The 71,177-nt window shown below is 46.4% G+C and overlaps 1 protein-coding gene and 1 pseudogene across 1 annotated transcript; one reads left to right on the forward strand and one right to left on the reverse strand.

The window, feature by feature from the left end:
* Positions 1–31,494: 31,494 nt before the first annotated feature.
* Positions 31,495–33,868, reverse strand: LOC113608284 (CDK-activating kinase assembly factor MAT1 pseudogene; annotated as a pseudogene).
* Positions 33,869–53,322: 19,454 nt separating this feature from the next.
* Positions 53,323–56,593, forward strand: NKX2-5 (NK2 homeobox 5). Its single transcript, XM_027084429.1, has 2 exons — positions 53,323–53,902; positions 55,483–56,593. Exons 1-2 carry the CDS (start codon positions 53,572–53,574, stop codon positions 56,121–56,123), a joined length of 972 nt encoding a protein of 323 aa, XP_026940230.1. The 5' UTR covers positions 53,323–53,571; the 3' UTR covers positions 56,124–56,593.
* The last annotated feature ends 14,584 nt before the right edge of the window (positions 56,594–71,177 follow it).

A 71,177-nucleotide genomic window follows, 5' to 3' on the forward strand; every position in this document is an offset into this window, starting at 1 on the left:
AACTCCATGTGACTTAGATGTCATCGTGTTCAATGTACAGATGTGGAAAATAAAAGTTCAGAGAGGCAGAGGAACTCACCCAAAATCACAGAGCTTAGCACTCCAGGTGTACAAGTCGGCACTCAACAAATCATTCTGAATGATTGAAAGAATGGATGGATGGTTAGACGGGTGTGTAGGTGAGTGGATGAATGGGGTGGACGGGTGGGTGCATAAATAGACAGCAAATCAGTGGTAGATCCAGGTTCACCTGACTCCAGTGAGGTCTTTCCATGTGAGCACAAGCGAGCTCCTACATTTAGCACCCAGGGCAGGCACAGGGCGGGACCCAATCACTGTCAAACATTACCCCAAACACACAGCAGCAGCCGAGCATAGGTGTTCCGACCAGTTTCCATAGCTACATGGCTGGGTGTTGGATTCAGCCACAGGCAAGGGTGAACCATTAGGGTGAGGACCAAAGATTCTCCTCCCTCCCTCACGGCAAGAATGGGCTGATGAGCTGAGGTTCTGGGTGGAGGATTTGGGTGGGATTCTGGCTTACGGGGACCCACCTGGTTAGCAAGAGGGTCCCCCTCACCAGGCCACAAGGGGGCAGCATCTCCCCGCATCCGCCTACCCCAGGCGGGCAGGGCTGGGTCAAGAGGCTGCTGCTGGGTGAGCGTGTTCCACCAAGGACCCTCCTCTGGCCCCGCCCTGTAAGTTTAAGCCTGCGTGCGCTGTTAGGGTCGGGGGAACCCTGGCTGGGAGTGCTTAAGAAAACACTAGAACAACCAAAATTTCAGTGCCTGCCATTAGGGGGCAACCTAAAATGATCTCGGCAGACACGGCTCAGCCCTGAGCAGCCCTTATGAAGCCTGTGGCCCCTGCTGATGCGGGAAAGTCCCCAACATACGTCAGATGAGAAAAAGCTAAGTGCCGAACATGGGTGTAGAGCAACCTCATTTGTGTAAATTGTAAACACGTGTACATAAGTATATGTATTATTTGTGTGCTGGTCTATGCAAAAGAAAATTCTTGAAGGAATCCCAAGCAGCCGTTTGAAGGCTACGTTTTTTTTGTTTGTTTTGGTCGTGTTTTTCGTTTGTTTGTTTTGCCTTTTCTTCTATATACTTCTTTTATTTCGTATGTTTATGTATTACTTATATAATACAACATACCATTAAAGAAAGTAAAGGAAACACCAAACAAAAAAATCTGACAGGCAAAACCCCTCCAAATTTAAAATTTTAAACTAAATACTTTAAACTTTTTATTTTTCCACTCAAATATTATTAAATACTTTACTATTCAGACTTGAAATTCAAGAAAATATAACAAGCTTTCTTAGCAAAGAACTGAGAATTTACACTATTTAATGTAATTATTCAAATTTGTAATACAATTTAATAGAAGTACTGAATCCTTAAGAAAGTTTCTACTTTACAAGAACACAATGCTCACTACATTCATTCGTTCATGTTCTACTAACATCAGCTGTCGATATTTTAAAGGGAGAAATATTTATTCAAAGGAAAAGCCATGAAACAACAGCAAAAACTCTTTTGTAAACGTGTTCGTATAAGCTCAGTGAGGTGTCTTTAGGCAGAGTAAATTGCTGATTAGACTTGACGGCGTTAAGAACCCAATCTTTAATTTTATTCCAGTTTCAGGGATTTAGAATCCTGTGCCAATTTTAATGTTTTGGCATCCTTTCCATAACATGAAAAACGTATTCTATAAATCTAAACATTCAAGGACATTTAAAAACAAATATCAGATATCAAAACTATCAAAATTCCCCTGATTTCTAATAGACAAATCTTCCTAATGATAAAATTAAGATATATACCTGTGGAAAAGTAAAATAAACCCATCTCAACTTATAGTTACTGAGGAATTGGTTTCTAATTATTCAGATAGAAATATATGCCTCAAAGGAATGCTCAATTACGTTTAAGAATTATATTTAGTCATCAGTAACAATTAATGAACAAACTCAAATGTGTTAAGGTGTAAATTATACTTGGTATAGAGAAATTCTAGAAAAACAAAGTCAAGTCTATTTTCTGTACTTTTCTTCCAAACTAAATAAATGACAGAAAAGAATAACATGTTCTAACCTTTCCGTTTTGGATACATTGTCAATTTTGTACCGTTCAAACTCTTGGCTAAGGGCTTCCCTGGTGGCGCAGTGGTTGAGGGTCCGCCTGCCGATGCAGGGGACGCGGGTTCGTGCCCCGGTCCGGGAAGATCCCACATGCCGCGGAGCGGCTGGGCCCGTGAGCCATGGCCGCTGAGCCTGCGCGTCCGGAGCCTGTGCTCCGCAACGGGAGAGGCCACAACACTGAGCGGCCCACGTACCGAATAAAAAAAAAAAAAAAAAAATCTTGGCTAAGAGACTGTAGCTTTTCTTGAAGTCTCTTTTCACATTCAACCCTTCCTCGATAAAATTTTCTCTCTTCTTCCTTTGCTTTCACAAATTTTTCTTCCATAGCCTTAAACTCATGAAGAATTAGACAGCTGACTCCACAGTACTTACAGACTTTCTTCGGGAGACATCTAGAAAATAGAACATACATTTACCAAAATGATGTTTTCTTAATTCTAAAAAATAAAGTTCACGAAAGCTATGTTTGGAAGGAGAGGCTTGTACTTTTGCTTTTCAGCCTTTCTGTGCTTTTGAAGCATTTTTTTGCCATTGGAATGTATTGATTTTTTTTTAATTAACAGGGCTTACCTGGAAATTGGGATTTGTGGAGACTTTTGTTTGCTTGTTTCCTTTTCATTTTTTACACTTTCTTGATTTTTTTAACCTTATCGATAAGGAGGAGGAGGGTAGTTTAGGGCTTGCTACTAGCCCAGCCTCCTTAACTCCCCACACCCTACAGGCAGGAGGCCCTGCTGGCAGGACCTGGCTGCATGGTACCCTCCCTCCAGGGCAGGGTGGCAGGCTCAGCCCCAGAGCACAGGGCCCAGGCACCCCAGGCTACAGGGAGGCCGGCACCATCTGATTTTCCAAGGCTGATTTTGAGGAACAAGGACAGATCCACGGGGTACTGAGGGCTTGGTGCTCAGATCCTGCTAGTAAGGCCCGCTGCCCCCAACACAGCAGGGCCTGTGAAGCGGAGCTCTGGGTGAACAGCAGGGCCCAGGGAGTTATGCAAGCAGCAGGTATGTATGACCTGGGGATTTGCCAATCCAAACTGGGCTCGAGTCAACACTGTCCTAACAGTTTCAGCGGCAGATGGACCTTGTGTAGTAAAATGGTTGAGGCTTCAGAACCCAACAGACTTGACTTTGAACCTGGCTCCTGCGTCTGACAGCTGGGTGACTTTGGGCAACTGACCTGACCTCTCTGGGCCTCAATTATCTCATTTGTCAAATAGCAGTTATAAGAACACTGTTATAAAAGTGAGTGTTGATCAGACTCACAGACATAGAGAACAGACTTGTGGTTGCCAAGGGGGAGGGGGGTGTGGGCAAGGGAAGGATTGGGAGTTTGGGGTTAGCAGATGCAAACTATTTTATATAGAATGGATAAACAACAAGGTCCTACTGTATAGCACAGGGAACTATATCTAATATCCTGTGATAAACCATAATGGAAACAAACATGCAAAAGAGTGTATACACGTATAACTGAATTATTTTGCTGTACAGCAGAAATTAATACAACATTATAAATCAACTATACTTCAATAAAATTTAAAAGAAACAAAAAGGGAGCATTGATGTACGTAAACCACCTAAGAAAGAGGTTGGCATATAGAAGACATTTAATGCATGGTGACCACACTCATTGCCATCATTATTATCTCCTTCTCCTTCGCCTAGAAGGAAAATCAACCATAAAGCTGAATGGAATGAAAACTGAATCCAGAAAGCCTCCAGCTTGGTGACTGTCATCTGGTCCATCTCTGAACCAGATCAGTGTCTCCTCAAGAGTGCAGAGGATAGGGCTTCCCTGGTGGCGCAGTGGTTGAGAGTCCGCCTGCCGATGCAGGGGACGCGGGTTCGAGCCCCGGTCCGGGAAGATCTCACATGCCGCGGAGCGGCTGGGCCCGTGAGCCGTGGCCACTGAGCCTGCGCGTCCGGAGCCTGCGCTCGGCGACAGGAGAGACCACAACAGTGAGAGGCCCGCATACCGCAAAAAAAAAAAAAAAAAAAAGAGTGCAGAGGATGTTGCTCCTCTCTCAACCCTACATGTGAAACCAAAGTCCCCACCCGGGACTCTGCCCATCCCCCCACCCCTACACTCACCACCACTCCATCCAAGGCGCAGGCTCAGCTCCCAACCCTGCAGTTCCTATGTGTTCTCACTTGAAGGCAACCTTGAGCTTCAGATTTCAACCTGCCCAGGAGTGTTCACCCTCCTCAATTCTCCAGCCTCCATCACCAAATCACAGACTAACAGAATCAGGCTGCTCATAACACAGAGAGAGCAATTCTAGAGACAAAGAAAAGGCGTGCTGCTTTCCACCACCTAAACACGGCACCAGCTGAAAATATAAAGGGGTTTCGGCAGATAAGGAGCAAACATAAGATGGGGAGAGGGGACCTATGTGCACCTTTGCAGACTTATCTGTGAGTAATAAAAAATTACAAGCGACGTAAATGACTGCAATAGCTAGGTAAATTATAATATGTCTACTCGAATGAGCATTTAAAATTCTAATGATGAAGATAACACAGCAATGTGAGACAGTTCCCTAAGCGGAAAGAAGAATGCAATTTTTCTCTATATTTTTATTCCAGCCATCTAAAAATTATATATGCTTGTAGGGGGAAAAAAGGAAACAAGAATAAATTAAAAATTAAATTGCAGAGGTGAGAGGACTAGAGGTTTCATAGAGTCTGTTTTGTATTTGTGTTGTTTATTCACTTTTTTAATATTCAGGACTGTTGACAGCCGTTGGTGGAGCATAATGTGGTAGAAAACACACAGATTCTGTAATAACACAGTCCTGACGCTTGTGCCCACTGAAGTCATGGGTCGTCCACAGTACAGACACACCTGTGGGTTAAGATACACATATTCTCCAGAGAGTGACTGAGAAACTGTTCCACTGGAGGGACAGGGCAAGCACTGGTCCAGGATTCATTAAAACACAGTAGAAAATAAGAACATGTACGTTTATTAGGTTATCTCTCTTTACTATAGAAAAGCAGGATTTCAACGTGAGGGGAAGAGAATGGAAGAAAGTGGAAGGAGATACTAGTCCATAATAATAATCCCTAATTTGGGCAGACCAGGTTTGTCTCAGTAATGATTTGCCATTTATAAAGCGTCCCCATGTGTTAGGTACCTAGCATTACACTGGGCACATCATGTATATTACCCCGTGTAACGCACTCGACAACTTCGTGAGACAGTAGGATTTACTTTCCACTTTTTATAGATGAAAACTGGAGGCTGAAGTTGCATGATTTGTTAGTGACCAAGTCAGGATTTGAACCCGGGTCGGTCTCCCTTCCTGAAGCTTGCGCTTCACACACACACACACACACACAAAACTGCTCGGAGAGGCAGACAGAGGAGACCGGAAGGGTCCCATGATGGGCAGGACCTGAGCTTGGCCTTAAGCACCAAGTAGGGGGCAAAAAGCTAAATGGAGTATAACCTTTAAAAATTGTGAATCACTATACTGTATACCTGTAACTTATATAATATTGCACAGCAACTATACTAATAAAAATTTTTATTCCAATAAAAAAAGGGGGGGCGGCAAAAAGCTTCACGAGAGACCCTTGTCTTCATCCTAATGACGACACAAATGACATCCGTGTGCCAGAAGATTCTGGACACTTTTGCTGCTGGGTGGGATCAGAGCAAAGCATTTGGCTGGCAGGAGGGGGCAGGAACATCTTCAGAAGATGCTCGTGGGTCCTAGTCTCCACGTTTGCTTGTCTCGCGTTCCCTTGCTCTGGTTTTCCTGCCTCTCAGCATCAATGGGTGAGAGGACAAAACCTGAGCGCCTGCCTGTGTGGGAAAGCGCCAAGGTCAAAGAGTTGCATTCAAACCATATACCCCCAGAACTCAGGTGAGCAGAGCCTGTGAAATCAGTGTTGGCCAATCTGCAAATGGGTTAAAAGAGAGAACTTTTCATGAGACGTAATTTGGGCTGGGTTGGTTTTTAGCTAATATTTGTATGTCCGGGTAATCACAAAGGAGGCACTGTTATTGTGTCTGTTTCACAGATGAGAAATCCAGGACTGGAAGGAACTTCCCAAAGCCCCTTAGCTGGGAAAGCGTGACAGACTCCAGAGTCCAAGCTCACTGGAGCCCAAGCTCTCAACCGCTACAATATAATGCCTTCCACTGTGCCAGACTGCTTAGATGGAAAAGAGAACAAAAACTTCACAGCAACGTCTCTGCACCTCAGGCTCTTTATCTGTAAAATGGGCCAATAATAATAATAACACCTGGGACTTCCCTGGTGGCACAGTGGTTGAGAATCCGCCTGCCAATGCAGGGGGCACAGGTTCAACCCCTGGTCCGGGAAGATCCCACATGCTGTGGAACAACTAAGCCCGTGTGCCACAACTACTGAACCTGAGCTCTAGAGCCCATGAGCCACAACTACTGAGCGCGCATGCTGCAACTACTGAAGCGCACCTGCGCGCCTAGAGCCCGTGCTCCACAACAAGAGAAGCCACCGCAATGAGAAGCCCGCACACCTCAATGAAGAGTAGCCCCAGAACAGTATGGAGGTTCCTTAAAAAACTAAAAATAGAACTACCATAAGACCCAGTAATCCCATTACTGGGCATATACCCTGAGAAAACCATAATTCAGAAAGAGTCATGTACCACAATGTTCATTGCAGCACTATTTACAGTAGCCAGGACATGGAAGCAACAGATGTCCACCAACAGATGAATGGATAAAGAAGATGTGGCACATATATACAATGGAATATTACTCAGCCATGAAAAGAAATGAAATTGAGTTATTTGTAATGAGGTGGATAGACCTAGAGTCTGTCATACGGAGTAAGTAAGTCAGAAAAAGAAAAACAAATACCTTATGCTAACACATATATATGGAATCTAAAAAAAGAAAAAAAATGGTTCTGATGAACCTAGGGGCAGAACAGGAATAAAGACACAGGACGTAGAGAATGGACTTGAGGACACGGGGATGGGGAAGGGTAAGCTGGGACGAAGTGAGAGACTGGCATGGACATATATACACTACCAAGTGTAAAATAGATAGCTAGTGGGAAGCAGCCGCATAGCACAGGGAGATCAGCTCGGGGCTTTGTGACCACCTAGAGGGGTGGGATAGGGAGGGTGGGAGGGAGATGCAAGAGGGAGGGAATATGGGGATATATAGATACGTATAGCTGATTCACTTTTTTATACAGCAGAAACTAACACAACATTATAAAGAAATTATACTCCAGTGTGCCGCCAGGGAAGCCCCTCCAATAAAGATGTATAGAAAAAAGAGTGGCCCCCACTCTCCACAACTAGAGAAAGCCTGTGTGCAGCAACAAAGACCCAACACAGCCAAAATAAATAAATTTATAAAAATAATAATAACACCACCTACTTCAGAGGGTTGTTATGAGAATTAAATAAGTTCCTCCATGTAAAGCAGTACATGGTCTCACTCAACAGATAGTAGTTGTTGTTTAACTATTATTGAGATTGTGGAGTCAAGACTTGGAAGGACCAAAGTGACCTGGTCTGACATCCCTACAACAACTTCCAGTTGCTTAAACTGCAAAGGAATCATCCTTGCTCCATGAGGGGCTTGTTCTTTCATGAAGACATTCATGATTAGAAATGTCTTCCTAATATATTTGGCTAAATCTGGCTCCCACGACATACATCCTCCCCCAGGTCTATTTCTGCCCTGAAAGAGAGACTGAATAAAGCCAGTCTCTCGCTCCCAGCAGTGCTTCCAAGCCGAGGAGGAGCCCTGCCCTTTGTGCCCCTTCCAGGGCCCCCTCACTACTCAGCATCCCTGTCCCTAGAAGCCCAGAACAGGATGCAGGCGTCCAGCTGGACCCTGCCACTTCGCTGACCTCGGCTAATATTAATGCAAAGGTGACCCCCTTTTGTCTTACATTGACAGAATGGAAGGAGAAAAGACATGGGAAGCATAATATTGAAAATAAAAAGGACAGTTGTGTTTGGAGCACTTTGTGATGTGATGAATCTCAGTTCATGACACTGGGCGATTTCTCAGCTTCAACCCCCAACTCATTCTCCCTGACAGCCACAGCTTCCCCGGAGTGAGGTCTTTGTCCTGGTTTCTGTTCTAGGGGCTTCTGTGCAGTAACCCTCCTTTTCTAGCACACTCAGGCACTGAGAGTAATCCGGGCAAACAGGACTGGGGTCAGAACACATTTCTGTCCAGAGGACCACGTAGCACGTGGGCCAGACCTGCCTGGAGCCCTCCTCCATCAGTGTTGATCTCTGCATCGTGTCCACACTACATCCAGGAGAGAATCAGGCTCTGGGCCAACTTCCCACAGAAGCAGAGTCGGTGTGTTAAGCATCTTTATCTCCCAGAGGCTGCAGGGAGCTGGGACCACTCAGGGAACCGTCTCCACGCCAAAGGAAGATGTTACTGGGCAGCAGGAAGGACACAGTGCAGGGTTGTTGTCTCATCAGATTCTTTTGAATGCGTGAAAGTGTCCTGGAAAGTTAAAGCTTTATTCCAAGTCTGGGCTAATTGCGTCTCCCTCTGTGCACTCATTCTCTGCCCTTACCAATTTAGACTTACCACTGCATTGCAATTGTCTGGTTACTGATCTAGATCTTTCCCTAATGCGTGAGTTCCTTGCGGGTAGGGATGCACCTCTCTTATTATTTCGATTCCCCAGGAGCTAGCACAGTGCCCAGAGATAGCAGGTGATTGTGGGTATTTGTTGAATGAATTGATTACATGAATGACCAGCACTTACCACCTGATCCACATTTTTTTTTTTTTTTTTTTTTTGGCTGTATAAGGTGGCATGTGAGATTTTAGTTCCCCGACCAGGGATTAAACTCACACCCCCTGCATTGGAAGCTTGGATACCTAACCACTGGACCACCAAGGAAGCCCCCACATTGTGTACTTTCAGTGAAGCTGTACAGCCATGGATGGACTCCCAGTTTCAAGATGGTGGGATAAGATTTTCTTCTTAGGAATCACACAAGGACAAAAAAGAAGAAACATGAACAGACTTCATTTTCAATGAAACAGGAGACAACTGTAAGACTAACCCCAATGTAGAAAAACTCAAGTACATAGAGAAATGTAAATGACCCAGCAGAGGGGAAGCAAGGCAAACTCAAGGATCTGCATGATTGGCTGGAGGGACTTACAATTTGCTCTACAGAACCCCACAAAGGTTCAGGAACAGGAAGTCTCAAGCTCTCACATTAGATAGAGGCTGAACAGGGAATGAAAATAGAAAAAAAAAATTTTTAATCTCTTTAAAGAGTACACAGAGTCCATCAACTGATGAATAGATAAACAAGATGTCATATATCCATACAATGGAATATTATTCAGCTTATCAAAAAATGAAGTACTGATTCATGCTGCAACAGAGATGAAACTTGAAAACATTGTACTAAGTGAAAGAAGCCAGACACAAAAGGTTACATATTGTATGAGTCTATTTATATAAAATGCCCAGACTAGGCAAATCTAGAGAGACAGAGAGTATATTAGTGGTTGCCAGAGGCTGAGGAGGGTGGAGTGGAAAGTGACTGCTAATGGGTACAGGGCTTCTCTTTGGGGTGATGAAAATATTCTGGAATTAGAGAGAGGTGTTAGTTGTACAACCTTATAAATATACTACAAGCAACTGAACTGCGTACTTTAAAGGGATAAATTTTGTAATATGTGAATTATATCTCAATTTTTTTAAAAAGAGTACACAGAACTTCGGATCAGCTTTTTCTGATTTAAATTTGAACTGGGAGACAAGGATCACCAGAATCTTGAAGAACATCTTGACCATGAAATACAGAGACAAAAACATACAAAGACCATAAAGAAACTCAGAGCAGAGATAATGCAGGGCTCGGAAGAAAACTTCAAATATTTATAATTAATATGCCCTGCATGATAAGAGAAGAAAGAAATTGCTCCCATGAAGCAAGAGCACGAGTAGAGAAGCCAAAGAACAAGAAATTCTTAGAATAAAATTTTTTGTTTAATTATAGCTGAAATAAACCTTTCAATAAAAGGATTAGAAATTAAATTGTGTGTCTTCCTGAAATACCCTCCCCCAATAAAAAGTCAAAGAGAGGGCAAAAGGTGAGAAAAGATTAAGAAGAAATTATATATATATTTTTTATTGGAGTATAGTTGCTTTACAATGTTGTGTTAGTTTCTGCTGTACAGCAAAGTGAATCAGTTATATGTATACATATATCCACTCATTTTTAGATTTCCTTCCCTTTTACCACAGATCCCTGAGTAGACTTCCCTATGCTATACAGTAGGTTTTCATTAGTTATGTTTTATACATAGCAGTGTATATATGTCAGTCCCAATCTCCCAATTCGTCCCACCCTCCATCTCTCCTTGGTAACCATAAGTTTGTTCTCTACATCTGTGACTCTATTTCTGCTTTGCAGATAGGTTCATCTGTACCATTTTTCTAGATTCCACATATAAGTGGTATTATATGATATTTGTTTTTCTCTTTCTGACTTACTTCACTTTGTATGACAGTCTGTAGGTCTATCCACGTCTCTGAAAATGGCACTATTTCATTCCTTTCTATGGCTGAGTAATATTCCATTGTATATATGTACCACATCTTCTTTATCCATTTCTCTGTTGATGAATGTTTAGGTGGCTTGCTTCCAAAAAAATTTTTTTTAACTTTTTTTTTTAATTATAGAATCAATTCAGGAAACCTAACATGAAATCCAAGTTATAGGCATTACAGAAAATGAGGGCAGATAAAATGGTGAAAGGAAAATTATCATAAAAGAATAAAGAAAACTTCACAAAAATTGTAGGATATAAGTCTCCAGATTCTAAAAGCCCTCAAAGTTCCCAGCACAATAAATGAGAAAATAATCTTATGAAGGAATATCATTCTGAAACTGCAGAACAGCAAGGATAAATAAAAGATGCTGACAGCACCTACAGAGAAAAAAACTAAGTCACATACAAAAAGATCAAGAAATGAAATGGTAACCAACTTCTCAACAGCTAGAGAAAAATGGAGAATGACTTCAAAATCTTAGGAAGATCTGAATGAATTTCAACCTCTGTATCCTGCCAGACTATAAGTGAAAAGATTAAAATTAAGACATTTTAAGTATGAGAGATCTGAAGATCTGAAGAGATCTGAAGAATTCACCTCTTGTAAACCCTTTCTGAGAAAACTACTGAAGGATATTCTCCAAGAAAACAAGGGATCAAGGGGGAAAGGAACCAACACAAAAGAAAGGCAAACAGACATCCAGGAAGAAAGGCAAACAGATATCCCAGGAAGGAAGGAAGGGAAATACCAAGACAACCAACAGCTGTGCAGAAAGTTTAAGAAGCAGGAGGAGGGAAAGCTTTGAGAAAAATACTGAGCTGATGAATTCCCTAATAGGTTTGACCATATAAAAAATTATATGGGGAGGTTTACAGGTCTGTTGAAGGGCAGGACATGATTGGTCAAATATTCAAAGAAAAGTTAGCAAACAAAAATATTGTACAAGAAAGGAAATTTAATCACAGTAGACTATCAGATACAATAGTGAACAATGCTTACAAAGTCATAAAATGTAAATACTGAATAAGGATTTTATAAAATATTTAGATAATTATATTGTAGGGAAAGGGAAAGAGAAGGTATAAGTGAGCTAAAATCTTCATCTGCCATGCATCAAATTAATGAATCAAGAGATAGCTTAATAGACATACTATTTAGAAACATGGAAGCAATGCCAGAATAAATAGTTAACTGGGTTGAAAGATATTCTTTCTGGGAGAAGGGGGTCAGCATTAGTTGAGTGGCCTGGGCGGAGGGGGGAGGGCAAGATAATTTTGACAAAATTTTAAAAATTATCTTAAGTGCACTGACTTTGAAGTCTAGACATGATTTGACCTTGTTCTGCTGTTTCCAAGCTGGATGACCTTGAGTGAGTTCTTTCCTTTCTCTGGCCTCAGTTTCTTCTGTGTTAATAATCCCTACCTAGTCCACAACAAGGACACAATGTATTCACAGATGGTAAATAAATGGGAGATCTCTTCTCACTCCTCCTGTTCCACATGAATGGCATCTTGTTTCTTCTAGGGGGCAGGGACTCTGCTTCTTTCATAACCCACCCACCCAGCACCCAGCAAAGTATGTGAAAAGTATATCATCTGACAAAACTGCCAAATTGAATAATTGGCTATTATGACTTATCGGTCATCTGAGAGAAAGTATTTCATTGAGGGTTAATTATAAGAAAACAGAGATATATCATTATAATAAACCATTACTACCCAGTCCTTTTCATTGCTCCCACAGAAACAGAGTTTTATGGGTTTGGATAAAATAAAAGACTGCAAAATAATCCTGTATGGCCAATAATTTCTAGCCATCCTTTTTTAATAAAAGCCCCTGTGGCCAAAGCTACTAATTATCCACCAGTCTCATTTTCCCCCATCTTCCTTTTAATCATAGAACACCCACCCAACCCTGGCTGCCCAGGTAAAGACTACATTTCCCAGCCTCCTTTGCAGCCAGGGGTGGCCCCTGACCCAGTGCTTACAATGACTTGAGAAGATGGGATGTGTGTGACTTCCACATCACTTCCTCAAAAGAAAACTGCCTACCCTCCACATCCTTTCTCTTTCCCCCATCACACAGGTTGGTTCATGGACATGATGACCAACAAGACAGAAGGAGTCTGAGGCCCCAGATGATGTAGGGGAGCAGAGCTGCCTTCCTGACCCACAGCCCAGCTACTGAGAATCCCCAGCCTGTCTTACTCAAGTGTTGACTGTGAACTCCTGGCACTGGATGTGACAGGAAAACACAAAAGTCAGTTACAGAGGGACTCCTTGCTTCATTCAGTTCTACAATCAAGCACCAAGGAAAGTTTGTCCTTAATTAAGTTGTATAGGTAATACATACACACATACTTCAAAACTCAAAATATGCAAAAATGTGTATTACGAGAAGTCTCCCTTGATTCTGTTGTGTTTCTTGTTTTGGTTTGGTTTTTGTTTTTTGTTGTTTTTTTTTTGGGGGGGGGGTGTTGTTTGTTTGTTTGTTTGCCGTGCCTCATAGCTTGTGGGATCTTAGTTCCTCCAACTAGAGATTAACCTGGGCCCTCAGCTGTGAAACCACAGAGTCCTAACCACTGGACAGTCAGGGAATTCCCAAGTCTCCCTTGATTCTAAGTTCACATGGCCAGATCCCATCCCACCCTCAGCCCCCAGGTAACTACTGTTACTGGTTTCTTGTGGATTCTTCAATAATTTCTTTATGCACGTATAAATATAGATGCTTATATTTGCTTCTTATTTACACAAAATAGTTTTCTACATTCTACACCCACCTCTCTACAGTGGTACCACTTCTGGGAATCTATTCTTAGAAAATAACTAGAAATGTTGCTGTATGACCAAAGATATTAATTGCAGCGTTATTTATAATAGTTCTAGAAAGAAAGGAAAAGAAAGAAAGAAAGAAAGAAAGAAAGAAAGAAAGAAAGAAAGAAAGAAAGAAAGAAAAAGAAAGAAAGAGAGAGAAAGGGAGGGAGGGAGGGAGGAAAGAAGGAAGGAAGGAAGGGAGAAACCCTTAATGCACACAAACAAGAAACTTAGCTACCAAGATTAAATTTGTAAAAAGTATTCCATGGCATGGGAAAATGCTTATGATTTTATACTAAGTGGAATAATCAGATCAGAAATACAATGTGTCTTCAGCTATGTAAAAAATACATATAGAAAATGAAAGGGAAACACCACACCTCAATATCAGCAGTGCTTTTTTTCAATCGGCGCAATTATTTCTTCTTCTGCTTCTCTGTTTCCCAAAACGACAGCAATGAGCTTATAGTTCTTCTACATAATAGGGGAGGGCATAAGACAGGGGAGGGAGACATATACCCACCCACCTCCTTCCAGAGGTACCTCCAAGGTGTCTGGGCGCCTTCCCATGTCAAAGCGACCCTGAACTGGGAGGGTTAGAGTAATGGCTGGATTGCATTTTCCTTTACTCTGCTTGGAACTCCTCAGCCCCAGGCCTTGATACTACCTTCTCCTTTGCTTCTGTTCAGCTTGCTCCCCAGATGATCTCTGGTCCCATAAAGCTGAGCTGGGAAATCACCGTTCCAGGTTAAGGTACGTGCATCAGAGACAGAGTCTTTGTACGAGTGGGTTGGAGCTTTCATTGTATCTCTCCTTTCACCCCAAGGAATGAATATTCCCCAGATAAAATGCTGCACTATCTTCTCCTGTCAATCAAGAAGTTTCTCCTTTATATGTAATTATCATGATTTCCTTGTAGGGTACACGCTGTTCTGATTTTTGTTTTTGATCAAATGCCTGTTTGGGAAGAGATGAAAGTATTTAGTCTATTAGATTTGCACTGCTGGATTTTCTTTTTATAAATGTAACCTTGACAGCTGTCTTATTGTTTATCCTGTAAGATAAATCTATCAATTAAAGTTTGATAATTTAAAAAAAAAAAAGAAATTTCTCCTTTGCCACCACCCACCTCGGCTTCCCCATCGGCCCACACCCACCAATAAGCCCCCATCCAGGTATGTCCACCCCGTATGCCAGCGCAGCATGGTTCCATGAATTTCCTACATTTTCCCATCTTTCTTTGAGTTAGGCCAGAATTTTTCCAATGCATGATTGATTATTACCTGGATTTTTTTAAAACTTAATAAGTATTGACTTTAAAGTATATTATGACAAAATACAACTAGGGTCTCAAACCCATGATTTTTGGGACATTATTACTTGGGGCAAGGCTAAAATAAAAAAACATGTAGGTCCATTTCAATAAAATAGTATTTCAATAAATATATTATTTACTCACTATGTTTATCTTTATTTATATACCTTTATTTATACATGATTTATCTTACCAGGTTATGGCAAACAGTGGGGTTTAGGAAACTCTACATTAGGGTATTCACATTTTTTAATGTTTTAATGCATACCTGGAAGGGATCATTCATTATCATCCTGGAGATTCCCCACCCCAAGAGGCAGGCCTGGGCAAAGAAGCACAGACAGAAGGGGAGCCCCACTAGGGGTATATGGGAGGCCACGGTGAATATATTGTTTTCCCTCACCCACCCCAGGTAAACCGCAGGGGGGCAGAATTCCACCAGGCTCTATCCGGAGCATCTTCCTGACCCGGTCTGAAAGCACCCAAAGTGGGCAGCCAAGGCGTGGCATTGTCCCCTTTCACCCAGGAGAAGGCATGAGTCTGCAAGCAACATTTCCTGGGCGGTGGAAGAAGCCCCTTCACCATGCCGCGGGGCCGGGAGCAAATCCCACTTGTTAAATGATAGACTGCATTTTTAAGTCACCTGATGAGGTCATCCAGCCCAATCCTCGTGAGATATAACATACTTTTGAAAAATCTCTCCATTTCCTGAAAGAAGAGCTGGCAAGCCAGGATCTCCCCAGCTCCTCCAAGGCAGAGGGGGCGGAAAGAGGGGTGGAAACAAAGACGGACCAAGCTAAATAGAGCAGGGCCTTTTAATCCCCCTGCACTTAAGTTTGGGACTCTCGGGCACTTGGCGCTTTTCCGGGCCGCCTAAAACGAGGGCCCTTCAGCACTCCTCACGTGCGAGCAGGGGAGTACACATGGGTGGGAGTGGAACAGGGGTGGGGGGCAGGCAAGCGGCCTCCTAGACTCGAAGACTTCAGGGGATTAGGACAGTGACAGGCGTCTTCTGCAGGGAACACTGCCAGCGTCCCCACCCACGCCTCCCGGAGCCTGGGTCCAGCCTTTGCCACTACCCCAGAGCCCAGCCTCTCTGTGTGTCTCAGTTCACATCTCTAAACATTTGGGGAAGGGGGCGGAGGGCTTGGCAGGTCTGGTCCCCACCAACTGCCACCTTGCCGGCTGTGAGCAGAACAGCAGGTGGGTCCGCGAGGAAGGCGCAGTTTGCCTATGTTGGCATCTGGCGGCATCACGCTGCAGCTTCCACGATATAAATACAGGGAGTGAAAATAGCTAATCCCAGATAACAGCAGTGTAATCACCCAGCGCCCGGCCTGGAATCCCGGAGAATTTGGAGGGAGCAGCTGTGGGGTCTGCCCGCTTCAGCAGCCCACTGCCCCTGGGTGGCCCGGGCTGAGAGTGTAAGCCAGCGTAAAGCTGGGGGTTCGGGGGGGGCGGGGAGCAACTGGAAGACAGAGACCTGATGAAAAACACCTCTAATCGCCACTCTGGGAAGAGATGATTTTTCTAGAAGCAGCATGAAAATTCTGAGCTTGCAGCAATGAGAACCTGGTCTCCCAGTCTTAGTTGAGACATGTGATGATATACAAGGAATCATCTAGATTTGTAGTTGTTTTTTTTTTTTAAACTTCTGGGTATTATTACCATCACTGGTGTCATTATGGTCCTCCAATCTGGGAGGTCGGAGCCTCTCCCATGTCCCTCCCACATTCTGGTCCTGAGTGCCAGGGTGGTCGGTCTGTGGCCGCCAACCACAGGCTCTTGAGCTCAGATCTGACACGCTGGCTGCCCTGAGTGGTTGCCACTGAGGTTCCAAATGATGCCACCTCTGCTCCTGCGGAGACCACCGTCCGTCTGGGAGAAGCTGCTGGGCTTGCTGTTCTCAGCCATTCTGTTCAAGCAGCACATTTAATTAGGGCTGGTGGAGATGGTGTAAACAGCTCGGGCCTCCCCTGCCCGGTTCACTGTGCTCCTTGATTCTCTGCTTGATGGACAAGCAATCCCCAGCCTCCAGTCATGTCTACCCCCACATTCTCTGTGGTTCGTCCTGACTTCCCAGTTGTGTTTCTGAAGGGCCCTGCACACTCATCCCTTCTGATGGTCGTGAGGCGCTCTCCTGCTCAGACTCAGCGGCAAACAGAGCCCGGCGACCCTGGAGTCGGCTCAGGCTGGGTCGCAGTGGATGGACGCTGATGGGGGAGGCCACAGAGGGGCTCAGAAACAAGGGTGGCAGCTGGACCTCAGAGATATGTCCTTCGTGAGTTTGGGTACATTTGATTCCTTATGGAAGCATCACGACCATCCTCTGTCTATCCAGGAAAAGCGGTGGGGGGGGGCGGGAATAGTCCAGAGTAAACCAGAAAAAATAGGAAATGGAATCATTGGTCATCTCTGCACAAACCAGGGGTGGCAGCGAACAAGACTCCTCCTGATTGGATTCTGAGAGGCTGTTCTCTGATTCTCTCGATTGGAGAATCCAACTCATTATGAATAATGTTATTTCTGTTTGGAGTTTCATGTCGCTTTATCACACAGACTTTCATATAGTCACTGCAGAAGAAAGTCACTGTGTTCTCTCCCCGTAATATAATCGTAAAGACCAGCCACAAATGTCTCAGTGAAGAGCAAACCCTGAGCTGTACGAGTGTCTGATCCCCCGACTCAAGGTGGCAAATGGAATAGATGGAAGGTTTGCCCACCTCAGAGCCCCCAGGCCCATGGGAGATGGAGACCCTGTCGAAAGAGGGGGCTGTGAGGCTGAAAGGCCACCAGGGCCCCCACAGGAAGCTCAGACACCAAGATCAAATTCGAAAAGAGTATTTGATGACATGGGGAAATGCTTATAATTTTATACTAAGTGGAAAAATTGCATATTATGTGGTCTCAGTTATGTAAAATATACATGTAAAAAGATACCAAAGCCACACACCTAAACATTTTCCTGGCTTTTTAAATTTTTTTTAATTTTTTGGCCACGCCGTGCAGCATACAGGGTCTTTGTTCCCCAACCAGGGATCGAACCCGCGCCCCCCACCTTGGAAGCACGAAGTCTTAACCACTGGACCGCCTTTCCTGGCTTTTTGTTGCTTAGTAAGACTATAACTTTTTTCTTCTGTTGCATGAACTCATCATGCCATGGGTTTCTCCCCAGTTTCTTTTCTAAAGAAGTAGCATTGGGCCTGAAAATCGCCTGTGCATTAAAGAAACCCATGATTTCTTGGATATGATTGTTTTGGTTAAGGCTGAGAAAAGTTTTCAAGTTAAAAAATATAAAAGAGTCAAATTAAAATATTCGATTAAAAGTAAATTAAAATTTTAAATAAAAATAATATTGGCCTAGTTGTGGCAAACAACTGATGCTTAGGAAACTCTACATTAAGGGATTAACTTTAAAAAAATGTACCAGTATCTGACTTGGTGAGGGATAATTCATTTCCACTCTTGAGATTCCTGCCCCATAAAGGGTACCCACAGAAAGAATCAGAGAGAGGGACAGAGCTCCACAATGAGCATGTGGAAGGCCTGGAGGCCCCTAAACAGAGGTCAACACTCAGCTCCCTCTTCAACCCTGGGTGAATCCATGAGGATCCAGATGGAGTTCCTTCCTGGTCCAGTTGGCTTCAACCTTGGTCCAGATACCGCTCATCTGCCACAGACCCTTGGTAACAGACCCCAGAAGACTGACATCAAAGATGACATTTGAGATCATAACTACAGTGCATGCTAACTATATCTGAATCTCTTCCTCCTCATAATAAAAGGTTTTCCTTAGATATTTAACAGAAATGAACCCCAAACTCACAACAGAATAAAAGGAAATGCTATTTGTTAAATGCATACAGTGTGCCAAAAACTATATTAGAAACAGGATACATTTTATTTACTGCAGCCCTCACAACAACTAAGAGATGGATCTCACAGCAGACATTTGACAGATGAGAAAACTGAGCCTCAGAGAGTTTAAATAATTCATCCAAGGTTAGCCAGCTAGAAGTGGCCAAGCAAAGATTCAGACCTACTGAATCTGACACCAAGGTCTTTGCACCAAACTACATTGCCCCCTGCCTCTGAAAGGACTTACCTACATACAGAAGGCAATGAGGAGGTAAGAGGAGGAGGGGGAACATAAGCTGAGGTTGACAAGTTTCCCAGTAGCTGACAATATTTCTCCCCAGATGTTTCAACATTGGGGAGACCCATGAGCCCAGAAAAAGAAAGTCAGAGAAGGAAAAGGAACAAAGGCTCAAAAGCAAAGGCATGGGGAAGCACTGTGGAATTAGCTTCCTGGCTCTGCACTTGTTGGGCCACTGCCTACTGGCCAGTATGTAAATGTGGGTTTCACCCCATATGAAATCAACAGACCCAGGTCTTCCATCTCTGCCAGACAGGCAACTCCAGCTGTAATCTAATCACACCCCTTAGAGCCCCAGCCAGCAATCTCTTTCCCTCACCCTGTCACACATGCCATCACGTTGCATCACTGATTCCCCTCACACGCACAGCCCCGGCAGGACACTGGGACCTGTCTTGGCCACACATCCACAGATCGGCAGGGTCAGCCCTGGTTCTGCACAGTGCACCAAGGCCAAAATAAGAGTGAGACACAGAGGGGCCCCTGCGGGTGGCAGGCCTGGCTGGCCGAGGGAGGCCAAGGCTTGGAGGCTTGCTCTTAACTAAGTTCCTTGCTACTGCCCACTGTGGATCTGTTCATGGAAAGTTATTAGGGATAAAAATGAAAGAAAAGAAAGGATCCAGGCATGATTCCTGAAATGCAATTATTTTTTTTAAAGGAGTGAGAAAAAGTATAATAAAAACTCATCTGATGGTCCAGATTTATTTGACTGCTGTAATGAACTGTGTACCATTAACTGGCCTGATGCTTGGACAGTCACAGAAGGGACTGCCTGATGCAAACTGCTTTGACACCATCACCCCGGGCTTGGAGTCAGCATGGGCTCATCTTCCCAAAGATTTCAGATGCCTCTGGAAATTTCAGGATGAGGATCAAGGAGAAATGGACTTCAGCACTTTTCATTTATATTGGGGCCCATGTTTCCACGTCGCTTATCTCCTTTGCTTCCATGGCAATCTGTGAGGCAAGTAAGCCCACTGTTATTGTCTTTTCTTTTCTTTTTTTTTTTTTTGGCTACACCACACGGCTTGCAGGATCTTAGTTCCCTGACCAGGGACTGAACTTGGGCCCCCGGCAGTGAAAGCTCAGAGTCCTAACCAATGGACCACCAGGCAATTCCCTTATTGTCTTCTTTTAACTAATGAGGAAAGGAAAGCCCAGCGGCCCCACAGTCCTACAAGTACTTTGTGACAGAACTGAGACCAGAACTAAAATCTGGAAGCGTGAACTCGCATTACCAGTTATAGGAAACTAGGTCATTGAGACCACCTGCCATTCTACTGAGGATAATTAGCAATGCTGCAGAACAAGCAAATTCTTAAATGAACAAGTGGAAGAAATTTATGAATTTTCTTGTAATATATAAAGAAGCGAAATATGGCTAATCTCCGTCTGTCACTTTCCCTGGCACATTTAAAATTGGAAGATTATTAATAGACTCAAAGGCAGTAACAAGATTACCCTGCCCCTCTTCTTGGTAAATGTAAAAACAAAGTATTATTTTTTATTATTACTATTAGTCCTATATACTGACTGCTTTGCCTCAGGTGGGAGGATTTATCACTAAAGCATGCAAAGGTAGAATAAACTGAAAGAAAAATCTATATGTGCTTTTTTTTTAGAAGTGGTTTCCCTGTAAGAATTTTGTCCGCCAGAGTATCTTTTGAGAAAGAAAAGGGGTAAATCCAGTGAAATATATTGTCAGCTTAAGTTGTTGTTGTTGTTTATAAACACTTGTTTATGTTTTTAATAAAACTGAAGATTATTCAAAGTAAAAAGCAAAACAAAAAAACAAACAGAAAACTCGCTTACTGCGGCGAGCCGCCTCCGACCAGCAGAATGACGAGTCGCCACACGCAAGATTCTTCTCGTATCACACTTTATTGGAGCACAGCTCGGTTAAAGAAAAGATGGAAGGAAGACACCGCAATCCTATAGCAGTCTGCTTATATAGGGATTAAGAACATGTGTCGCTCTGTGATTGGCTTTCGCCGATGGTGCGACTTGTGAGCCAGCATCGGATAGGTCGCTACTTTAAAACCTCATTAGTATACTTAGCGCAAGCGCAGTGGCCACAGGAAGGATGACTCAGCTTACTTCAGCTTCCTGCTGCGTGGCAGTTAGCTGACCGCGCCCTACAGCTTACCATTCTTTGAGCTGCTTTAAGACCTGGGGGCAATTGCTAATGCTGCAAGTGGTGGCTGAGAGGCTGAGTGGTACTTCTGACAGCCTCAAAGGGAAAAGGGGGCAGAGAGGGAATCTGAGGCCCACCAAGAGTAGGATTGGGACTTGCCTTGGATTGGAACTGCAAAGGGATGCTCTCTACAAGTAAGTGTGAACCAGAAGTAGACAAGCCCTTGCAGAGACTACAGCTCAGCTTTAGGTATTCCAAAGCCCTGAAGTTAGATTTAAGTAATCCTTGATTGTTGGTGGCCCAGGAACCTGGCAGAAGCAAACACAAACCTTCTCAGAAGGAAAATAATAGGTCTCAAACTGATTCTGCAAGCAATTTTGCAAAAACAATGCCCAACACACAATAAAAAATACTAAGGCATAAAGGACACAAAGCAGTATTTTAAAAAAAAAGAAAAACATAGGAAAATCAACAAACAATAGAAACAGACCCACATAAGCTCTAGATATTCCCATTAAAGTAACTATGCTTACCACATTCTAAGAAATAAAAGAAGTAAAACATAAAACTGAGAATTTTGGCAGAGAACTGAACTCTATAAACAGAACCAAACAGATACGTTAGAAATGAAAAACATGATAACTAAAATTAACAACTCAAAGGATGGTTTTAGTTTAAAAAAAAAAATTGGTGAACTATGTTAGGTCAGAAGAAATTACCAGAAAACAGTAGGAAAGACAAAAGGATAGCAATACGGAAGATACGGCAAGAGACGTAAAAGACAGTGAGATCTCACATGTGTGTTATTAAGAGCCCAGGGAGAAGAGAGAGGGAAAATGTCAGGAGCAATATTTGAAGAGATAACAGCTGAGAATTTTCCAAAAGTGATCAAAGACATCATCATACCACAAATTCAAGAAGCCTTATACAAATCCCAAGCAGGAAATAAAAAGAGGTCCACACTTAGGCACATTTCTTTTAAAAGACTGCTGAAAACCAAAAATGAAGAGAAAATCTTAAAAGCAGCTAGAGGGGCAAAAAAGATGGATTACCTAAAAGAAAGGAGCTGGAATCAGGCATTCAGCTGACCTTCCATCAGCAACAATGGAAACCAGAAGGCAATAAGACTGCATCTTCAATTGGTCAAAAGAACTCAAGTCCCCATCTACAAATCTAGTTCTCTTTCTGCTATACTATGCTGCCACCCAAGCTTTCATTTCTTAGTGGCTTCTAGAGCTAGACAAACCTGAGTTCAAATGCTAGCCATTTGATGCCAAGCCTCTGCTATCTTTCCGTACAACACGGAAGAGAAAAATTTAATAGAAATTGTATAAGCATCTGGTACTTAACAGCTCAACACAATTGAATCCGTGCTCCCTCATTTATTTTTGTTTCTCCCTGAGACTCTGATATCCCCTCAAATAAGCATCATTGATACATCTTGTTCCCCTTCTCTCATTTTTTCTTGTACAGTTCGAGTCCTTGTGATTTGCTGAACCATAGTTCTATTACACGTATTTAAATTTTCTTAGAGAATGGTCAGCTTTCTCTCACCATCCTGAGTGGTATTTCTTCTTGAGCTCTCCCTATCTGTCCTGTCTGGATCACTCGATTACAGCCCCTCTAAGGCAGAACTCATCGCTCTGGCCATCCCACCTCCTGACTGCCACACATGTAAGGTTGATGACCACCTGTCTTTTCTGCAGATACCTGACTAACTTAAGGTTGGAGTGTAGCTATATTCTGGAAGACCAAAAGCATGAACTTGACCATGGCAAACCTAGAGCTCCAGGAAGACAGTAGTTCCTTACTCAATCACATGACAGTAAGATACCAGTTAACACTTAGTGAGAACCTACCATGGATCAGGCGTTGCACTGAGCACGGCCGATGCAGAGGTAAGACATGGTGCCCACCCCCAAGACACTCCCAGTCCACTGAGGAACAAACCATTTCAACAAGTACCAAAATAAGGCGTGATGGAGTTAGAAGGAGGGGAAAACTAACTTGAGCAAAGAAAAGACTAGTCCTGAGACCTCTTGTCTTTCTCTCTGCTTAATCTCATCCACTGCCATGGTTTTAATTACCATCTGTACACTGATGGACTCCACATCTGTACAACTCCAGACCCAGAAGACAACTGCCCATTAGAAACGTGGATGTCTATAAGAATCTAAGACTTAACACATTTATAAGAGAGCTATTGAGTTCCTGCTTCATATCCCTCACCCCACTCACACACACACACACACACACACACACACACACACAAGCCTGATTTTCTTCAAGTCTTCCCCACCCCCAGAGATGATGCTAGTTACCTAAATCAGGCACTTAAGTACTGAGGTGTTATTCTCAATTCTCCCTTTCCTTCATTCCCCCCAAATCCCGTCAACACAGGATTGGGCTCTACTTCTAAAATGATCTTATTTATGAGTTTGAGTCCTTGAGTTCATTTTCTTCCACCAGAATGTCATCTTCCTAAATGCAGGAACTTTGTTGTTCTTTTGGGTTTTGTGTGGTTTATTTTTACTACTGCATCTCAACGGTGGAACAGTGACTGTCGCTGAACGGGTCTGCAATAAATGTGTGTTACCAGCTAAGAATGTCAGGGAGGGTGTGAGCGGGGAGGTGATATTTGAGCTGGGTCATGAAATATAAGTGTCACCTACTGGAGAAGGAGGAAGGGAACGCCTGGAAGAGGAAATAGTGTGAGCAAAGACAGAGAAGCAATAAAAAGGGCAAAGTATCTGAGAGGCCCAGACCCAGAAGTCAGGCATGCTGTGTTCAAATTCTAGCTCGGCCCCTAGCTCTGTAACCTTTTGAAAAGTGGTTTCCCGATCTGAGAAAAAGGGAATTATTTCTAGTACATTCTTCGTAGGACTGTGCGGGGAATTAAGTGAGAATGGGCAAAGCACACTGTGAGTGTGCCATGAGTGGTAATGTTATTAATATGAATTAATAATAATTACACATGTATAATGAGTCACAGTTTTAATCATTTGATGTGGCTAGAATGTGGGGTGCATGAGAAGTTTCTGGGAGATGTGACTAGATGGTCAGGTTGGAGTCAGAACACTTGAGGTCAGGGGACCCTCAAAATCAGGTAGCAGCAGTGGCCAAGTGACCACAGCTCTGCAAATTGTTCTGTCACTCAAAGCATTAGGGGATCAGCAAACTCTCACCTGAAAGCGTCCTTCTGCTCTGACGCAAGCTAAACAGCAGTCAGCTAACATAGACAATTCTCAGGGATGACAGTGGCATATTAGTTGTCTATGGCTGCATAACAAATTATCCCAAATCTTGGCAGCTTAGAAAACAATGAACATTTATTATGTCATACAGTTTCTGTGGGTCAGGAATACAGGAACAACTTAGCAGGGTCGTTCTGGCTTGGGGGTCTCTCGTGAGGTTGAAGTCAGTTACAGTCATCTGAAGGCTTAACTGGGGCTGGAAGGTTCACTTTTAAGACTTTTCACCTGGTTGGCAAGTTCATGGCTGTTGGCAGGAGGCCTTAGTTACTTGCCACATAGACCACAGGGCTGCTTGAGTGTCCTTACAATATGGCAACTAGTTTCCCTCAGAGCAAGTGGTCTGAAAGAGAGCAAGGAGAAAGTCACAATGTCTTTCATGACCTAGCACCAGAGGTCATATAGTCATTTCTAAATACCTTATGGGTTATCAGCTCAGCCCTACTCATTGTGAGAGGGACTGGGGGCCTCAGTTCTTCCCCACTTGGCCTCTTATCCTTCCAGAATACCAGGAAGCAAGGATCATTGAGGGCCATCTTGGGAACTGGTTACCACAGCTGGCTAGAATGGAACTGAATTTTTCCTTACTTCCCAATAGATGGAAACAAATAACAATGCCGGAAGAAAAAGTACAAAAATAAAAAGCAGAACAGGACTGCTGAAGGAATAAAGTAATAATAATAATAGTATAATAATAACAATAATAGCTACTGTTTACTGAGTGCTCCCCTTATATTGAACAAAGACCAAGACCTTTCCACGCTCCATCACAGCAGTTGACAAACTGTGGTCTGTGGCTCAAATCTGGCCCACAAACAGGTTTTGGGAAGAAAGTCTTAATGGAACTCAGCCACACCCATTCGAGTATGTACTGTCTATGGCTGCTTTCACCTACAACAGCAGCTGAGCAGTTGTAACAGAAACCTTATGGTCTAGAAAACCAAAAATATTTACTATCTGGCCCTTTAGAGAAAAAGTTTACCAACCTGGGCTCTATCTCATTAAAACCTCATAAAAACCCCATGAGGTTAAAAACAATTGTTTAAAAAATTTAAAAACCCATGAAGTAAGTGATATTACTTTCCCCATTTTATAGATGAAGAAATGGAGCATCAGATGTTAAGTGACTTGCCCAAGATGGTATTTATTGCAAGGTTCCTATCAGGGAGCCCGATCTCACGGTCTGGGTTACACTGGGCTAGGACTCTCGGAGATGCTGGCTTTTCTAAGGAGCCATGTGACCTTGAGCAATTACTTAATGTCTTGCTCCTCATTTTTCTCTGCTAGGGATAGATTTTAAAATGTCTGTCCATGGGGAGTGGGAAGGGTAAGCTGGGACGAAGTGAGAGAGTGGCATGGACATATATACACTACCAAATGTAAAATAGATAGCTAGTGGGAAGCAGCCGCATAGCACAGGGAGATCAGCTCCGGGCTTTGTGACGACCTAGAGGGGTGGGATAGGGACAGTGGGAGGGAGATGCAAGAGGGAGGGAATATGGGGATATATGGATACGTACAGCTGATTCACTTTGTTATAAAGCAGAAACTAGCACAACATTGTAAAGCAATTATACTCCAATAAAGATGTTAAAAATAAATAAATAAATAAAATGTCTGTCCGACCATTTTACGGGAAGGTCAAATGATAAATATAAGGAATGAAAAAAGAGCAAACACTTCAACAAAAAGAATTAGTATCCTTAGCATGTGATGCTAAGGCTTACAAAGAGAAAGAGCTCTGGGAGAAACTCCTAGAGGAGAAGTAGCTCAGTTATCCCTGCAACACAGACCACCCAAAACATAATGGCTTAAAGCAACAACAATTTATTACTTTTCATGACTTTGTAGGTTGGCTGGGTGGTTCCTTTGCTCGTTCCCCCTGAACTCACTTATGCAGCTGCATTCAGCTAGAGCAGCAGTTCTCAACTAGGGGTGATCTTTCCACCCAGGGGACACTTAGGAATGTCTGGAGACATTGTTGGTGGGTGCTACTTTCATCTAGCAGGTAGAGGCCAGAGATAATGCAAAACATCCTATGGTATGCAGGAACCAAATATCAATAGTGCTGAGGTTGAGAAACCCAAACTAGAGAGTCACCTGAGCCAGGAAATTCAAGATGCCCTCACTCACATGTCTGGCATTGGTGCTGGCAGCTCGCTAGGGGCTTCAGCTCTCCCTCACATGGCCTGTCATCCTCCAGGAGGCCAGCCCAACCTCCTTCCATCATGGTCTCAGGGCAGAGTGCCAAAAAGGCCAGGGTGGGGTTTCCCTGGTGGCGCAGTGGTTGAGAGTCCGCCTGCCGATGCAGGGGACGCGGGTTCGAGCCCCGGTCCGGGAAGATCCCACATGCCGCTGAGCGGCTGGGCCCGTGAGCCATGGCCGCTGAGCCTGCGCGTCTGGAGCCTGTGCTCCGCAACAGGGGAGGCCACAACAGTGACAGGCCCGCGTACCGCAAAAAAAAAAAAAAAGAATCCCTGGTTAAAGGGAGCAACCAGATGAGACAAATGTACATGGCCAGGACACTGGCTCGAAAGATGGTAGAGGCCAAAGTATCCCTCCCCCACTCCACCTCGCCTCTCCCTGGTCTCTGGTCATTCACCTGAACGCAGAACTCTCTCCTTCATAATGGAGTTTAGTAGAAATAATCCTTTTACTCCCAAGAGAATCGTGCCATCTGTCAAGGGGGCAGGAACATGAGCGGCTATTATTGCACAACAGAGCCTACAGGCCGGGCAGAGAGGAAGCTGGGAAGGCAGCCAGCCCTCCTTGGGAGCTGGACCGGAAGAACCAGAGGGCTCTTTTATTTTTGTTTTTGCTACTAAAGATACTAGCAGAGGGACTTCCCTGGTGGTCCAGTGATTAAGAATCTGCCTTTCAATGCAGGGGACATGGGTTCGATCCCTGGTTGGGGAACTAAGATCCCACATGCCATGGGGCAACTAAACCTGCGTGCCACAACTACTGAGCCCACGCAACACAACTAGAGAGAAGCCTGTGCACCACAACGAGAGATCCCACATGCCGCAACTAACACTCTATGCAGCCATAAATAAATAAATAAATATTATTTAAAAGATACTAGCTGAAATAAATGAGGTGGGGGGGGCTTCCCTGGTGGCGCAGTGGTTAAGAATCCGCCTGCCAATGAAGGGGACACAGGGTCGAGCCCTTGCCCGGGAAGACCCCACATGCTGCAGAGCAACTAAGCTCGTGTGCCACAACTACTGAGCCTGCACTCTAGAGCCTGTGAGCCACAGCTACTGAGCCCAGGTGCCACAACTACTGAAGCCCACAGGCCTGGAGCCTGGGCTCCGCAACAAGAGAAGCCACTGCAATGAGGAGCCCGCGCACCACAACTAGAGAAAGCCCGCACGCAGCAACGAAGACCCAACATAGCCAAAAATAAAAACAAATAAATAAATAAGTTTATTTTTTTAAAAAAAGAAAGAAATGGGAGGGAAGTTCATATTAAATAAAATGGTTTTTTAAGGCTAAAAAAATTACTAGCAGAGCCCATTTAGAGTTTTTTGTGTGTGGTACGCAGGCCTCTCACTGTTGTGGCCTCTCCCATTGCGGAGCACAGGCTCCGGACGCACAGGATCAGTGGCCATGGCTCACGGGCCCAGCCGCTCCGCGGCATGTGGGATCTTCCCGGACCGGGGCACGAACCCGTGTCCCCTGCATCAGCAGGGGGACTCTCAACCACTGCGCCACCAGGGAAGCCCTGGAATCTTTTTTAAAAAGTGATACAAATGAACTTATTTACAAAACAGAAATAGACCCACAGACATAGAAAACAAACTTATGGTTACCAAAGGGGAAGGGGGAGGAGAGAGGGATAAATTAGGAGTTTTGCCATACACCTGAAACAACACTGTAAATCAACTCTACTTCAATAAAAATAAAATAAAAGAATAAATAAAATAAAAGAATAAATAAAATTTTTAAAAGAAGCAAAATGGGACAACACTGCTACCGGTGACTGCCAGCAGAAAGCACGCAGAGTGCAATAAGAACCCCTGTCTTTCAAACCACCTCCACCTCCACACACACACACACACACACACACACACACACACACTGTGCTCTGCAGCCTTCAGGCAAAACCAGAGGCAGCACACAGTCAAGTTCCCAAGCTCCCCTTGTGTCCCATCTGATAACTATGCCTCTGGTTTTTTGCTTTTGTGTATTCTGGAAATTACTGAGATAGCTTGTGAGCTGAATACCTCAAGAGTGCTACACAGGGGAACACTGAAGGCTGCGCTGTCCCTGTGTACCAAGGAGCCTCTGGCTGGAGGGGAAACTGCAAGAACAGGGTCTCTGCCACCTCTCGCTCCAGGAACCCTCCCGCCCAGGGCCAGATGGGTCCTCAAGCTCTTGATGGACGAGGGAGATGTGTGATCCCCGACAGTGGCCACTCAATTCCAGACAACATGAACTTTTCCTGATTCTTAGATAAACCACATGATCCAACAAAAGGACCCATCTTCGTTCAGCACAAAAATGGCTCAGCAGCCTGAGATATTCACCATCTCCAAGGCAGGGACTAAATGGGCCACCGGAGGGCGGGGGCACAGATTTGGGAGAGGAGGAGGTCGGAGGACTTTACTGGCATTAAAGTAATCTTTCTGATCATTGGCCCGATCTTTGCACTGTAGAGGCAGCTTGCCAAGGTAGCGAGGCCCTCTCACTGGAGTTATGCCGGCAAGAGGCAAGACACTAACGACCAATTGCTGGGGCATTTAGGAACTAGACAGAGAATTTCAACACAGCGGTTTCCAAACAGAAGCCACCATGAAGACAGGAGGACTCCCCTGCACTCAGTCCTTCTATTTTATGAATTACAATTCTTCATAAAATGATCATTTTCAATAAAGGTTCCATTGCTTTAAAACAAAACTTTGAAAACAACTGAACTGGATGACTGCTAAGGTTCCTTCCAACTTTCAGACTCCTTGTTCTGGGTATTAAGTATCTGGGTGCCCAGAATAGTCGATCATACCTGAACCATAATCAACCTCCTTATAATAATCTCTAATATATGAATATAAACTATCCTACAGCACAAACAACCCAACATGACACTGATTTCACCTTCCACTGAAAAAGTTAAGTTCAACCTCCTTGGCTTGAACAGGGGTGGCAGAGCTGCTTCAATATTTACCTTTTACTCTTTGTCGCTATGAGAAAATGGTGATGACATCTTTTTGGCCAGATGGAACTGATGGGAGATTTATGGAGCAGCTGAGAACTGTCAAAGCCAGGCCAGGCCGATCCCACAAGACAATGACCATGGCCTTTTCATCAAGGAGCACGTTGCTTTCTGGAATCCACTAACACAAGAGGTTCATATCTACCCAGTCATCAGCAAGATTATCCCAACACCCCACCAGCTGCCGCCACCCAATCCGGGGGCCTCCGTTCCTGCTCTTGAGGGATGACATGTGAGTGCACAGGACTTACCCCTCACCCATCATCACACCACACCACCCCCGCCCCAGTCTGGCACCCACAGCCCTCCCAGAGTGGGAAACTTCATCCAATGCCTTCTCCGTTACAGAGATTTCAGAAATTAGTCACAGAAAGGAGGGAAGGAAGACAGTGGAGGTTTCCTGAAGGAACCAGTAACAAGATCTGGGCTGTTTCACCTCGAGGTCACAACAGCTCAGACTGTCCCTGAGTTAGCACTGAGTGGTCAAGAATGAAATCAACCTCTGCAAACCCTCCGCTGACTTGTCCACCATCTACTTTGTACAAAGAGCTTCCTTAAGGCGGGGCCTCCAGCAGATGGGCCTCCCCATTCACTGAGCCTTTCTCTTTGGAAATTTTGATCCTTTCCCCACCGCCAGCCTCAGAAGATGGTCCCAGTGCCCACCCATTATCAGAAAGAGGCGAAGGAATTGGAGCCTAGGGTCCAGCATTTGTTTGAAACAAGGGTTTAGATGAGCTTCCCATCCTTATCTTGTAAAGATACACGCAGGGACTCCTGTGGCTTTGGTGACCATATGCCCTACTCCGCATAGGACAGTCCCAGTTTGTTCCTCTTGTTGTCCCAGAATTGTCACTGATATCACTGCCTTTCACTCTCAGAAGTCCCTGTTTGGACAATAAACTAGGCAGTCCCTCTACCTTTGGCCCGGTCACCACCTATGCTTTTCAGTAAGAATCTGGAAAGCCACAGGTAGCCCGGCAAGCCAAGAGATGTGGGGATTAAAAAAAAAGCCAGAGATAACATATATTTCAAAAATAAATTTTAAAAAGCCAAAGCCAAAGAGTGGCGATGTTCGTTAGTTTGTAACAGGGAAACATGGAAACAATCCCAATGTCTATCAATAGGAAATGGTTTAATCAATCAAGGCTTGTAATATGGAATACTCTCCAGCAATTTAAAAGAAAAAGGTGGATCTATATGTACTAACATGGAAAGATCTCCAAGGCAGCTTGGTCAGAGAAAAATAGCAAATGGTTGATCAATGCCACAGGAATGATCCCAGTTGTCTTTTCTTTGTCCTTGTGAGTATAGATGTATGAAAGGTCTAGAACAACACCGTCTAATAGGAATATAATGTGAGCCACTATGTAATTTAAAATTTTCAAGATCCATGTTTTTACAAAGTGAAATTTATCTTATGGAACCCAATGTACCCAAAATATGATGTAAATCAATATAAAAATTATTAATCTTATTTTACTTATTTTGTGCTAAATCCTCAACATTGCACTTACAGCAATCTCAATTCTTAGGACCCACATCTCAAGGGCTCAAAAGCCACATGTGGCTTATGGTTACGGTATTATTCAACAGCTCAGGGCTAGAAGGATGCATACCAGGTAACAAGTTATCTCTGGAGAGGGAAGTGGGATTAGGAAAATGGAGTGATTTGTCTAGGATTTTGAAATTTTTACAATGAGGATATATTCACTACTTACATAATTTTATAAAACAACAAGAACTGGACATTTTTAAAAATAAGGAGCCAGAACATGAGATGTGAAACTAACAAAATCTATGAATGAGCTTTGTGGAAACACAGTATTAAAATCAATGCATCAAAAATAAATAAGTAAGAATAAAATCAATTAATCAGCCAAAGAGTGTCTGCATTTTTGTTAAGCTTGGCCACAGCCAGCCTCAAGAGCCATGGGCGCTAGCTTGCCCAGCCGCTGAAAGCCAGCTTCCTGAGGGCCGCCTTGCTTGTTCTCCCCCTAGAAACGGGAACCACGGTGCATCCCTGAGGAGTCTGTCACATCAGAGAGACAGGACACTGCTCTCAAATACTTAGACTGAAGCTCTGTCAATGTGCACACAGGAAAACCTGTGCGATCAAAATAGCCTGGGGAGCCTGTTTAAAGAGCAGACTCTCGAGGCCCGCAAAATAGGTGTTTCTGAGGTGGGGCCCAAGAATCTGTAATATACAAGAACTCCAGGGGACTCCTAAGCCCAACTAGGATACAAAGGAACATCCTTCTCTTCTAGCTAACTTTCCACTGCCAGATTCCTGGCTAGAATCTGATTCCATCTAGAATCGTGCTGCCAAAAACTGGTGGAAGATAGGAAGTCCACTCAGAACTCCCCTGCCCCACCCTACAGGAAGATGATCTTCTTTCACTGTACGTACTGAATGATGCTTAAAGATCCCGCAACTTAGAAACAGGCCATCTCTTGGTGAAGACTGCCTTGTCCAGAATTAGCCCTGCTTCTAACGCTCCAAATCAAAGACTCAGGCTGGTGGACCAAGGCCTGCCCTCAGCCCCGTTCCTATTGTGGGAATGCAAAAGGTGTTTCTTTCTACTTCCACCATCCAGGAGACTGGGACATCCGGGTGGAAGGTTTTCCCTTAAGGTGAGACCTTGTGTCTATTTGGTTTTTGTTGTTGTTTTTTACATCCTTTTCTTTCCTTCTCTTAAAACAAACCAAACATGCAATTCACTGTTTAAAAGGGGTGGAGGGCGCGTAGAGGCAATGTATTTTTTTTTTTCCCATTTTAAAAAGCTTTATTGGATAGTGCTTGTTTAGAACATTTACATTTAATGTAATTACTGATACAGTTAAGATTAAATCTACCACCATGCTATTTGTTTCCTAATTATACCATTTCTTTATTTTTTGCCTCTCTTTTCCTGCCCTCCTTTTCATTAATGGAGTATTTTTAATGATCTCATTATTTACTCTGCTACTGGCTTACTGACTATCCCTCTTTGCTTTACATTTGTAGCTGTTGCTCTAGGGTTTATACTAAATATCTCCAAATACTATTATACCTCTTCATGTATAGTGTAGGAACATTACAACAGCAAAGTTTTTTCCCTCTTCCTATCCTTTGTACTAACTGTTGCACATTTTATTTTTGTGTTATTATTCATGGCCATTTCCATAATCTTTCAAATGTTTTTTTTTAATAAATTTATTTTATTTCTTTATTTTTGGCTGTGTTGGGTCTTCGTTGCTGCGCGTGGGCTTTCTCTAGTTGTGGCGAGTGGGGGCTATTCTTCATTGCGGTGCGTGGGCTTCTCACTGCAGTGGCTTCTCTTGCTGCGGAGTACGGGCTCTAGACACGCGGGCTTCAGTAGTTGTGGCACGTGGGCTTCAGTAGTTGTGGCTCGCGGGCTCTAGAGCACAGGCGCAGTGGCTTAGTTGCTCTGTGGCATGTGGGATCTTCCCGGACCAGGGCTCGAACCCACGTCCCTTGCATTGGCAGGCGTATTTTCAACCACTGCGCCACCAGGGAAGCCCCAAGTCTTCCTAGCATCTCAAGCTCAGGAACTTGTGGTCCACAAGTCTCTATTTGCAGTGGTTGGTATTCATATAGAGCTTCCTCAAGCTTTTGAATGGGTGCTAATGAAATATGTTGACCCATTTTGATGTCTGTGGAAAATGTCACTGGTTTTATAGGTTTAGGTTTTTCAAGTTGCATTTCCAACTGGGTAGATCTATGTTTATGCTGAGCCAAAAGTAGAGCAACAGGGAGATCAGAACTCTCCAGTTCATCTAAAAAAGCCTGCTTATTCTTCCTTTTTAGAATCTGCTGCAGTTGTTCTTCTTCTTGTATAAACAGTCTTCTTTGTCCATTTTCCTGTCGTTCTACCTCTAAAGCTTCTTCCAATTCCTCCTGTTCCTGAGTCGGCTTTAACTTATTTTTCTGAATGACATCTTTGTTTTCCTTTAGGTCTATCTCCATTTTCTTTTTGGTGTTGTCCAAATCCACGTTGTTGGTCAGGTTGAAAACAATTTCCTCCACTTCTTCCAGGAAATCATTATATTCTCTTAGACTAGGAAAGTCTTCTTCCCTTTTATTGTATATCTTTAGCACGTTTTTCTGAATCTCAATTTCCTGTCAACGGTAGGATCTTCAAAGAGTTGTACCCTGAAGTTGCTCCTTCTAAGTGGAGTGCCACACTCAGGGCAGTTTCCAGCTCCTCTCACAAACCTCTCCCCGCCCCCCTGGGGAGGCAATTTCTTCAAAGGCATATTCCCAATAGTGAAAAGTTATTGCTTACCTGTGTATAATATCTTTCCCCTGGTTTCTGGTTATTCTGGTCAATAACCTGAAATTGACAGGTGTGATTATCTTCATTAAAAAAAAAAAAAAAAGACAGGAGGTTAAGCGAGTTGGGGATGTGTGGGGAGGGAGAAATTAACCTTTACCCTCCCTGTTTGGTCTTGAGCTAGGTAGTGAATACAGAGGGTCACGGTTCATTTTCACAACAACAACGAGAAGCTGGTATAGTTACTCTTCCCATCTTCACAACTAAGGGAAGGAGTTGGCTGGCTCGCAAAGCTAGTGAGAGGCAGATTATCCACTGGACTCCTCCGCTGGAGCTCGAGCCCCTGCTTCACACAGAAGAGTTCCCTCTGACACAAAATGATTTACTGCCTACTTCACCCCCACTCAGCCACATTTAGCCGATTAAAAGAAAGGCCCTCTCACCATAGTTAAACAAGTAGATGAACGTTTTCATCAAAGCTAAATGTCCTTTAATCACCTGATGCCCACTCTCCGATTGGGATTGACATGTATACACTGATGTGTATAAAACTGATGACTAATAAGAACCTGCTGTATAAAAAAATAAATAAAATAAAATTCAAAAATTAGAAAAAAGAGAAGTAATCACAATGTCAAGTATGTAATACCTTTCACTTCCACCTTGAAAAGCATGGATATTAAAGTGCTAATATAAAAAATAAAAATCATCTGATGCCCAGTCTCCTTCCCTGACACCTGGCCGCTGTCAGTCTCCTAGTAGAGGAGAGAGAGGAGGGAGAGGAGACTTTTCCTTCGCCTCACCCGCAGCAGCCCTCCGAGGCCAGGCTGGGGGCATTCCGTCACACCTGGGAACTCCTTTCCCTGGAAGTTTCTCCCGCGCTTCCCGCCCCCCCCCCCCCCCCCCCCATCGACACCTCCATCACCATCTCTCTCCGCTCTCAATCTCTCTTTTCTCTTTCAACCTCCCTTCCTCTCTTCCGGTCCTCTAGGAAAAGCAACCAGCAGCTAAGGCAGCCCAGCAGAATGAAGAGCGGGCAGGCGGACCCGTGTGTGGGGCAGCCTCGGCAAGTGAGAAGGTCAAGGTGAGGTGCAAGAGAAGCGAGAGCGAGGCGGAAGCCCGGGAGCGGGGCGTGGCCTGCGCCGCGGTGACAGTCTAACCGGATGTTCTCTTGGTGCTGCTCTGCCTTATCTCTCTTCAGAGGAAGGAGACGCCTCTTAGATCTAAAGAGTGCTGGGTGGCGCTCACCACGGAAACCCGAGAAGGTTCGGCACCCAGGCCCAGGCCCAGTTCTCCTGGAACCCCCCCCCCACCCCCACCCCGCCCAGGATGTTGCCCCAGGATGTTGCCGGGGCCTGGACACCATCTCCGACACTTCTGCTGCAGCTCTAAATCTGACCATGTTTGTTTCATCCAAGGCTTTCCCTTCTGCAGGTCTGAGCCCCCAGATGTAACACCCCTTAGTTGTCTCCCCTGAGCCCCCCGAGGAGGGAGACATAAGCAGGTGAACCTGATCAGGGCGCACTGGAAGGCTGAATCACAACCACGGAAAGATCCCCTTCCTGTGCAGGAGGCACTGCGCACGCGCAGAGACTTCGTCCAGAGTCACTGCTGGGTGGGTTTCAAATGATCTATCCGAAAGCATTTGCTGTACACCCACAGCCTGCCTGGAAGTGTGTTAGAATGTATTCTCTGCCCTCAAATCCCTGAAGACAAGGTAACGCACGGGAAGACAGGCACTTCCCAAACGGAAAAGCAGCGCCCAGAGGCAAGGGGTTACTCTTACTCTGCACAATTATTTTTATGCTTACTGTAGTACTATGGCTTTAAAGTTGGAGCAACAGAATGGTTTCTCACACCTCCTCTGCTCCTCACCCCTACATTCCCCAAGCTCCACTCCAGCTTACAACCTTTGCCAACGCCACTCTAGAATGTTTTTAAAAGACGAGGGGGAGCCCTTCCCTGGTGGCGCAGTGGTTGAGAGTCCGCCTGCCGGGTTCATGTTCCGGTCCGGGAAGATCCCACATGCCGCGGAGCGGCTGAGCCCGTGAGCCATGGCCGCTGAGCCTGCGCGTCCGGAGCCTGTGCTCCGCAACGGGAGAGGCCACAACAGTGAGAGGCTCGTGTGCCGCAAAAAAAAAAAAAAAAAAAAAAGACGACAGGGGGTGCAAAAAGAGAAAATGCTAAGGCCCTCCAACCACCTTCTTTTGTGGTTATTTGCAGTTTAGAACTATGGAGGGAAGGGGGTCTAACACTGGAGCCAAAATGAAGACACAGTACAGGTGGAAGGCCTGAAATCATCTTGGATCAACTTTCCCACAGCAGGCCTGTCTGCTTTTTTTCCCTTAACAGCCTTGTGTTCTCCATTCCAGGTTAACTCCGTCACCAATAATACTATTAAGGGCCCCTGTTTAGTAAGCACCTACTACCAAGCAAACAGTATGCTAAATCTTTTTGCTTGAACAATGTTCTGGTTATCTACAGCTGCCTAACAAACCATCCCAAAACTTAGTGATATGAAAACAACCATTTTATTATATTCAATGATCCCGTGGGTCAGGAATTTGGACAGAACATAACAGGGATGGCTTGTCTCTGCTCTATGAAGTCTGGGGCCTCAGCTATGAAAACTGGAACAGCTGGGTGCTGGAATCATCTGGAAGCTGCATCACTCACAGGTCTGGCTCCTGAGCTGGAATGACTAGAAAGCTGGTTCATCCGGAACTGTCAGTCAGCGGACTTACACGTGGTCTCTTCCTATGGTTTGAGCTTCCTCACAGCATGGTGGCCTCAGGGTACTCAGACTTCTTATGTGGTACCTCATGGCTCCAAGAGCAAATGTTCCAGCAAACAGAAAAACAGAAGTTACATGGCTTTTTCTGATCTAGCCACAGAAGTCACGTGGTGTCACTTCTATAGTATTTAACCAGTTATATGGCTTGAAGCAGTGTCAAACCTGCCCCACATTCAAAGCGAAAGGACATACCCACCTACCCCACCCCCCATGGGAGAAGGGCCAAAGAATCTTTGCTTTACTACACTGTCTTCTTTAATTCCCAAACAGTCATCTTTTGAAGAAGTATGAGTATTATTCCCATTTTACAGATGGGAACATCGAGGTTCAGGGAGGTTAAACAATGCAAACAGCCCTACTCCAAAGCGTGAGCTCCAAATCACTGCCCACAAGACTCACTGCCTGGCATTTCTGATGCCTTCCTTTATTCTGGATGCTCCCCAAAACCACCCCCAGCCCAAACTCCAGGACCCTTCTTTCCTCACCTCTTTCTGTTGGTTTACCTGCTCTGAATTCCCTTCTGTCCCGGAAGTAGCCAATGATACTTCCACCTCCATCCCACATCCCATCTTCACCAGCTTTGGGGCCCGGGATGGAAATTTCAAGGAAGGCAGCCCTCCAGGTTTGACCAATCTCTAATGTCAGCCACTTGTGGGCTCTTCATGGTCTTTTAGGCCAGAGTAGGAACGGTCTTTGTCCTATGGAATCCCCACTGACTCAGGGCAGCTGGTTCAGTGGCCTGGGGCCCGGATGCACCCAGCCTTCATTCTGCCATTGGCCCATGGCCAGTCCTAACTGGGAAACAAAACCCCACCATTGTTTGAGTATCTCCTTTATATATTATCATCAGTGCCTTAAAATAAAAAAGAAGGCTTTAGGAAGACAAATGGTAAAAATACTGGTAGCATACACTAAAATGACAAAAGAATCCTAGCTAATATAAAGAGCTCATAAAAATCAATAAGAAAAAAATGAAGATCTCAATAGATAAATAGATAATGCAAATAGGTGATACATTTTTAAAAAGAAAAATACAAATGGATTACAAACATTTGAAACTAATCAAAATAATTTAAAATAATTATAGTCTGATGTTTTCACCTCATATATTTGCAAAGATTCATAAAATGAGAATTCCCAAATTGCTTTCCAGAAGGATTGTACACAGTTATTCTCATGTTTCGCTCATGTTCTAAGAGAGGGGCTCTTCCTGGGCTGCAGCAATCAGGAGGCGGGACTAGGATTGTGACCTTAAGAGGGTGTAGGATATCTCATCTACATCTCTACATTTACATTGTCTATGTTTTAAAAACCCATGGAGTTTAAATTATCCCACTTAGATTGCTATGTAAATATTTGATCTACCACAATGCATAAAAAAGGATACATAATCGTGATTTCTGCCCTCTCCTTCAAATCCAAAGGGTTTTATTGGAGTTTCCCCTATTTAATGAGTGACTAAAATATTCTTAGCAGAAACAATGCTCTGGCAACTATGAGGAAAACAAGCAGAATCAAACATGTGTTATGTCTTCAAGGAGTTTACCATGGATGGCAGGGCTGGTTGCCCAGAACCCAAGAAGCTACTCAGCCGCAGACACCCCAGACATGTGAACCAGCAGTGCTACTGCCTCAAGGTCAGAACCATGTCACAAGGCCAGAGCCAAAAATGGACGCAATGGCATTCAGAGAGTAAAAATGCAAATCACAAACTGGGAGATGATATTCACAATAAGTAAATATCCAACAAGACACTCGTATCCAAATATATAAAGAATTCCCACAACCCAATAAGAAAAAGGCAAAAGATTTAAACAGGTCCTTCGCAAAACAGGACATTCAAAAAGCCAATGAACGTTTGAAAAGTTGCTCAATTTCATTAGTCAGTAGGGAAAGGCAAAATAAAACCACACTGAGATAGCCCTACACTCTCATCAGAATGGCTTAAAATTAAAAACTGATTACACCAAGTGTTGGCAAGGATGTGGAGTGACTGCAATTCTCCAACACTGCCAGCATGAGTATAAACTCGTACAACTGTAAATTGGAAAACTGTTGAGTAGAATCTACTAAAATTGAATTTATGAATATCCTCTGGCCCAGCAATTCCACTCCTACATATATACCCAATAGAAATGTGTTGTTCAACACATTTGTTGTTCACATATGTTGTTCAACAACATATGTTCAACAAAAGACATGTGCTAGGGTGTCCATAGCAGCACTCACTAGTCATAACAGTCAGAAACTGGAACCCACCCAAAAGCACATCAAGAGAGAAAGGGTCTAAAAAAGAATGAAATATTGCCATTTGCAGCAACATGGATGAACCTGAAGATTATCATACTAAGTGAAGTCAGATAGAGAAAGACAAGTATTATATGACATCACTTATGTGTGGAATCTAAAAAATAATACAAATGAACTTATTTATTAAACAGAAACAGACTCATAGACATAGAAAACAAACTTATGGTTACCAAAGGTAAAAGGGGGGTATGGATAAATTAGGAATATGGGATTAACAGATACACACTACCATATATAAAATAGATAAACAAACTCTTAGAGGAAAACATAGGCAGAACGCTCTTTGACATAAATCATAGCAAGATCTTTTCAATCCACCACCTAGAGTAATGAAAATAAAAACAAACCATAAACAAAAGGAAAAGACAACCCTCTCGCCGGAATGGGAGAAAACTTTTGCAAATGAAGCAACTGACAAAGGATTAACCTCCAAAATATACAAACAGCTCATGCAGCTCAATATCAAAAGAACAAACAACCCAATCAAAAACTGGGCGGAAGACCTAAATAGACATATCTCCAAAGAAGACATACAGATGGCCAAAATATGCATGAAAAGATTCTCAACATCACTAATTATTAGAAAAATGCAAATCAAAACTACAATGAGGTATCACCTCACACCAGTCAATGGTCATCATCAAAATATCTACAAACAGTAAGTGGTGCTGGAGAGGGTGTGGAGCAAAGGGAACCCTCCTACACTGTTGGTGGGAATGTAAATTGGTACAGCCACTATGGAGAACAGTATGGAGGTTCCTTAAAAAACTAAAAGTAGAATGACTATACGATGCAACAATCCCACCCCTGGGCATATATCTGGGAAAACCATAATCTGAAAGGATCTATGCACCCCAATGTTCACTGAAGCACTATTTACAATAGCCAAGACATGGAAGCAACCTAAATGTCTATCAACAGAGGAATGGATAAAGATGTGGTACATATACACAGTGGAATATTACTCAGCCATAAAAAGGAACGAAATAATGCCATTTGCAACAACATGGGTGGACCTAGAGATTGTCATACAGAGTGAAGTAGGTCAAAAAGAGAAAGACAAATATCTTATAATATTGCTTATATGTGGAATCTAGAAAAATGGTACAGATGAACTTATTTGCAGAAATAGGGTCACAGATGTAGAAAAAAAAACTTATGGTTTGTTTGGGGAAAAGGTGGGGGGGGGGGGGATGAACTGGCAGATTGGCATTGCCATATATACACTACTATATATAAAATAGATAACTAACGAGAACCTACTGCATAGCACAGGGAACTCTACTCAATGCTCTGTGGTGACCTAAACGGGAAGGAAATCCAAAAGGGAGGGGATATATGTATATGTATGGTTGATTCATTTTGCTGTACCTTAGGAGCTAACACAACATTGTAAAGCAACTATCCTCCAATAAAAATTAATAAAAATAAATAAGTAAAAATAAAAAACAACCACAAGATTTACTGTAGAGCACAGGGAACTATATTCAATATCTTGTCATAACCTATAATGGAAAATAATCCAAAAAAAAGAATACACACACACACACAAACATATATATATACATAATCTGAATCACTTTGCTGTACACCTGAAACTAACACAATATTGTAAACCAACTATGAAAGAGAGAGAGAGAATGGGTCAGTAGTAGTATCTTCATACAATGAAGTGTTACGAACTAAATGGAGCTAACTACAACTACAAACAGTGCAGATGAATCTCACAAACATATACTGAGTAAAAATTGCCAGACACATAGAGTCTATATTATATGATTAGATATATGTGAAGTTCAAAAATAGGCAAACCTAATCTATCTTGTTAGAAGTCAGAATAGCAATTATCCTGGAGGAAAGGGGAAGGGGCTTCTAGGTACTGGTAATGTCCCATTTCTTCAATTGGGTACTAATTACACAACCGTGTTCAGTTTGTGAAAATTGACAGGGCTGTTCACTTTTACTTTGTTCACTTCCATGTGATGCTGGAATAAAAAGTTTCCGAAAACTGGGAAGGCTTCAGAGCCACATACGTGCTCAGCAAGGGGGAGCAAGTGCACTCCTGGACTGGGTCAGGGCGTGGGACACCCCAGGGTTTGTCACAGGAACAAACAAAGCTCACTCCCTTAACCCAAGGAGCATCTCCCAAAGTCACTGCCCAGGATCACTGCTCAGGACCCAGGAACTGGCCGAGAACTGTTCCCAGGGCCGCCTGGTCCCACGTCCCCTCTCACCACTTCTCATGGACAAGCAGTACAGCTTCCCCTAAAGAAAAGTACCTAGAGCTTCTAGAAGATGACAGCCACATCTAGGGAGACAGCAGGGTACTGAGGGTTCACACCTGATCTACCCTTGGCTGTTCTCATCACCCCTAGCTCTAAATGTCCCAACTGCCCAACTCTCACCCCACACATTCTGTTAGAAGAAAAGAAACAAAGCACCCTGGATTACTTCTACAGAAGTGTTCATTCAGAGTAGCTTTTTGTGAGGGTCACTGCCCTGGAAGAGTGGGGGAAGCAGCTCTCCCCATCCAGGTGGGCCATCTCCAGATCTACCCAGGACTGAATAACTAGGTCACCAGTGTAACTCAAACAGATGGCATGGCAGTGTCCAGTTCACATTCTGCTAGTTTCAACATAGCACATGGCACCTATGACCCACCCTGCAAGACACACAGCTAGAGTCTCCCCTCCACTGCCACAACCAATTTTATAATAATCAAATTCAGTATTTTTTAATTACACATAAAATAAAATGGAAAGGCCCGCAGGGAGTAGGAAGACCTAGACCGAGCTCTTAAAGAATGGGAAGATTCAGAAATGCCTGCTCCTCTCCATAATAAATGAGAACCCAAATTTTCCCAATGCCTGCATTTTCCTCTGTATGGGTTTGGTGGGTGGTCCTCTCTCAGCAGGTGGAGTAATCCTGAGGATGCTGGGCAAGTTGGAAGGGAGCAAGTCTGTACTGAAGCCAAGAAGAAATCCCCCCCGCCCCCACCCCCTCCAGCTTCCCAGAAAAAAAGGAACCCTGTAAGGAATTATGGGGCTGGAAATAAAGGGAGTCTGAATCCCACCTTCCTAGATGGTTGGTGGCTGCGTGCATCCTTAAGGGGATTGAAATGTATTCGTTATTGTTATCGGATTATATTTCTTAAAAAAAAACCTGGATAAAACCTACTTTGATACATAAAGAAAACTGAGGAGACTAGGGTAGCAGTGCTTAGACATCCAAGAAGGCCCAGGGCCTACCGGCAGATCACTACATCTAAAAACATTTCGGCGCGGAGCCTGGCCTGCAGATCTCTGCTGAGTGTCCACCACGGGAAGGGGAAGCCGAGGCCGGCCACAGGGCCTTTGCGAAGGCTGGAAGACCAGCCTGGGTTGCATCTTTCCTCTGCGCCCTGTCCTCAGGCCCGGCTGCAGGCAGCTCTGACTCCAACTTGCAGTAAGCTGGACAGGTGACGCCGCCAGAGGCTAGACCGGTGGCCAGATTTGGAGGTCCCACCGACCCTCAGGGCTTGGGAGTTCTCTCCTCTCCCCGCACAGGTCACCCGGAGGCTGGCGAAACCTCACTCTACCGCAGTGCGAAAGGTAACCTGGCGCCGGGCAGGCGCTTCCTGAAGCCCTGGCGGCCCTCTCCAAATGACAAAGCCGATTTTCCTCCGGACGCCGGCAAGCAAGGTTGCCCACAGAGTCGCCAAAGCACTGCTCTCAACAACTATTTCCTTGGAAGAAAAGAAAAGAAAAAAGAAACCGTCCCCTCCCCCGCGAGTGATCTGCACCCCAAGTCTTCCCCCAGACGGGTCGATTTCAGCCTGTTAATTTCCTCCTGGGCCCGAGTGGGAGTTCTAGGCCCCCGGACCTTCATCCTGGCCCCCGCCTCTTCGCCCCACCCTCCGGGACCCCCGAAGGGGCGGCGGGGCCTAGCCGAGGGCGCTGCGCGTGACCCCGAGCGGAAGGGCCCCAGTCTGGGTCCTAATGCGGGTGGCGTCTCCCTTGACAGGCGGCGTTTGGGGACAACAGCGGGGACGGGAGATAAGGTGACATACCAGAGCAGATTTGGTGCGCGCGCTGATACTCCTCTCCCGACAGGAAACGCGGAGCTATTTAAAAGACCCTATCGATTACTTTATCTTTCCCGGAGGAAAGCTTCTTGCAGAGAGACAAAAGATGTTCCCTACCTAGAGATACAAGGCCACAGCTCTCCACACACAACGGAGGGTCTGCACAGGCGACGCCCAATTAGGGCGCAGGGACACATGTACACCGCAGAGGGCACACCCGCGTGTGTGCCAAGAACGGCTCTGGAGGGCAAGAGCGGAGAGGAGGGCAAGGGGAATTTCACAGGATGATTTGCTGTACTCTTTGAATTTTTTTTTGACCGTGTGCACTTAAGGCACACACCAAGAAAGTGACTATGCACTTAAAGTACGTGTATGTGTAGCCGTGTCGTTTCGGCAAACTTAAAGCGCACCAGTAAGCACATTCAAGGCGGGTTACTGGTCTCTGTGAACGTATTCCACAGACACACGTCCCAAAAGTGAACGCTCCATCGTGCTCCTTTTAAGTGCTTGAATGTCTGCAACTGTCATGTGTACGCTTAAAGTATGGGGAGGCGTCAACACGGCCCTCTACAGTGCGCTCATTTTGTGCCTGCGTTCCCGCATTTCGCCAATCTGTTGGGAGCGCTGAATGCCGTCAGCGACAGCCTGCTACTGACACCGAATTTGCTCCGGAATCCCGAAGCTTGTTAGCCTCCGGGTCCCCTGCGCCATGCCCCGGGGAGGCTCCTAAGAAATATCGACTGAACCGAATTGCACGGAATCGAATTTTTTTTTTTCTATGCAACAATTTGCACCCTAGGCATTCTCAGTGCGTTCCGCCGGGCTGTGGAAACGTCGCTGCATTTCGCAGAGCAGGCTGGAAGATGAGACAAGGAAGGAAGTTGCGGAAGAAGGAAAGGTGGCGGGCCTAGGAAGGTTCGATCGCCCACTGCCAGCTTCAATTCGACACTGACCAGGCCGCAGCGATCCAGGGTAGAAGCTCCGGGGGCCACGGTGTCGGCCCGAGCCAGGGAGGCCGCACAGATCTGGGCGCGAGTCTTGAAGCTCTCTCCGGAAAGCCACGGCCGACGACCCCAGCCCAAGCTGCAGCACTGCAGACCCCGCGAAAACAGGCGTCCGTTTGCCCAGCTCGGCTTTTCCCAAAGCTTCGCGTTCACGCCAAGGGCTCTGCCAAAGCCGTGGCTCCCGAGCTGTACACCCACCGGGCAGGTGTTCACCGGCCCTAGAAAATCCATTTTCCTCTTCACTGTTTTCCGAATCGTTGTCTATCCGACTCGAATGTCACCTGACTTTTCCAGCTGTGACCTTCAGCGACGGGATCCTGAGGGACAAGTGGCAGCGTCTTGGTTCTCTCCGCCTCTCCTCGCTGTTTTCGCTGGAGCAGTTTGCAGCCGGGGGCGGACTGCGGTCCAGAGGAGAAAGCACGAAATTAACACCAAACGACAACGGAAGTTTAAAAGCGATCTGGCAAACCTTAACACGTGTTTTAAAGCGTGTGACATCTAGGCACCCAGGATAAATTCGGTTACAGAAACATACCCCACAAAGCATGAGAAAGTGGCTTACACAAAGATACTATTAACAAAAACTGTCAAGTCAAAAGTGCAAAGGAGGGGACGGGAAAAAATGCAAAGGAGTCAGCCGAAGGTAGTTCCTCTCAGAAAAACAAAAACAAAAACAAATGTATAATAAATAAGACTTAAATTTGTAGGAAATGTCCCCAGAAGGATATATATTTTTTTAAAGTTGGATGGTGGTGGGAATTAACTGAGAAGGGGCAGAAGGAAACCTTTTAAGGTTATGCAAATATTTTTGTATTTTTTTAAATGTTTTTGTAGCTTGATTGTGGTGGTCCTTGCACGGGTTTATTCATGTGTCAAGATTCATCGAACTGTACACTTAAACTGTGTTCATTTTGTTCTAGGTACGTTATGCCTCAATAAAGTTGATTTTAAAAATAAATAAACCTGGAAACAACTTTGTCTTTAGGGAAGGGAACTGGGTGGCTGGGGAGAGGCCTGGAATACTTTACATTGTATTTCCCTCTTTACGTGTTTATTTTGGGTTTTCATTGTTGTTTTGTTTTTACGGTGTATTACTTATTCAAAATGTATAATTAGGATATTCAGTGCTGTGAATATAAAACAATTGTTAAGGAAACCAACAAAAACAAGAACAGAAGATGCTCATACACCCCCCTGTAGGGACAAGCTGTCCAAGCACAGAAAATATTTGGGAAGGGGAAATATCTTTAATGTTCAGATTTCATTTGTTCTTTTGCTCCTCTGTTTCAGACACCAACGAAAAATGAGGACCTAAAACTTTTCTGGTGTTTACGTGGGTGTGGGTGGCTGTCATCTCCTTGAGGACTGAAGGACTCCCAGGGCAGGCCAGCCACCGGAGAACTGCATGCAAGGCCACAGGAGCCTTTCCTGGCCGTCATGTCCCAGCTCCCATGAGAGCTATCCCGCTTGGAGCAAAGATGCGGTGGCTCCTTGGGCGTCCTGGAGAAGGCCAGAACTTGGAGTGCACGACACCCCGAGATCGCTCCCAGAGGTGGAAGCAGGGCCTCCCAGAGGCTAAGCAAGCCAACAGGGTCCCTGGAGCCCAGAGAGGCCCCAGAGCCCGGCCCACCTCCCTATGGAGACCAGTGACTACAAGGGTCCCACCTCTGTTTGGGGGAACCAGATGTGACATACCTCCATGTATCATGCTGCAATACAGGGAAGAGTCACTTTGGCCTTGTTAAGACAGATTCCAGATCTAGTTCCGACTCAGCGCTATTTCAGAGAGAGTTTTGGAGGCTGACCCTCAAGAGACAGAGGGACAGTGGGTCCAAGGCCAGCGGCCAGGAAACCTAGGACCTGCCAGACTTCTCTGCTGGCCTGAGGACAGGACCTGGGTGGGGTTACCAGGCCTTCCCACCAGTCTCATCTACTGCTCCACTCACAGCCACCAGACCCACAGCACCTTCAAGCAGCAAGCCAAGGCATTGATTAATGGAGGGAGCTACATTCCCAGTGACCCCAAAACGGCCCTGGACCAAAGCACAGTTCAGGGGGAAATCATGAGTGTGAATTTGCTGAGTGGTAATCGGGACTGTTGAGGTCCTGTCCCTGGATAGTGCTGGACGAGTGCTGGCCACCCCACTCCCCTCTCTCTGAAGCTCCCCTGACCACCCTCCTCAGTCTTCCTACCACTGATGGCTTAGCTCCAGTTCCCTCTCGGAGACTGGAGATTTCACTGAAGTTTCAAGCCGTACACACCATTGATTTGTAAATTCCAAGATGAGGGGCAAGGCCCATAAATGTGCATTTTTAACAGGTACTCCAGGGAATTTTGGCCTAGATGCTTCCACAGCCCAGGATTCTCTTCCCCTTCTTTAAAGGCATCACTTGATTCACTCTATTTGGAGTTTATCTTGATTGTGCTTTTTAAAAAATCTCTTTAAGGCAATATACATGCATATGGTAAGAAAAACCACAAAAAGGAGGAAATTGTCCTAAAAAATGTACTAAAATGTCATGTTTTCGTCCTGATCCCCCCCTCCCCCAGTACTCTTCCCCAGAAGTTTTCATTACCTTTTGTTTACCCTTCAAAAAATTTTCGTAAACCCACATATATGTACATATGCCCATATTTAAAACACAAACACTGCATCTTGATTTGATATTTAATGTGTCTCAAAAAGTATCCCTAAGAATACATACAAATGTAACTAATTCTTTCTCAAGTCTGCTAGTATTCTGTTCCATGGGCTATATAATTTTTTTAACCAGTCCTCCAAGATAGATATATTGGGTTTGTTTCGATTCTTTAAAAATATTTAAAACTGCAATGAAAATACTTTACTAAACATACATGTGTGTGTAGAACCATCCTAGAAGTGGAAATACTTGTACAAAGGGCTTATGCATTTTTAATTGAGACAGTACTAAATTGTTGAAGAGGTTTCCCAGTTTACACTTCCAATCAACAGCGTGAAAGAGTGACTAGGCAGAGTAATTATCAAATTTTGTGATCTTTGTCAATCTGATGAGTGAAAACCTTTGCCTCATGGTTTTTAATTTTTTTTTCTTCCTTTCTTTCTTCCTTCTCTTTCTTTCTTCTGTTTTTCCTTCCTCCCTTCCTTCTTTCCTTCCTTCCTTCCTTCCTTCCTTCCTTCCTTCCTACCAGCAAAGTTCTGCGAGTCTTGGTCAATTTGTCGATTGCTTTGTTGAGTCATTTTCTTATTGATTCATGGAAGCTCTTTCCATATTGTGGAAATTAGACGGTTTTTTGGTCATTATTTCTAGCACTTAAACTGTGTGCCATTTTCTCTTTGACTCTATTCTGGTTTTGTTTTGCTGTACACAAATTACTTTTATGCCATCAGGTAATACAATTCATCTTTTATGGTTTCTAGGTCTGTAGTTCTCCTTATCCACCCTTCCAAATATATTAACACTCTAAAATTATTGTTTTAGTCATCTATAGTACTGTTCTGTTTCATTTCTTAAGTTTAACTTTTTAAGCTATCTGGAATTAAATGTATGTGGTGTAACACATATTCACTTTATTTGGAATATGTGTTGTTGTACGGACCGCATTCCCCAAAAGAACATAATATCACAATTGGTAGGGACCTTATTTCCCATCTTATCCAGTTTCATTTTGTAGGTTAGACAACCACCAACATGACTCTCCACCCCTCCCCACTGCCCAGGTGAGTCCAGGTAACAACATGGGACATTTCCCAGAATGGCACAGCTGGGAAGGGACCTTAGGTACACCTAAAAACCACCCGGGAGACAAACGTGAAACCAGCGACCAGAAAGGAAAAAGGATGTGCTGGAGATCAGCCAATCAGTGGGAAGCAAGACAAGAACCCAGTACTAGTACTGGTAGTACTGGTACTGGTACTGGCTCACAGTCTAGTACTCATTCTGGTACAGCTCTGCCTCCTTCAGGGTCTGTGTGTCTTGGGCTGTGAAACACCAGCACCTGATGCAAGGTGGGCACCCAGTCACTGTGGGTAAACAGATGCAGAAATCAGGCCAAGATTCCAGTAGTGACTAGGCTATGAGTCACCTGGAGGCTGGGGGCAAGTTCTGGCCCACTCTTCTAAGCCTTTCCCCTCACTCCCTACCCCCTCACACACATGCACACTCCTACAGATATACACACAAATCCACCAGCCAGGTGGATCTGCCCGCTGTTTTCCACTTATGTGGGCTCCAGGCCCTTCTTATGGCTGAGCAACTTTGGACAGACAGCCTTTAAAGCAGCTCAGGGGACTTCCTGCCTGTGCCAGCTGGCTAGAGGAGGCTAGACCCTGGGGCAAAGGAAGCCACAAGCCTGGCAGATTACAGGAGCCTTGGGGACATGAAGATAGTATTTCCAGGGCTCTGCTCAAAGTGCCCAGAAAGCAGGACCAGCTTTATAATTTGTGGAGCCCAGTGCAAAATGAATGAAATGTGGAGCTTCTTGTTCAAAACTTATGAAGAATTTCCAGACAGCAACAACAGAACACAGGGCCCTTCTAAGCTCAGGCCCCGTGAAGCTACGCAGTTGGCATACCCATGAAGCCAGCCTTCAGGGAATGATAGGGTTAATTATAGGGGGAGGCGGGAGAAGCATCCTCCCCAGACCTCTAAAGGCTCAGCTTTTAGGGTAGAAGTGGACTGGGGGGTTATTCACAACAGCCAAAAGGTGGAAACAACCCAAATGTCCATCGACTGTTGAATGTAGAAACAAAATATGGTATACCCATACAATAGGGTATCATTCTGCCATAAAAAGGAACAAAGTACTGATACTTGCTACAACATGGATGAAACTTGAAAATATTATGCTACGTGAAAAAAAGCCAGTTACAAAAGGCCACATATTATATGATTCCATTTGTATGAAATGTCCAAAATAGGTAAATCTACAGAGACAGAAAGTAGATTAATTAGTGGTTACCTCGAGCTGCGGAGGTGGGAGATGGGGGAGGGTGTGGGGTTGATGGCTGAAGCCTACAGGTTTCCTTTGGAGCCGACGAAAATGTCCTAGAATTAATCTTGTCATGATTGCGACTCTGTGAATATACTAAAAGTCATGGAATTGTATACTTTAAATGGATGAATAATAAAGTTGTTACCAAAGAAGAAGGGGGGGCTGGTAGGAGGAGATGAAGGAGGGGACGGAGGAGGAAGAGGATGGAATGGAAGAGATTCTGGAGGAGGTGGAGGAAGAGGGGGAGGTGGAATCTTACATTTCTCCCTCTCTTTCTCTCTCTCACTCAGACGAACTATATGCCAGAAGCCCCCGTGTCGATGAAGGTTTTGGTGAACCCAGCATCCCCAGTCCAACAACCTGGTCCTCTTCTCTAGCTGCGTGGAGTGTGTGTTGGGGGAAGGGGTAGCATCTTGTTTCCTCACCAGCTGGTATGACTCTAGGAGTCAGCGACATGAAAGAAAAGAAAACATTCACAGCTCTGCAGTCAGTCCTGTGTTCGAATCCTGAAACTGTCACTTTCCGTCTGTGTGACCTTGAGCAAGTCACTTCACCTTCCTGAGCCTCTTTCTCTTCTGTGGAGCCATCGAGATAAGCGGGTGCGCGAAGACGTTCGAGGGCGTGTGACTCATGCCGTGGGAGAGCAAGAAATTGGTACCTGCTGAGCCAACCCGAATAAGGCGAGTCCCGGGCAGGAAAAATCCGGTGCCCCGGAGGCCGCCCGGGCTCTTCCGGAGCCCAGGGCGAGGGCGGCAGCCCCCAGAGTCGCCCCCCACTCTCAAGCCCCGGCCCTGAAGCAAGGCAGGACGCCTGAGGGGCCCCGCGGCCGGGCCGGGGAGCCGGAGCGAGGGCCGGGAGCCGGGCCGCAGCCGCCGCTGCTCATCCATCAGCCGGACGAAGAGCAGAGGCGCGCTCTCGGCCCTCTGTTTGCTTTCTCGCCAATTATTGCCGCGCCGTAGCCCCTTTGTTGATACAGTAGTCCGAAAAAGTGCTAATGTTCATTTATCAGGGGGCCTGCCGGGGACTCCCACGAGTTGCGATTCTTCCCAAAATATAAACACGGGGCGAGCGTCCCAGACAGAAACCCCCATCTGTTTCCCCGGCGCGGGCCGAGAGCGAGGCGTTGTTGAAGATAAAGCCGAGGATAACGCCGCCTGTCTCCAATGGACGTCTCCCCGGCGCATTAATGACATTCCCGGTGATAGTTCCAGCTTATCTTTCAATTAATCATATATACCTTTTGCGGCCGACCCTGCTGATTGCAGGAAAGTGGGGGCCGGCTCGGGCCGCTCCGATCGCTTTCAATTAATAATATTTTATGTGCGTAGAATGCTCTCAAGTCATCCTGGAATCTGGCCCATCTTAAAGCACCGACTCTTTAAAAGGCAAGGAAATAGATTTTCGATCTCTCCTCTCTGCTCCTTTTGTCTTTCTCCCTCTCTCTGCCTTTCTCTGGACTGAAGGTTGTTTGTTTGTCCTGCTAGTTTGGCCAAAGTGTGGCTTAGAGAGGCGGCCAGGTTAGGTCAGTCGCCCTTGGGAAGGAAGATGCATCCCTGGTGGGGCTGGAGAATCAAGTTTCCTCCCTCCCTCCCCCCAACCATGGCAACTTCACTTAAAGAAAACAAAAATGTTTTTACTGACTCAGAAATTGTGAGGACTTCAAAGAAAATTAGAAATTGCTCTTGGACATTCCTCTGCAGAGACCAGCGTGGGTCACCCCAATTTTGATTTTACTCGTATTTATCCGGTTTTGCCCCGTTTTCCTCTTTTTGGCAACGCTAAGGCCTGTTTTAGATCCAAGAGAAATTATTACCGGATTCACAGAGGGTGTGGGCGGTTGAAAACTTATTGATTTTGTGCAAATATGGAGGGTTTTCTTTCCTCCCCTTTTCATGACACCTGACCCACAAATCTGTCAGCCCTAGGAACCCCCATACCCAAAAATAAGTGATAAATCTTCACCGCCTTGATTTGCAGAGGAAATGCTGAATTTTTCTCTTCCTCCAGAACTCTCTTACAACACACACACACACACACACACACACACACACTAAAAACAGAGATCCCGGATGCAGCCTCAATGTCCCCCATTAAACGGTAATATTTCAGGCGTCGGCTCACACTAATCTTTCAAACTGTCATCGCGAGCCGGCCGGCCAGCCCATTCACTTAACAGCGCTCCCAGGACCCTCGCTCCGAGCTCTTTTCAGCGAGACGTTTAATTGAATCGGATGTGGCTCGTTTGCCAGACGTCACCGCCTCGGCGATAGGCATCCTCTCCCATTCCCCAAAAACATTCTTGAAAGGCGAGGCGGGCCCCCAAGCTAGGTTAGTTGAAGGCAATTACTGTAACATTGGCCAAAAGCCGTGGCGAGGTAGAGCCGAAGAGAGGCCACTAATCTGCAGATCCGTCGAGGGAGAACTCGGGTTGGGAGGTTGGGAAGTGGGCGGGTGCGGAGGGTTCCTGGGGCTTGCGAACTCCCCACATTTGAAAAAAGGAATCTCTACGCAGACCAAGCTAACAGTCCCAGAACCGGCCGTGATCCCCGGCTCGAAGACTTAAAGCGAGATTCCGCCGCGGTGGTGGGGGCCTGGTAGCGACGGCTGGCGCCTGGAAGCCGGGTCGGAGTGCTCCGAGCCTCCGCGACCGCCGCGCGGGGCTCCGCTCTCCTTCGCCCTAGCCCGGAGGCCACAGGTCCCGGGAGTGTGGATTTGATGAGGCGTTGGCAAAGTTCCAACATTAGGCCTACGCTTGACTTCACTGGCGCCCTTCCCGGTGGCCCTAACCGACGGTTCACCGTCAGGCTTGAGCACCCTAAGATTCACGTTCTGGACCTGCTTCATGCATTTCCTGGGCGCCTTGAGGGCGCATTCTGGAATCTAAGGCCCTGAGCCCTGTCCTTAGGTTGCCTTTGGCCCTGTGTGCCTTTCTTCTGGTTCAAACGCTTCTTCCCTGGTCCCCAACTCGCCCTCCGCAAGGAGCCGAGCCCTGCAAGTCTCCATTCTCAGAAAGTCGGCGCGCTCCGCCCGGACTTCCCCGCAGAAGCTAGGGTGGTGGGAAGTCGACGTTTTTCCCCTGACAAGCCTCGCCATCGCTAGAGATAGGATAAGGCGGAGACCATAACCTGGGGCCATTCTGTCTGCCCAAATCCTCCCTGAAATTGTACACAAAATAGAGCGCCTCTCTGCAGTTTTCTGGGGGTGAGGGGAAGGCCCCCCAAGCTTTCATCAGATCTCCCAAGGGACCCAGAAGGATGAGGTGGGCTAGCGCAGGATCTGACCGGGTAGCTTGCTCCCGGGAAACACTTACTTGTTTCTCTGACAGAAGATCCCTACTTTACTGACCCTGGGCTAAAAATTAACACCCCGGCCCCCACACCCCATGCGCCTGGCCCGGCCGCCGCCGCGGCGCCCCACTCGGAGCCGGCCCAGAGAAATCTTGGCCACGTTGAGTTCAGAGGAGCCCCACCTGCCTGAAACCTAAACCTGAGCTGGGACCTGAGTCCCTTGGGCTGACAAAGGCCTAGGGGACTCGCTGCTAGGCAGGGAGGGCAGGGGAAAGAGGGAGGTCGGAATGACGGGCCCTCATGAATAGGAGAAAAGGCCACTGGGAGCTAGGATGCCCTAGAAGACAGCTCTCTTCTGGGAAGCTGAGTTTCTCTGCCGGGATTCTGGATTTGTTTCATTATTAAGGGGAGGGTCATCTCTCAGGGAAGAGACGGGCAGTGACTGGTGCCCCCTGGAGTTGTGTTTGTACACTTACACTACTGTAGGCGGTGCCCCTCCGTCCTACAACCACCCACCTTGCTTTTCAGCTTGACTCACACAGGAGCCCCCAGAGCCTGGCCTCCTGGCAAAGGGAGTACTACACAGAATCCCCAAATTGTCCAGAATGGCCCCCTCCTGCCATCGCCCCAGAGCAAACCCTTTCCCCAATGCTTCTCTTCTTATTCAGATTCTTCCAAGTCGGACACACCATACCGTTAGTAATAAAGAAAGCCTTTCCAACTCCTGGAAATAACTCAGTCCCCCCAGCCCTCACCCAATCCTTCACTTCCCTATTCTGTTTCAGGTGCTGAGGAACATTTCTTCAAATCCCAGATCCACCCAACCCGGCCTAAAGGGCGGATTCGGAGAATAATCGGGTCCTTTCCTGTGCATCCATCCTGGTAGGATTTTCAGGCTAATGTTTTGGACAAATCTCAGGCTGCAGGAGCGAAAGGAGTCTTCCGAACGCGTTGCGGGCCCTTTAAAAAGCAGAGCGGGATTTTTTTTTTTTTTTTTTGAGCCGTATGACTATATTAGGTGACCCGAAAGTGCTCATCGCTCCTGTCAACGAGGCCCCCGGCCCAATGGCAGGCTGAGCCCCCCTCCTCCGGCCTGGTCCCGCCTCTCCTGCCCCTTGCGCCCCGCACTACCTGCCGCCCGGCCACATCCCGAGCTGGAAGGCGGGTGCGCGGGCGCGCGGCGGGCACCATGCAGGGAGGCTGCCGGGGGCCGTGGGCAGCGCTGCTCTCTGCCGCCCACCTGGCGCTGTGAGACGCGCGCTGCCACCATGTTCCCCAGCCCCGCGCTCACGCCCACGCCGTTCTCGGTCAAAGACATCCTGAATCTGGAGCAGCAGCAGCGCAGCCTGGCCGCCGGGGAGCTCTCCGCGCGCCTGGAGGCCACCCTGGCGCCCGCCTCCTGCATGCTGGCCGCCTTCAAGCCCGAGGCCTACGCGGGGCCGGAGGCCGCAGCGCCCGGCCTCCCCGAGCTGCGCGCCGAGCTGGGCCCCGCGCCCTCGCCCGCCAAGTGCTTGCCTGCCTTCTCAGCCGCCCCCGCCTTCTATCCGCGTGCCTATGGCGACCCCGACCCTGCCAAGGACCCTCGAGCCGATAAGAAAGGTGAGGAAGAAACACAGGCTCCTTCTCCCCTCTGGGGTTGCTTTCGTCCCCAAACCTCGCGGCCAAGAAACTCTGGCTTGGGTAGAGGAGAGGCGAGTTCCTGGGCGGATGGTCGAGCAAAGGGGGCTCCGAATGTGAGAAGCGAGGTTGTCGCCAGGGTCTCCCCCCACCCCCGCCCCACGCTTCCAGTCGGAGGTTTAGAGGAAATGCTGGATCGTGACGATCAGAAACAAGAGACCGGAGAGAAATATATATATACTTTCTTGCGGCCTAACAAAGCCCCAGGCGGCGGCAGCCCTGCTCCTGGATTTGTTATGAAGTTGAAGTTGAGCGATCCGTTTGTGGTAGACAGAACAGAGGGAGAGAGAGAGAGTCTGTATATCGGTTTTTTTTTTTTTTAATCTCTTGAGGGTCTTTTTGAGGATCTGACGAAAACCGCTAAACAGAAATCAAAATGCTGCACGCCAGACATACTTTTGCGCACAATTGGAGCAGGTCCAGGACCTTCTATAGCCCACCCGTTACCCGGGGTGGCTGGGGCCTTTCCTCCTTTGTGCCCTGAGAGTGGAATGTTTGAGAACAAGGATCTTGAATTTAAAATGGGATACTCCGGACTCTCAAGAATCTGACTTAGCAGCTTTATTTTTCCATAACAATTTTCCCACGCGGCCAGGGCCGAGAGGTTCTCTCCTGGAAAAAGTTAGAAAATGCCGCGCGACGAAAGGCGTGGGGCAATGGAGGAGACGACTGGGGAAGTCGGCCGGATCGCCGCGCGCATCCCGAGGTCCAGGGGGAGGCTTGCCCGCCGGTGGAAAGGGCGCGTCGGGGAGACGGTGGCCCAACGCGGGGTCCGCAAGAACCTGGGGAGGCCGGGGGCACTGGCTGAAGGGCCGCCGAGAGCCCAGAGGGGCTTTCTGTGATCCTACAAAAGTTTGTCTAGTTGCAGAGGGGAGGCCTCAGGAACAGCTGCCGGAGGGCACGGCAGCTTGAATTGGTCACTACCGATTCAAATTCAATTGGAATCCAGGGCCGCCTGCCCACCCGCTGCTTTTTGGGCGCTGCAAAATCTCCGCAGCAGTTGCACGGGAGCCTTTGATAGATCACCAAACCAACACCTCTTGGCCTTCTGTTTCTTCGGTGCCCGTAATTTTGAGATAGTGCGACCGACCCTGGTGTGAGGCCTAGGTCTCCTTCAGTTAACCTCTCAAACCAAAGTAGTCCTAATCTAATTCACCCCAGCGCATCACTTGGCTTTATTTTCTTTGCAACCTGAAGTCGTTAAGTCACTGTCCATCTCTTTCACCAGAATGTGAACCAACCCGAGGGCAAGGACCTGTCTTGTTTTGTCCTCCTGTGCCTAGAGCCGTGCCCGGCACATAGTAGGCAGTCAACAAATGTTGGCTGTCGAGCGGAAACCGAGCAGTCGCAGCGCCCAGTGCAGCCGGCAGAGTGACCCGTAGTCAAGCTGGGGGCTCCAGGCAGGACGGGGTGGCACCCACTGGGGCTCGTCACCCGGCGGGAGCTCGGGGGGGTCGGGTCGCTGTGACCCAGCGTCTCTCTGCCACTCTGTCCCCCCTCAGAGCTGTGCGCGCTGCAGAAGGCGGTGGAGCTGGAGAAACCTGAGGCGGACAGCGCCGAGCGACCCCGGGCGCGACGGCGGAGGAAGCCGCGCGTGCTCTTCTCGCAGGCGCAGGTCTACGAGCTGGAGCGGCGCTTCAAGCAGCAGAGGTACCTGTCGGCCCCGGAGCGCGACCAGCTGGCCAGCGTGCTGAAGCTGACGTCTACGCAGGTCAAGATCTGGTTCCAGAACCGGCGCTACAAGTGCAAGCGGCAACGGCAGGACCAGACTCTGGAGCTGGTGGGGCTGCCCCCGCCACCGCCGCCGCCAGCGCGCAGGATCGCGGTGCCAGTGTTGGTGCGCGATGGCAAGCCTTGCCTCGGGGACTCGGCGCCCTACGCGCCAGCCTATGGCGTGGGCCTCAACGCCTACGGCTATAACGCCTACCCCGCCTACCCGGGTTACGGTGGCGCGGCCTGCAGCCCTGGCTACAGCTGCACCGCTGCTTACCCCGCCGGGCCGCCACCGGCGCAGTCGGCTACGGCGGCCGCCAACAACAACTTCGTGAACTTCGGCGTCGGGGACTTGAACGCCGTGCAGAGCCCCGGGATTCCGCAGGGCAACTCAGGAGTGTCCACGCTGCACGGTATCCGAGCCTGGTAGGAAAGGGACCGGTGTGGGACGCCCCCGACCGATCCCACCTCTAAAGAAGGGCACCGACTCTCGAGGAGAGGGAGGGTTCCCGACACGATCCTGCGTCCCTCGGATGTCACATTCACTCCCGCGGAGGCCTCGGAGCTTTACCTGCCCCGTGCGCCTTTGTCCCCACGCGAGGGAGAGTTTGTGGTCGGGTTTACGGAGCTTGCGGTGAGTGATCCCGCAGCCTGGTGCCTTAGCCGTCGCCCCGGGAGTGCCCTCCGAGAGCCCACGGGCATCCCCAGTCTGCCGAACACCGGCCAGTTGGGACTGGGAGCCCGGGCGCGGCAGGCCTAGCATCCGGCCGCCTTTCCTCGAACCTGGGCCGGGCGCCCGGGCCCTTGCTGCCTTGCCGCTGCCCCCACCCCCGGTATTTATGTTTTTACCTGTTTCTGTAAGAAATGAGAATCTCCTTCCCATTAAAGAGAGTGCGCTGATCCTCCCGTGTGTTTCATTCAGCTTCGGCGCTTCAGAAACTGAATTTTGGAGGGCAGAGGCAGCCGGCCTTGAGTTGTAGGGATGGGTATTCACTGAGCAAATTGATAATAATGATAAATAAAGACTCACTGTGCTGGGTCCCATGTTAGGTGCTTTCTAGGATTGCTCATGTAACCTTCAACAATCCGACAAAGGGAGGTCCTATTTTAAAGTTTAGCAGACTGAGGCCTGGAGAGGTTTAATGACTTGCCTGTGAGCAAACAGCCAGTACTGGTAGAAATGAGGTTTGCTTCTGGGTCTCACTTCAGAGACTGAGGACACTGGCCCAGAGGTCTCAACCTCACCTCCTTAACCCTACTAGGTACCAGGCACTGTTCCAGGTACTGGGCATTAAATGGAGGGCAAAGGCACCTAGGCCCTATGCGATCGGAAGGCACCGGAACTCATCCTGCTTAGAAGAATGCTGCAGCCCATTTTATAGATGGAAAAGCCCAGAACCAAAACCTTTGTCCAGCTCCTCAGAACTCCCCAGCCCAAAGCCGTGGCCCGGCCTCACCGGTTTCTTGGCTGGGCAGAATGCAGAGCCTGGACCACACAGAGGCGTCTGGCAGACCGTGCTCACCTCCTTCTGTGGTTAGGCCCCCATGAATTCACGTAGTCAGGGAACCCTTCTCCCCCATTTGGCCGCCTCTCAGCATTTAACGAATTTTGCACTAGTCCTCACCAACGAAGGTTGTTGTATAGATTTTACAGATGAGAAAACTGAGGCTCAGGGAAATCCAGCTAAAAACCTGCTCACTGTGGGAGTTCCTTGCTGCCTTCCCCTGTTTTTTCATCAGTAAAATAAAAATAACAAAAATACTCAGGTCCCGCCAGTCCTCAGGGGCTCGGACCTGACTTCCAAGCTCCTCTACCTCTGGCTCATCTACCGCCAGCCTCCAAAGTCAAGAGGAGCTAATTCAATTCTTTAAAAGGGAGGAAAAAGGGAGGGAGTCAGGGACTTTGTGTTCCTGTGGAATGTGGGTTTTTCTGAATTTTGCCTGGAAAGTACAGGCCTGGCTGCCTGGTCCCAGAGCTCTTGGTGGAAGACAAAACATTGCTCCCGGCATATCCTAATTCAGTGCACCTCTTAGGCTGGGGAAGAGTCCTCAAGCCGGGCCTGGGGCCATCCTTCTGTCGAAGGGAGGGACCGAGCCAGGGACCAGGCAGCTCTGCCAGTGCCTGTACCGTCCTCTATTCCTCAGGCTCACCCCACTGCCTTTGGGGATAGGGGAAGATGCCAGGAGATTCTAGGCACTAAGAGCTGAGCTGGACGCAGCTTGCGATTCAGGGATGCTGGGGTGTATGCAATCGACCATTGCAGGGTTATGGGCTGTACTCTGTAGGGAAGTGGGAAAGGCTGCCTCAGAGCTTGGCTCGGGGCCCTCGGACTTGAATGTCTCTGCTGTAAAGTCCAAGCCGAGGACTGCGGGGTGGGGAAGTGTTCAGCTCAGCACTTGCACACAGCCTCCTGAGCCCACGACCCTACTCCGAGATGCACACCGCGGTCCCATCTCATGGAAGGGCACCCGGAGGCTGTACCAGACCACCAGACCAGCTCTTAATTCAGACAGCCCTTTCCTACCAGGCAGTCCCAGCAGGCGGCCTAACTCACACAACCAGGGAATCCTTCGACCTGGAGCTCATCCACATTCTCACCCTTAATTAGTGTCCGCCCCCCACTCCGGGGTCCTGCATGTCCGTGGGCCTTTCTCATCTTACACTCGTCTACGGTAACATTAGAGAGAAAATTTTTTTTTGCACAACGTTATACTGCTACGGTTTTTCTATGATGCCTCTGTCTCCCTCTTTATCATCCTTCAGGGACCAGCTGAGTGACCCCAAGGTCTCTCACAAACGGATAATAATGGCTGGCTGGCTTTGGGCTCACTGAAAGCCAGGACTCCGGGCTAAATGCTTACCGGGGTTCTCTAATCTAATCCATCTTAATTTGCAAGCCAGGAAGCTGAGGACCAAAGGTTAAGGTAATGGTCAAGGTCATACATTCCCTAAGCGCGGAACTGGGAAACCCACCGGGCAGATACTGAAGGGCGGGGGTGGGCGTGGGCGTGTTTAAGAACCGAGAGCCCGTTCACGTCGCTCTTCAAGATGCAGCGGGACGCTGCTCCCTGCCCCGAGCGAGCCTACGTTCTCACCAGTGGGGTGAGGATCTCAGGCTCGGTATCCAGGCTCATTATGGAGTAAACTGTAGTGCGCAGAGCCCTGGGAAGCGGCACACGGCTCTCGCCAGCCGAGGGTGTTGGGTCTGGGAGCCAGGGGCATGAGGGTCTAAGGGTCATTACTATCTTAAACTAATGACGCCCGCCTTCCCATAGCGACCCCTTCGCAAATCAAATCGGCAGTATTTGTTTTGTTTTCCAAGTATTCTATAAACGAAGCGTGCAGAGTGAGAATATTCAACCAGGACAGAGAAGTGAGAAATGCTGGGGACCTCCGAGGTGGCAAAGCCCGCGGAGATAAGTGCGGTACAGGCGGACTCTGCATGCCCGGAGTGCCAGGGGCGCACCTCGGGAAATAGTTATACTTAATAATTTTTTTAAAAAAATCAGCCACCCGCCGCGGTTAAAAATTAATGAGATGATAAACCGTGACATTAAAAAGAAAGACGCTGGCTCCGCAGGCTGAGGCGGAGTGGTTCCCTCAAGCCCAGCGCCGCCCTGCACCAGCCGGCGGGCGAGAGCCCAGGCTGAGGGTTCCCAGCACAGAGGCTGGGCCACCACGCCTCTCCCCTTACCGCCGAGCTCTTGCCCAGAAGTCCTCTCGCTTCCTAGTGTTATTCCCAGCGAACAGACACAGGTTTGGCCAAATCAGAATAGCTCCCGTTTTATTTTGTATAGATTCCCCATTAAATCGATGTCATGTGGCGTATTTCAATACCTGTATTTAAACGAACGCTCAGAGCACGCAGGGTTCCCTGGAACTTTACGACTTGACAGCGGCCGGGAACCCTGGCCGCTCCTTGGCAGGCACGCCCTACGTGGGCCTGCCCCTCGCTTCCTCTGGGAGGTATTCCCGGCTCAGGCCGCGGGCGCTCCACTGCGGGAGCCAACAGCCCGGCAGCTCCGGGTCTTGCTGACCTCCCTGCTAGACTGGGCTCCTGGAAAAAGGGGCCAGTGGCTTAGATTTCATTTATAACTCATGGAGCTTCCTGCGGTACGAGCACTGTCCTAGCTCTTTACAATAAACCCGGGACTTCCCTGGTGACCCAGTGGTTAAGAATCTGCCTGTCAATGCAGGGGAAATGGGTTGGATCCCTGGTCCAGGAAGATCCCACACGCCGCTGAGCAAGTAAGCCTCTGGGCCACAACTACGGAAGTCCACGCGCCTACAGCCCCTGCTCTGCAACGAGAAAAGCCACCGTAATGAGAGCGCACCGCAACAAAGAGTAGCCCCCGCTCATCGCAACTAGAGCAAGCCCACAGGCAGCAACGAAGACCCCAAAAATACAATAAACCCATCTAATCCTATTTTACACCTCTGAGTTCTGCTGAGGAAATAGATGAAGAATGAATCTTAGGCCCAAAGAGGAGGAGTAGCTTGCCCAAGGTCACACAGCTCATTAATGCCAGAGCTTGGTTTCAAACCCAGGCAGTCTGATTCCCGAGCCCAAGAGCAAGGTAACATCTCATGCCCAGTTCAAAGAGGAGGCACAGAAATGTCTGTCAGCAATCCCACTACTGGGCATATACCCTGAGAAAACCATAATTCAAAAAGAGTCATGTACCAAAATGTTCATTGCAGCTCTATTTACAATAGCCAAGACAGGGAAGCTACAGATGTCCATCAACAGATGAATGGATAAAGAAGATGTGGCACATATATACAACGGAATATTACTCAGCCATAAAAGGAAATGAAATTGAGTTATTTGTAGTGAGGTGGATGGACCTAGAGTCTGTCATACAGAGTGAAGTAAGTCAGAAAGGGAAAAACAAATACTGTATGCTAACACATATATATGGAATCTATAAATAAATAAATAGAAAACAGTTTTGATGAACTTAGGGGCAGGACAGCAACAAAGATGCAGAAGTAGAAAATGGACTTGAGGACACGGGGAGGAGGAAGGGTAAGCTGGGACGAAGTGAGAGAGAGGCATGGACATATATACACTACCAAACGTAAAATAGATAGCTAGTGGGAAGCAGCCGCATAGCACAGGGAGGTCAGCTCTGTGCTTTGTGACCACCTAGAGGGGTGGGATAGGGAGGGTGGGAGGGAGGGAGATGCAGGAGGGAGGAGATATGGGGATGTATGTATACGTATAGCTGATTCACTTTGTTATAAAGCAGAAACTAACACACCACCGTAAAGCAATTATACTCCAATAAAGATGTTAAAAAAATGTCTGTCAATTGATTAAAGGGTACAGTAATAATATTAGCTAACAATTCTTCAAAGATTTCTAGGTGCTAGGCGTATCAAGTATATGAGGTAAGCACGACTATTTCTCACTGAGGGCAGAAGAGGAGACTGAGGCACATAGAAGTGGCCCACCCACATCAGGGCAGCTGGGATTCCAGGGGGCCCATCTGTCCCCCTTGCACCACTCTGCTGCTTCTCAGGAGAGCTTACTGCAGAGGCAGGTAGGAAGTGAGCAGGCCTGGTAGGCCGGTCACCCAGAGCCACCACCCACCCTGCCCCAACCCAGAGCTGCCGAAGATAACAGTGGGGACGATTGCCTAATATCTGTTCTTGCTTCCTCTGTGCCAGGCACAAGGCTAAGTGCTGAACCTGCAAAGCTCATTCTGTCACTTCCCAAGGAGGAAACTGAAACCCAAAGGAGTTAAGGACATTGACTACCAAAGGTCACTCTGGTAGTGTGGCCCAGGGAATCCTAGATGGGAATCTAAATGGCTCCGCTAGAAGCCCTGGCTCCTTTTTTAAAAAAATATTTATTTATTTATTATTTATTTTTGGTTGCATTGGGTCTTGTGCTGAGCGCGGGCTTTCTCTAGTTGCGGCGAGCGGGGGCTACTCTTCGTTGCGGTGCATAGGCTTCTCATTGCGGTGGCTTCTCTTGCTGTGGAGCACGGGCTCTAGGAGCATGGGTTTCAGTTGTTGTGGCACATGGACTCAGTAGTTGTGGCTCGCGGGCTCTAGAGCGCAGGCTCAGAAGTTGTGGCACATGGGCTTAGTTGCTCCGCGGCATGTGGGATCTTCCCAGACCAGGGCTCGAACCCGTGTCCCCTGCATTGGCAGGCGGGTTCTTAACCACTGCGCCACCAGGGAAGCCCGAGCCCTGGCTCTTTGAAGCACTCTCAGCAGTTTCCAGACTTGCCTGAAGACATAAACTGCTGGAGGCTGGGACAAACCCAACCCCCTGCCTGCCCCAGCTCCCTTGAATTGGCCTCCCTGGGGACATCACCTAAAAAACCGCATTTGTAAACAGGTGATCCTCATCATGTGGCAAGTTGGAGAACTGCATCTTTCCCAGAGGCCCCAGTTCCTTCAGGCTCCTCTCCTGATGGCCTGGGAGAAACTGGAGTCAGATTTCCCCTCTCCAGGCCCTGCTTGTCCATCTCAGCGTCTCTGTGTGTTTGCTGGGATCCAGTGGCTACAGCACAAACCCAGCAGCCTGGGGACCCTGGGAGGGCAGAGGGGGGCAGAGGGAGGGAAAGAGGAGGTGGGGGAGGTTAGGAGAGGTACTCTGGGACACACTTGTCTTGGCCCAGACCACAAAACCACCCCTGTGGCTTATGCAGCCCAGTACCTGCCAGCACTGCATAGGAGAGAAGATGAATTCTGGGGGACTCTTCAGAGACAGTCTATCTGTTCTTCCCAGATCCTAAGCTCCCCCGTGGAGCCCCACAGGAAGGTGAGTAGGGGCGAACCAACCTCCACAGGGGTTTACAGGGTGCCAAGCTTTCCATCTGGCCCTCTGTCCACAGGAGGCTTAAAAGGTTTTTGTTATTTACCCTGTTCCACACTTAAGAAGCAGCCAAGCTGAATTCTAAAACCAAACCCTCTTCTTTCCAGCACACCCCAACTAACCCTACCCCACCCAAACTCCAGCCTACAGAAATCTCACTTGCTGCTCTGTCTCACATTAACTCCGCCACTCACCCCAAAGAAGTTTCCTTTGTCCTCAGCTTCTTAGGGGAGGTTTGTCACACAATCCTGGCACATTCCTGCCTCAGGGCCTTTGCACTGGCTGTTTCCTTTTCTTGCAATGACCTCCCCCAGATATCTGCCTGGCGGATGCTTCATCTGTTTCAAGTCTTTACTCAAATGTCACCTTATCATGAGGCTCCTATTTAAAATTGCACCCCCTGTGGAGAAAAGGGAACCCTCCTACACCGTTGGTGGGAATGGAAACTGGTGCAACCACTATGGAGAACAGTATACAGGTTCCTCAGAAAACTAAAAATAACGTTGCCATGTGATCCTACAATCCCACTCCTGGGCATATATCCAGAAAAGACAAAAACTCTAAGTCGAAAAGATACATGCACCCCAATGTTTGTAGCAGCACTATTTACAATAGCCAAGACTTGGAAGCAACCTAAATATATATATATATATATATAATGGAATATTATTCAGCCATAAAAAAGAATGAAATAATGCCATCTGCAGCAACATGGATGGGTCTAGAGATTATCATACAAAGTGAGGTAAGTCAGACAGAGAAAGACAAATACCATATGATATCACTTATATGTGGAATCTAAAAGAATGATACAAATAAACTTATTTACAAAACAGAAATAGACTCACAGACACAGAAAACAAACTTATGGTCACCAAAATGGATAGCTGGGGGGCAGGAAGGGAGAAATAAATTAGGCATTTGGGATTAACATATACACACTACTATATATAAAATAGATAAACAACAAGGACCTACTGTATAGCACAGGAAACTATATTCAAGACCTTGTAATAAACTATAGTGGAAATAAATCTGAAAAAGAATGCATATATGTATATGTATAACAATCACTTTGCTGTACGCCTGAAACTAACACAACATTGTAAATCAAATATATTTCAATTAAAAAAAAGAATTAAAACAACTGTAGATACAACTATATTTATTGACTATAAGATGAATTTATTTTCCTAATTTTTCGTTTCATTTTCTTCAAGACAAAGTCCCAAACTAATTTTTCCTTTTTTTTTCCCTATATTTTGTTTTCACATTTTGTACTCTATTTTAAATAGCCTTTTTTTCTGGCATGAGTTTTCTTTAGAAAATGATCATCCCCTGTTTTGTCTTAGGACAGAACTTTCTCTTATAGTCTTGTATTTGAAGTTCCTCCTTTCTATCTGGTGAACTCCTACTCATCCATCAAGGTCCATGTCATATGGCCCCCCCCTTTCTGAGAGCATCCCCCACTGTTAGAGAATTAACTTTATAACTTGGTAATCACTGTTGTATCTGGTTCATCTCTATGCCCACAGTGCTTCACAAAGAACATGCTACATGGTAGGTGCTCTCATCTGACAAATGAATGATTGAATAAATGAATGAATAAAGCCTGCAGTTGGGAAGCAGTACACCCCACAGATGCATCATCTCCTGTACTTCTTTTCTGTAACAGTCATGGCATTTGTAAGTCCTGTTGTAATTCTCTCTCCACTGTGGGCTCCATGTGGGAAAGACAGCGTTTGTGTGCTCACCCTGCACAGAGGCTGATCATGGCAGGCATGTAATAAATGTGCACTGCCTGAATGAACAGATTTATTTATTTTGATTTTCAAGATAAAGAAATGCACTTCTGGAAACAGAATCTTAAAATGTGCCTGTTTGCAATTACTCACCACCTTCTCAAACCCCACTCCTCCCTGGCAGCCGTGAAATTCATTCAATACATACTTACTAAATAATGTGCAAGGCACTGGTGAACCCGCCGGAGAGTAAGATCCCTGCCATCATGAGTTTCAGTTCTGGTGGGGGACAGACAATAAACAGATAAATACATATATAAGACCATTTGAGATTTTTATCAGTACTGAGAAGAAAATTCAGCTGGGTGATATGACAGAGGGGGCTGGGGGGGGGTAGCTGAGGGGGAGGGGGAAGAGGTATTTTAGACTTTGTGGTCTGGCAAAGCCACACACTGAAGGCAATGTTTAAGTTTTGAATGTTTAGATGCAGCCGCCATGGGAAGATCTGGTGAAGAGAGTTCAAGGCAGAGGGAGCAGCTTGTGCAAAGGCCCTGAGGTAGGAATGACCTTGGCATGTTCAAGAAACAACAAGTGTGGTCAGAGCTTAGTGAGCACTTGGGTGGTTAAGTGGGTGGGTGGAGGAATATGATGTGGGGTCGGAGAGGTCAGCTTCATAGGCATGGGACAGATTGCTTTATCGGTTATAAGTCTCCACTCCCCTGTATAGTATTTCCACCCATACCCAAACTTCTCTGACGCTTGACTTTGGACTTGTCCATGGGAGTTGCTTTGATGAATAGATGTTAGCAGATATGACACAGGCAGAGGCTTGACATATGCTTTGCTCTCTTGTGTTTCTGCCATCGCCATGGGAAGAAACTGCTCTGCCAGCCCACTGGTCCAAGGAGGAAGAGAGACACCTGGACGTGACCCATGGGCCAAGCCCCCAACCTCTGCCAAACTCCAGCCAATCCAAAGATGCGTGAACAAGAAAAGCTGATGTTTTCAAGCTACTGCATTGGTGGGCAGGGTTGTTTCACAGCATTAGTGTGGATGCAGTTAACTAATAGAAGGCCATTGCAGGAGGTGGGAGCGTAGTTCAAGGGTAATGAGAAGCCAGCTGGGGATGCTTCCTTCCACGGCCCGTAGATGGCGGCAGGTGGGCAGCCATGAGGGCAGTTCACTCATTCTATTTGTCCTCCTGTGGGACACAGAACGTGACTGCATTTCCCCACTACCTTAAAGTTAGCGTGGCCATGTGACTTGTGAGCAGAAGCAATATTAACGTGTCACTTCCAGATGAAAAGTTTTAGGAGCCAGAATATTGTTCTGTCTGTCATTCTTCCTCTGTCAGGGCAACCAGTAAATCTCGTCTAATTCCCTAGACTTCGCTACACTTCCACTGCTCCCAGCTTGGTCCAGGCTACCATATGTCTCACCTGGGTGACCACAGTGGCCTCCAGCTGGTCTCCTCCTTTTCATTCTTGTTCCCCGTGTTAAACAGAATAATGGCCCCCAACAATGCCCGCGTCTTAATCCCCAGAACCTGTGAATGTGCAAAAACAAAAACAAAAAACAACAAAACAACGACAACAAAAAGCAAAAACCCTTGCAGATGTGATTAAGTTAAAGGTCTTGAGATGGGGAGGGTATCCTGGATTCTCTGGGTGGGCCCCATGTAATCACGAGGGTCCTTATAAGAGGCCAGACAGCGAGAGTCAGAGGAGATGTGATGATAGTAGCAGAGGTTGCAGCGATGCAGCCAGGAGCCAACGAATGCAGGCAACCTCTAGAAACTAGAAAAAGTAAGGAACAGATTCTCCCTGGAGTTCCCAGAAGGAATGCAGCTCTGCCAACACCTCGATTTTAGGACATCCGACTCCGTTACTGTGGGATAATAAATTTGTACTGTTTTAAGCCCCTAAGTTTATGGTAATAGAAAACAAATGTACTTCCCTACAGTCTGTTCTCCACTCAGCAGCCAGAGTGATCTATCAAAGACCAGAAATCGGATGCTGTCACTTCCTGCACAAGGCCCTCGAGGGGTCCGTCCCCCTTGCTTGTAGGGGACTCTGAACTCCTTGCCTGGGCAGCTGACCTTGCCCACCGCTCCAGTCCTGTCACTCACTCCTGGTCACCGGCTCCTGCCACGTTGGCTTTTCCTCACCTCCTTCCTACAGATCTCTTCCTTCTGCCCATGATATTCCTCGCTTCACTTGTAGCCTGTATCTCCTCCTCTTCCCACGGGACTCGGCCTGAATGCAGCTTTCCCAGAGGACTTTCTGAGTCCCAGTCTAAACCGGGTGGTCCCGTGTCCTCTATTTCAGCAGCCTTATTACAGTCTGTTGTTACACGTTTGCAGGTGCACTGTGTACTGCCTTCCCTTCTAGACTGTAAACACCACGAGGTCAGGGACTTTGCAATCACAGCCAGTACTTACTGAGCAATTACAAAGTGTCAGGATGCACTTGCAACATCATATTGAATCCTTACAATAATTCTGTAGCTGGACACCGTCCTTATCTTTGTTTCACAGATAAGGCCCAGAGTCTTAGTGCACAGGACACCAGGAGCAAGGGGCAGAGCCAGGACTGAACTCAGCACCCAGACAGGCTGGTCCACAGCCCATTCTTTAATTCACTAGACTCTCCTACTTCTGTTTGATTTCAAACCTGATAGCGTTTTCCCTCAAGGAAATGCACTGTTTGGTCCTGCAGGAATCATATTCAAAGCCAGAGAACCTGGTTTAAGCACTGCCTTTCGAAGAAGCTAATCGTGCCCCTGACTCCCGCCAACCACATGCTGGGCCATCTTCCCCTGGTGGAATAAGGGGCCTGCCCCTCACAGCTGTCCAAGCTGGGGGCTGACATGAAGATGCCGGAATTCATCCTCTGCTCTTTCATCCGCAGCCTCTGGGGCCTGTGGTCCGGAGTCCAGTGTGGGGTGGGCGGCAGAGGCTGCAGCAGGTGAGGCCTCGCCAGCAATTAGCTCCCATGCCCAGACACTTACTCCTTTTTATGTTCCTAATCTTTTTACTGGAAACACTCTGGATTTTGTTCTGAGCTGTTCTGGGAACATCACCCTCTTCAGAGGGCACTGGGAAGTCAGGTGTTTTCAACACCAAGATCCCCTTGGAGAATGGCCCCCACTCTGAATGAATAAGTTCCAGAAACACCACCACTAGAGAGAATGGGTGGCGTTAACAGAGGACGCCTAAACAACAGGTTAAGAGAAAATTGTTGCAACAAGAGAAAAAAATAGGTAAATTGGACGTCATCCAAATTAAAAACATTTGTGCATCAAAGGGCACCATCAAGGACTTCCCTGGTGGCACAGTGGTTAAGAATCCGCCTGCCAATAGCAGGGGACATGGGTTCGAGCCCTGGTCCGGGAAGATCCCACATGCCACGGAGCAGCAAAGCCCCTGCGCCACAGCTACTGAAGCCCGTGCACCTAGAGCCCGTAGTCCGCAACAAGAGAAGCCACTGCAATGAAAATGCTGAGCGCCACAACGAAACCTCCGCTCGCCGCAACTAGAGGAAGCCAGTGCACAGCAACGAAGACCCAAAGCAACCAAAAATAAAAGAATAAATTAATTAATTTTTTTAAAAAGTCACCATCAACAGTGTAAAAAGGCAGCCCACAGGACGGGAGAATATATTTGCAAATCATATGTTTAATAAGGAATCGATGCGCAGAATATAAAAAGAACTCCTACAACTCAACAACAAAAAAAAAAACTGGATTTTTAAATGGGCAAAGGACTTGAATAGACTTTTCTCCAAAGAAGATATACAAGTAAGCCAATAAGTACATGAAAAGATGCTCAATATCATTAATCATTAGCAAGATGCAAATCAAAACCACACACACATTAGGATGCCTACCATCTAAAAAAAAAAACAAACAGAAAATAAGGGCTGATGAGGATGCAGAGAAACCGGAACACTTGTACGCTGCTGCTGGGGATGTAAAATGATGCAGCCTTTGTGGAAAACAGTATGGCAATCCCTCAAAAAAAGGAATCATAGAGTAACCATACGATCAGCAATTCCACATCTGGATACACATCCAAAAGAAGAGAAAGTAGGAACTCAAATAGATATCTGTGCAATGTTCATAGCAGTGTTATTCACATTAGCCAAAAGGTAGAAACAACCCAAATGTCCATTGATAGATGGATGAATAAATGAAATGTGGAATATACACACAATGAAATATTATTCAGCCTTAAAAAGGAAGGAAATTCTGACATATACTAGAACATGAATGAACTTTGAAGACTTCATGCTAAGTCAAATAAGCCAATCACAAAAGGACAAATATTGTCTGATTCCACTCATATGAGGCACCCTAGAGCAGTCAAATTAATGGAGACAGTAAATAGAATGATGGTTTCCAGCGACTGGGGGTAGTAGTCATTGGGGAGTTGGTATTTGATGGATACAGAGTTTTAGTTGGAGAAGATGAAAAAGTTCTGGAGAAAGATGGTGTTGGTGGTAGCATAACAATATGGATGTACTTAATGCCTCTGAACCGTCCACTTTAAAAATGGTTAAAATGGTAAAGTTTATGTTATGTATATCTTACCACAATAAAACAAAAAGAAAGAATTGTCCTCCCAACAAATGAACTACAGGATCACCCTTGACATTGTCCTCCTCCTCACCCCAGCAGTGAACACATTAAGGGTTACAAAGTTCTGTGTTTACATCCTTGAGGTCTGTAGTAGAGTGATTGTAAAATAGCCCCAATTATCCACCTCTCCCCACATCCATGTCCCTGACAATGTGACTTTGCTGCTCCTCCCATCAAGCAGTAGAGTCTATTTCTTTATCCCTAGAATCTGGGCTGGCTTTGCGGCTTGTTTAGAATCTCGTGGAAGTGGCAGTATGCCAGTTTTGACCTTGTCCTCAGGAGATCTGCTTGCCCTGTCGGAATCCTGTCACTGTCATTAGAGAGAGCCAGAGGTAGCCAGCTGGAGGATGAGAGACTCTGTGAAGAGAGCCCATTTATCCAGCTGAGGCCATCCCAACCCATCCCACAGCCAGCGGGGCCCCAAACACCTGAGCGAGGCTAGCCAAGATTGACAGAGCTCGTCTAGATGACATGTAGCTGGCTGCATATGCATGAGTAGGCCCTACCCAGACCAGAAAAACTGCCCAGTCGACCAGGAAACTCAAGAGCATAATACATGTTTATTGTTCGCAGCCATTCTTGGGGTTGGGGAGGGATAGTTGTTATGCAGCAACAGCTAACTGATACATACAGTACAGAGACCTCAGAGATATTGTGGGTTTAGTTCTAGACTATTGCAATAAAATGAATATGGCAATGAAGTGAGTCATTGGAGTGTTTTGGTTTCCCCATGCATTAAAAAAAAGAAAAGAAAAGAAAAAAGGTTCTGAAGCACCTAGGAGCAGGAGAGGAATAAAGATGCAGACATACAGAATGGACTTGAGGACATGGGGAGGGGGAAGGGTAAGCTGGGGCAAAATGAGAGAGTGGCATGAACATATATAAACTACCAAAGGTAAAATAGCTAGCTAGTGGGAAGCAGCTGCGTAACACAGGGAGGTCAGCTCAGTGCTTTGTGACCACTTAGAGGGGTGGGATAGGGAGGGCGGGAGGGAGACGCAAGAGGGAGGAGATATGGGGATATATGTATATGTATAGCTGATTCACTTTGTTATAAAGCAGAAACTAACACAACATCGTAAAGCAATTAAACTCCAATAAAGATGTTAAAAAAGTTATATTTACTCTATACTGTAGTCTATTAAGTGTACAATAGCATTATGTCTAAAAAAAACTACATACCTTAATTCAAAAATACTTTATTGCTAGAAAATGCTAACCATCCTCTGACAATGCAGGGCTGCCACAAATGTTCAATTTGTGAAAAAACACAATACCTGCAAAGCACAATAAAGCACATGCAAGAGAAAAAGGAGTGCCTGTACATTTTTCATCCATTCCCTCTGTCTTTTTTGCTGCCAATAACCTCCTTTGGACTTTGATTAACTTATATATTTTTTGTTATTAATTTCTGCTTCTTATGTGCTTTAAGTTTTTTTTTCTTCTCCTTGAATTGGAAGCATGTAATATTAATTTTTAGCATGTTAACTGTATGACTCAAATCCTCTATATTTTTTGTCTACTTTGTTAGACAACCCCCAAGAAAGTTTTGTTAAAGTCTTTCACGAGAATTGTGATTTTTGCCAAATTCTTGTATTTTTGAGAGTTCTTGTGTTGTATATTTAATGGCTTGTTCTTCGGCATACAAAGATTCATAAATGGTACATACTCATATATCTTCGCTTCCTATGCGCCACACAATATTCGAATATATTGTTTAATTAATGTCCTAATTTACAAATGAAGGTGCACAGAGAGGTTAAGTAACTGACCGTGGTCACACAGGAGAGAAGTAGCAAAGCTGGAATTTGAACCCAAGCAGTTCTGGCTCCAGAGCCTACCACTTAACAACTACACTCTATTGCTCCTCATTGTGATGGGTAGAATTTTTCAACATGAATGAATTTGTACCATTTACTCCTCATTGCCTGAACCTACTTTGTCTGATATTGATGTTGTTTTTCCTTGCATTTCCCTCAGGTTTTAGCCTCGTTCCTCAGAAAGCAGAGCTGAGGTCAAAGCTTACTACTTTGCAATGCAATAGGAGACCAGCTGGAGTGGGGCAAAGGAGGTGAGGTCAGGAAGGAGGGTGAGGTCATGGGAAGGTGGTTTCCAAGCTGGTCACCATCTGGTAACCAGCACAGTTGATCAATGGACCTCGTGGGATTGTCTTCCAGAGGTTGTAAGCACAACTGCATCTCCGGACACCACATGGGGAAGAAGGGAAGAGAATGATTTGCCAGCTCTGGTCTCTCATTGGTGGAGGGTTTG

Source organism: Aethalodelphis obliquidens, unplaced genomic scaffold (genome assembly GCF_003676395.1).
Source record: "Aethalodelphis obliquidens isolate GAN/ISIS:26980383/991018 unplaced genomic scaffold, ASM367639v1 scaffold52, whole genome shotgun sequence".
Taxonomy (NCBI): Eukaryota; Metazoa; Chordata; class Mammalia; order Artiodactyla; family Delphinidae; genus Aethalodelphis; species Aethalodelphis obliquidens.

Coding starts and splice junctions, on each gene's coding strand:
- NKX2-5 (XM_027084429.1), top strand. CDS start 53,572: ATGTTCCCCAGCCCCGCGCTCACGCCCACGCCGTTCTCGGTCAAAGAC. Junction 53,903..55,482: donor CCCTCGAGCCGATAAGAAAG/GTGAGGAAGAAA, acceptor GTCCCCCCTCAG/AGCTGTGCGCGCTGCAGAAG.